At 47.9% G+C, this 71687-nt stretch overlaps 1 protein-coding gene across 1 annotated transcript; it reads left to right on the top strand.

Annotated features, from left to right (window-relative positions):
• Window positions 1-31250: 31250 nt before the first annotated feature.
• KLF9 (KLF transcription factor 9) lies at window positions 31251-64324 on the top strand (the record flags this gene model as incomplete). The annotated part of the gene is made up of 2 exons (XM_080708365.1): window positions 31251-31755; window positions 64095-64324. 2 exons carry the CDS (start codon window positions 31251-31253, stop codon window positions 64322-64324), a joined length of 735 nt encoding a protein of 244 aa, XP_080564491.1.
• Between the last annotated feature and the right edge of the window lie 7363 nt (window positions 64325-71687).

Below are 71687 nucleotides of genomic sequence, written 5' to 3'. Positions count from 1 at the left end.
GGGTTCCACCCTCAGTACCACACACACACACACACACACACACACACAAAAAAAAAAAAAAAATCCACTAAAGCCAGGTGTGGTGGCACACACTTTTAATCCCAATACTTGCTGAGCATGGTAGAAACGCGTGTAATCCCAACATTCGGGAGGCTGAGATCAGAGGATGGCAGTTCGCAGACAGCCTCAGCTGTCTCAGTGAGTCCCTCTGCAACTTAGTGAGACCCTGTTTCAAAATAAAGAATAAAAAATAGGGCAGAGGGTGTAGCTCAGAGGTCGAATGCCCCTGGCTTCCATCCCCAGACCGGCAAAAATAGTAATTAATAATAATAATAATAATATAATAAGCCCAGTCATTGAGAGGTTGAAACAGGAGGATCATAGATTCAAAGCCAGCCTCCTTAACTTTGAGAGGCTGTCAGCAACTTAGTAATACCCTATTTCCAAATCAAAAATAAAATGGGGCACTGGGCGTGGTGGCGCATGCTTATAATTCCAGTGCTTGGGAGGCTGAGACAAGAGGATCACACAGGTTTGAAGTTAGCCTCAGCTACTTAGTGAGGCTCTCAGCAACTTAGTGAGACCCTGTTTCCAAATAAAGTATAAAATAGGTCTGGGAGTATAGCCTGGAGGTAGAAAAGCCCCTGGGTACCACCCCAAGTACCACAAAAATAAACAAATAAATAAATAAAATAAAATGAGGCTGGTGGTGTAGTTCAGAAGTAGAAGGCCCCTGGGTTCCATCCCCAGTACCACCAAAAAAAAAAAAAAAAAAGTAATGAACAAGAAGTAATGTTTCTTCATTATATTTTCAAGGAAAAATCCACTCACCAATTTCATTGACAAACAGCCAATTGTAGGAAAAATCACTTGGAACAAATTTAAGTTGTGAGCCACATTTGGTTAAGCCCCAGACATCTTGTTTTGTATACATATGCCAAGAGAGAGGCCTGGGAGGCAGCACCCGCTTTGGCCTGTTTGTGGTTCTTGAGACATGATCTCTGTGTGGGCCAGGACGGCCTGGCGCTCCTGGGCTCCTGCCTAAGCCCCTGAGCAGCTGGGACTCAGCACAGCCCCAGCCGGCCCTTCCAGGGCTTTGTGATCTGCTCTGCTTGCACGGACTCCCTGAATCCTGAAGCACTCACATGTTTGGCTTTTATGCTGACCTAGAGCTATTTTTCAGTGTTACGATTTTATTTTTAGTCTAGTGTGAGTACAAAAGTCACCAAAAGGTTGAAAAGAAAAAAGAAAAAGACGAAAAGAGAATAAGTACAACAAATCTTTACCATGCTATGGTTTATGTATAAACTGTACTTAACTTGCAAATTACTGCTTATTACTTAAATTTGTTTTCATTGTTCAATTGATATATTTTTATATCTGCAAAACTTACTTGCTCTCTTGGGGTGGAATACATCATAATTGTTCCCATTAAAAGAAATAGTTGTTTTTGTTTCTATGTAGCAGCTGTTGACTTAGTAGCAGAATTTTAAGGTATAAATTAAAGTCATTTAGTGAAAAATGGGTATACTCCATTGAGGACACTCTAGGAGGAAATCCAACGATGAACTGAATGCAGATCCTGCCTTGAGCTCAGAATCTAAAATAATCTAATCTAATTTCTAAATTGAGTAAATGAACAGGGAGTGGTGGCTCATGCCTATAATCCAGCCATGGGAGGCTGAGACAGGAGGATCGGAGGAGGCTCACGGCCAGCCTCAGCTACTTAGTGAGACCCTCTTCAACTTAGTGAGACCATGTTTCAAAATAAAGAATAACCCAGGTGCAGTGGCACACACCTGTAATCCTACTGCTTGAGAGTCTAAGACAGGAGTATCACAAGTTCAAGGACAGCCTCAGCAAGTAATGAGACTCATCAACCTAAGGAGGCTCCTTTCCAAATAAAAATAAAATAGGGCTGGGATGTACAGCAGTTGAATGCCCCTGGATTCAACCCCTAATACCAGAAAAAAAAAGAAAAAAATGGGGAAATAGACAATTATACGACAAGGAAATAAAATGCCACACAACACACACAGGGGGAACGTTTCATGCAACCGGGAGAAGACAACTGTAGGTGTACACTTGGGTGCAAGGTAGAGAGAGATGGTTCAAGCTTTTGCTTAGTCTTCTCTCCAGCAAAATAAAAGTGCTTGTATCTGATTCCTTTAGGATCTTGCAAGTTAATGACGTTGCTAACCTGTAGTACAATAATATGAGCAAGGACTTAGTGGCTAATAATTGTCCAACTGTCTATGAGACAACTCCCCTCGATTTTCCCATGGGGACCTCAGACTCAACCCTCAAAAATGCAATTCTTCTTTACTCATAAAAGTTTGTTTTTCACCGTTGTCCAAGGCAGGAACCCAGGGGACATCCTTCCCCAAACTCTGATTTCCAAGCCTTGTTCCTTTTTCATCTAAACTGTCTAAAATCAGCTGGGCGTGGTGGCGCATGCTTGTTATCCCCACGCTTGGGAGGCTGAGACAGGAGAATCACACAGTAGCCAACCTCGGCTACTTAGAAAGCCACCACACTTGGCTTCTTTTTTTTTTTTTTTCAAACAGGGTCTCCTTAAATTGTTGAGGTTTGCCTTGACCTGTGATCCTCCTGTCTCACTCTCTCAAGCTCTGGGATTATAGGTGTATACACCACACCAACCAATAGAGAGACATTCTAATATATAAACCTCACATCTATTTCTTTTTTTTTTTTTTTTTTTTTTTTTTTGGTGGTGGTACTGGGGTTCCTGGAAGCCCTTCTACCTCCGGGCTACACTCCCAGACCTAATTTTTACATTTTTATTTGGAAACAGGGTCTCCTAAGCCAGCGCGCGCGGCTGGCTTCGAACCTGCGCGATCCTCCTGTCTCTGTCTCCCAAGTGCGGGGATTACAAGTGTGTGCCACCACGCCCGGCCCTCACATCTATTTCTTTGGTGAATACTGCAATGGCTGCACTGCCCACTGGCAAAGTCCGTGTGGGTACCCAGAGCCCTTAAGACCTGCCTGTGCTGGCTCTGCCCCACTGCTACCATCCTGGGCTACTTTTCCTCGGGAACCTTGTATTTGTTATTCCCTCTTCCTGGACCAGCCACTTCCCACCCCCCTTCCCTCCTGCCTGGCTCACACCTGCTCAGCCTAGCACCATCCCTCCCTGCTGCTCTGACAAGGTGTCCTGTTCTTCTCAGCACCCTTTATTTTTATTTTGTGGTACTGAGAATTGAACCCAGGGGCCTTCTACCTCCAGGCTACACTCCCAGGCTTATTTTATTTGGAAGCAGGGTCTCACTAAGTTGCTGAGAGCCTCACTAAGTAGCTGAGGCTGGCTTCAAACCTGCGTGATCGTCTGTCTCAGCCTCCCAAGCGCTGGGGTTACAAGTGTGCACCATCACGCCCACCTTCTCCTGTCTGGCATCAGTCACATTGTATCATCTCCTCTTTCAGATGGCAAGTTGTCTATCAGCACTAAGGCAGGGGCTGTGTGTGTTCTGTTCACCCTTACCTCCCTAGTGCCAAACTCGGTGCTAGCACATAGCAGAGGACCAGTCTGTTGAAGAATGAATGGATGGATGAGTGAATGGATGGATGGATGGATGGATGGATGGATGGATGGATGGCTTCCTAAAGGAAGTAGATATAGAAAACTACCAATGGGAGCTGAGCGTGGTGGCGCACGCTTATAACCCCGCGCTTGGGAGGCTGAGACAGGAGGATCACGCAGGTTTGAAGCCAGCCTCAGCTACTCAGTGAGGCCCTCGGCAACTAAGTGAGACCCTGTTTCCAAACAAGATATAAAATAGGTCTGGGAGTGTATCCCGGTAGTTCCCTGGGTTCCATCCCCAGCACCACAAAAATAAATAAATAAATAAATAATACCGATGGCCTCTGAGATTTAACTCGAAGGCATGGATTGCCAAGAGATACGGGTTAGACACCGTGGCAGGTACCGGGGAGCTAGACCTGAAAGTTTCATATACTGAAGTAGGCTCTTCTTGGTCCTTCGAGGGCTAAAGCGTTGGTTGTGAGTTCCCAGTGGACTTTCTCTTCTTTCGCTCTTCATCACCTCCCTGAAGGGAGGTGAACACGGATCCTTGATGTAATTTAATCTCTCCCAAACTTGCAAACCATGCTCTATGAACTTCTTGCTTCCTTTATTGTAGCCAGGTTTTTTGGAGCCAATAATGAGGGAGGCCTGGCGTCCTCTGAGAGCAGGTGTGGGAGCCCATGGGAGCCCAGCACCTCCTGAGTCTCACAACCCCCTGATAAGTTGGGTCCTGCACTCATGTGACTTTGTGTCACATGGCCTCTGCAGGGCAAGGGAGGGGCTGAAACCCCCACGAGAATTGGGTGTTCCCGCGAGTAAACCCCCATCTCGCGAGATGCATACCTTGAAAAGGGGAGCCCGCATCCTCAAGCTTCAGACAGGCGCGCGGGCCCCACGGTGCCTCGCCCTGATCCCCGGGAGAGCCGTGCCATTAAAACTTTACATGCTATGTGTACCGGACCTCTCTCGTGTTTTTCACACTCTGCCGTACTCACTTATTTATTTTACTCGCATTAATTTTTTATTTTACTTATCATTTGGTGCCGAACCAGGAGAACTCTTGGGTCCCTCCCCATTTTTTTCCTTTTTTTTTTTTTTTTTCTGTTTTCTCTTTTTATTTTTACTCTCTTTTTGAGCCCCGGACTCTCCGACCCGCCAGCATCTCGACTGTGAGGTCCCACACCAGCGCTCTGCTTGCAGGCGTTGCTCCCACCACTGCCGCCACTGCCGCCCCGTGCCTGCCCGGACCGTAAGCCTTCTTCCCCAGCCCTGCGCTCTCCAGGAGAGCCGGCGGCCTTCTTCCCGCCCCGGGCTCTGCTGAGAGCTCGCGGCCATCTTTCCGGCCCCGCGCTCTGCTGAGAGCCGGTGGCCATCTTTTAAGCCCCACGCTCTGCTGAGAGCCGGTGGCCATCTTTCTGATCCCGCACTCTGCTGAGAGTCTGCGGCCATCATTCCGGCCCTGCGCTCTGCTGAGAGCCACTGGCCATCTTTTCCTGCCCACTTGCTCTCTTCTGGAGTGCCGACGGCCATCTTCCACTGCCACCGCGGCCACAGCCACCACTGCCGGGGCATGCAGGCTCCGCCGGCCGCCAGGCTGCCAGTTCCACCCGCCCGGAACCAGGCTCCTTGGGTGATGCTGGCACCTGCTCTGCTTGCCGACCTCCTGCACAGGCCAGGACCTCTGCCTGCTGCTTGGACCTCCTAAAACCGCCGTTCCAGCTCAGCGCTCCAGTCACCGCTGGGACCTCTGGCCGATTTGCCCCGCCTGCCCCGCGCCAGGCTTAGCTCTACTCGCTGCTGCTGCTCCGTTTCGCCCGCCCAAGCCAGGCTCACTGTCGGTGCTTCTCGGGGCCCAGCCTCAGCGACTGCAGCATGCCTGGAAGCCATTTTGTCTCCACGCCGCAAACTGGACAAGCCATGCCGCCTGCGTGCCACCGTTTGATCCCGCCTGCGCCAGCCGTCAGTGCCATCCACACCAGCCACCAGCATCTGCGTGCCCCAGCTCCACCGCACCCCTAGCAGCTTCTCAGAGCTTCTGTCGCAGCCAGCACTGGCTGGCAACACTTCACTCCGGTAAACTGCCTCCTTCCCTTGGTTAGCGGGTTCTGAACTTGGGTCTTCCGGTCCACTGGGACCCCAAAATCCAAGCGCTTGGTGACCCATTGTCCCCTGGTCCACTGGGACCACCCTGCGGATGACCAGGTCATCCTCCAGTTTTGAGAAGGAATGAAGACGTTCTTCCCTATCTCTTAACCTCCGTTTCCGAACGATTGAGCAGGGAAATCGGGGACGCCCATTTCCTGTTCTTCGTTTCCGCCCGTGAACCAATTATGGGAAGTCGAACCTTTATACTAGCAGATGCCCTGAGAGCCTGTCTGCCTTGATACAAGTTGGGAAATGGGTTGTGGTGGCCCAGGAATAGTTAGGAACTTTTATAAGCAGTCTGGTATCCCTCCAAATGCTCTCCCCTATCAGCTGCCATTTATTTTCCCGCCAGCTGCCATTTTGTGATGGCGCATAGTCGCTGCCTGTTGATGTCACAGTCGCCATCTTGGCCTGCGCCAGACTGCAATTTTGCTGGGCGGCCTGCATGGGTGCGCCCTAGGTCTGTGGGAAACGCCGGGCCGGGGCTGGGGCGACACCCTCTGCCCGTGGGGAGTCTGCGTTGCCATTCTTGCCGGACAGCCGCCCTGGGACGCGCTCTTTGTGTGTGAGTGTAGATCCGTCGCAGCTGACAGAACCTTAACATGGCATCTAAAGTTTTAATTCCAGAGAGAAACAGGCGGAAATGGAGCATGCACTCCGACTTTGCCAAAAAGCAGATCCCTGGTAGCTGCCCTTCGGCTGGCGGTGGCGGCTCAGCCCTCTGGAGTGCCACCTAGGTGTGGAGGACTGCAACGATGACTACCTCCAGGAGCCTGCCTGAAGTGGGGCAAAGCCATGCCCACCAATCAGACTGTGCCCGGCGTGCGGCCAGGAGGGCCACTGGAACAGTGCCCTTGGAAAAGGGTGAGCCCCAGGTGCCTCAACACAGGGGGAGTACCTTTCCAGACCAGGCCCCACTGCTGGCCCTACTCAGCCTGGCTGAAGACTGACGGCTCCTGGATCCCTCAACCTCCATCCTCTTTGCCAGCTCAGGGTAGCTCTCCAGGTACTGAGTAAGCCAGTCTCCTTTTTGGTCGCCTGCTCAATCTCATGATTTGTTTTTTCTTTAATAGCCCTTGCCTGTTCAAGCCTCCTCAAGCGCACATCACTAAGCTGTCCAGGGTAACCTCCAATTCGCACTACAGCTATGCACCCACCTGCACCCCCTTCCGGGGGACTGGACTCCCGACTCCTCCCGGCCTGGGGCCCCTGACGACACCCCTTGACAGCAGGAAGAAGCTAGAGGTTCCAACGTCATCCATTATCCCTACCATCAAAAGGCCGGGATGATAAGTTGGGTCCTGCACTCATGTGACTTTGTGTCACATGACCTCTGCAGGGCAAGGGAGGGGCTGAAACCCCCGCGAGAATTGGGCGTTCCCGCGAGTAAACCCCCATCTCACGAGATACATACCTTGAAAAGGGGAGCCCGCGTCCTCAAGCTTCGGACAGGCGCGCGGGCCCCACGGTGCCTCGCCCTGATCCCCGGGAGAGCCGTGCCATTAAAACTTTACATGCCACGTGTACCGGACCTCTCTCGTGTTTTTCACACTCTGCCGTACTCACTTATTTATTTTACTCGCATTAATTTTTTATTTTACTTATCACCCCCCAGGACTGCTGAGTGTCTGACCCATTCAGAACCAACAAGATAAAGAAAGAGGAACGAGAAAGACGAATGTGCTGAGCCCTGCGTCATGGTGCTCGCCTGTAATCCCAGTACTTGGGAAGGTGAAACAGAAGGATCACAGGTTCGAAGCCAGCCTCAGCAACTTAGTGAGACCCTGTTTCAAAATAGAAAGGGCTGGGATATAGCTCATAGATAAAATGCCCTTGGGTTCAATCCCCAGCACCACACACACACACACACACACGAATATACTGATAGACATTTAAATACCACCAGATATGCAACTACAAAGCAGCAATATATGAATTTTATGACAACTGGCACACTCCCAACCAAATCTGTTTCTTTTTGAAGGGTGAAGTAGAAAACGACACATAGGAGCTCAGGAGTGGTTTATAATCTGACTCTCGAAACTGGGAGAGCGGAGAACCAGCTTGTCGACTTCTGTATTCCTGCGTTTGGAACTGTTAGGCGCCGCTTAGGAACATTGAAGGAACTTGTCTATCAGCACCATAACTCATTTACGGTTTCCCAGGCAACTCCCTACGTTGCTAAGACATTCAAGTTGGTAGAAACTTTGTGGAGAGCAATTTGGCAACACACAGCAATCCTGGCACTTTCTTCTTTGCTCCTGGCTCCTTGCTGCCCGGCCGTGCTCTGCCCTAGGGCACCGGCTAGCAGGAGTCCCTGTTCAGAGTGTTAGGGATCTCAAGGTAGTGACAACAGAACAGTAAGCCAAGCACAGGGCTCGAGCAGGGAGGGAGGAAGAGCCATTTCCACCCTCATCTGTCTTCCAATAGGTTTTTTATTTTACACGAGCATCACCACAAATACGCCCTGTGGTGGTTCCAGCACCTTTCAGTGATTCTTTTTTTCTTTCTTTCTTTCTTTCTTTCTTTCTTTCTTTCTTTCTTTCTTTCTTTCTTTTTTCTTTCTTTCTTTTTTTATGGTATTTGGAATTGAGCCCAAGGGCATTCTACCTCAGAACTACAACACCCCAGTCCTACTTTTTATTTTTAATTTGAAACAAGTTCTTGGGAGGTTGCTGAGAGTCTCACTACTTGCTGAGGCTGTCCTCGAACCTATGATCCTCCTGTCTCAGCCTCCCAGGTACTGGGATTACAAGCGTGCGCCACTGTGCCTAGCTAGATCTAATATTTAAAACCAAATTAATGAATTTACCACACTAACAAAATAAGGTGAAGAAAGCATATGATCACGTCTATAGGTATAGAAAAGAAACTTGTCAAAATTCATGATAAATACTCTCCAGAAACTAGGCATAGAAGGGTATTTTCTCAGTCTGATAAAGGACAACTCCAAAAAAAACCTACAGCTCACATCATACTTTCTATTTATGGTTTCCTAGGCAACTCCATGCACAGTAAAATAATTCAGATTGGCATCAACTTTGTGGAGAACAATCTGACAATACATAGCCAGTCAGTCATTACCTGTTTGTTTACAGGTAAAATAGAAAATGAAGCAAAAGTGCCTACCTCCACTTATTTCTAGTCAACATTTATTAGAGGTCTTACTTAGCAAATTCAATGAGGCAAGGGAAGAAATAAAAGCTCAGAAGAAAAGGAAAACTGTCTTTATTCAGAGTTAACATGACTGTATTACGTAAAAAATAAAATCAGTACATGAGATTGGAACAGCTGGGGAGTGTTTAAAAAAAGGCAAGTTGGATAGCCAGGCGTGGTGGTGCACGCCTGTAATCCCAGCATTCTGGAGGCTGAGACCGGAGGATCGCGGTTCACGGACAGCCTCAGCTACTTAGTGAGGCCCTCTGCAACTCAGTGAGAACTGGTTTCAGAATAAAGAATAAAAAGCCGGGCGTGGTGGCGCACGCTTGTAATCCCTGTGCTTGGGAGGCTGAGACAGGAGGATAGCACGGGCTCGAAGCCAGCCTCAGCTACTTAGTGAGGCTTTCAGCAACTTAGTGAGACCCTGTTTCCAAATAAAATATAAAAAAGGTCTGGAAGTATAGCCCGGAGGTAGGAAGCCTCTCACCCCTAGTACCACCAAAAAAAAAGAAAAGAAAAGAAAAAAAAAGAATAAAGAATTAAAAAAAAATAGGGCAGGGGTGTATCTCAGAGGTCAAATGCCCCTGGGTTCCATGCCCAAACCCGCAAAAAAAAAAGTAAGTTGAATATACGCTTTGAAGATTGCAACAGAAAAAAATATTTTAATTAGATTAGTGAAATCAAAGGCACCAGAGGAAATGATCAATAATTTTAATCTGAATGTGAGAGGCCTTTTAATTATAAAGAAACATCTGGATGTATAATAAATATAATAACAACCAAAACTCTGCATGGCAAAAACACAGGGAGCAAAGTAACAGTGCAAAAAATTGGAAAACAATGTTTGTTACTTCTATCACAGGCAAAGGGCTAATATCCTAATGTCAAGAGATACTACAGAGGTAAAGCCTACAGTCTAAAAGAAAATGGGCAAAAGAAAAGGATAAAAATGTAAAAAGAAAAAGTTCTGTTCTTCAACCTTCCCCATAATGAGAGAATAGAAATTAAAAGCATTCTCAAATATTTTTATCAACCAGATTGGAAAAGACCAAACATATTTTTAACATACTCGTTAACAAAGATGTAAAGAAACAGGCACTAAGTCTGGAGCACTGGTGTGCTCTTGTAATTCCAAACACTGGAGGCTGAGGCGGGAGGATCCTGGGTTCAAGTCCACCCTGGACAATTTAGGGAACCTTTGTCTCAAATTTAAAAATTTAAAGGGCCGGGCGTGGTGGCGCACGCTTGTGATCCTAGCATTTGGAGAGGCTGAGACAGGAGGATCGTGGTTCGTGGCCAGCCTCAGCTACTTAGTGAGGCCCTCCGCAACTCGGTGAGACCCGGTTTCAAAATAAAGAATAAAAAATAGGGCAGGGGGTGTACTCGGAGGTCGAATGCCCCATGTCTGGGAACGCTTCATTCCCAGACCCGCGCAAAAAAAAAAAAAAAAAAAAAAAAAAAAAACTAAATAAATAAAAAGGAGTGGGGTATACCTCAGAGATAGAATGCCTCTGAGTTAATGCCCTAGTGTCCCTAAACACACACACACACACACACACACACACATAATACAGAAAGGTGTATGTCCCTAACACTCTGAACTTCATTATGATATGAAATTACAATGCACCAATAAAAGTATATTTTTGCCGGGCGTGGTGGCACACACTTATAATCCCAGTACTTGTGAGGCTGAGACAGGAGGCTTGCAGGTTTGTGGCCAGCCTCAGCTACTTAGTGAGGCCCTCTGCAACTTAGTGAGGCCCTGTTTCAAAATAAAGAATAAATAATAGGATTGGGAGTGTATCTTAGAGGTAGAATGCCTCTAGGTTCAATCCCCAGTACCACACACACAAAAAAAATTTATTAAGAAAGTCCCACAAATGGAGTTTTCTATCTCAGCTAGGGACATTTGTAGCCTCACAAGCCTCATGTTAAATAATATAATCAAGCCTCACTATTGAGACAGGAGGATCGCTGGTTCAAAGCCAGCCTCAGCTACTTAGCAAGGCCCTCAGTAATTTCTCAAAACTCTGTTTAAAAATAAAAGATAAAATAGGGCTGGGAGTATAGCTTGGAGGTAGAATGCCCCTGGGCTCCTGAGCTCAGTCCCCAGCACACACTCACAAAAGATCTTATTCTCCATCAGGTTTTGTTTTCTTTCATTCTGAAAACTTCTTGTAGTATGTACAAACTCCAATGGGATGTTTTACCTTTTTTTTTTTTTTGATACTAGAGAGATTAAACTCAGAGGCATTCTTCCTCTGAGCTACACTCTCAGCCCTATTTTATTTTAGTTTGAAACAGGGTCTCGCTAAATTGCTGAGGATGGCCTCCAACCTGAAATCCTCCTGTTGCAGCCTCTCAAGTATTGGATTACAGGCATGTACCAGCACACCTGGCTCCCGTGTGTTAGGTTTTCTGATACTATCCCCCAGTTCCCTGAGGATATCTCTCTCTCTCTCTCTCTCTCTCTCTCTCTCTCTCTCTCTCTCTCTCTGGGGTTGGAACCCAGGGTCATTTGACCTCTGAGCTACATCCCTGCCCTATTTTTTATTCTTTATTTTAAAACAGGGTCTCACTGAGTTTCAGAGGGCCTCAAGGTATATAATATATTCAAGGTATATAATGTGATTATTTGAGATACATATACATCATATACTAATTACTAAAATAAAATGAACATATCCATCACTGCCATTCTAGGTTCCCGGAATTTGTTCAACTTGTAAGTGAATGCTTACACCCTTTGATCAGCATCTCCCCTTCCCTCCCATCCAGAAAATGCTCTTCATGTCATCTACTCCTTCCAAATGACTGCTTCCCTCCTTTCCAATGACTGCATTTGTTCACTCTCCTGGGGGCTCAGGTAGTTGTTCTTTATATTTTATCCAGAGTTTTTATCCAACTGTTTTGTTTGTTTGTTTGTTGCGGGTCTGGGGATAGAACCCAGGGGCATTTGACCTCTGAGCTACACCCCCTGCCCTATTTTTTATTCTTTATTTTGAAACCGGGTCTCACTGAGTTGCAGAGGGCCTCACTAAGTAGCTGAGCCTGTCCGCAAACCATGATCCTCCAGTGTGAGCCTTCTGAATTCTGGGATTACAAACCTGTGCCACCACGCCCGGCTCCAATTGTTTTTTATATTTTATCTTCCTGTGTTATACACAAGAGGGTTCCTATATATAATAGGAGCTTATTCAGTCATACCAAATGTAGACTCACAAATATTTCTAGCTCCCTGCCTTCTGGGCACATGGAAGAATTGTGGCTTTCTATCCTCCTTAAGGAGGGGTTGGTAACATATGAGATGTAAGTAGAAATTATGATTCAAATGTTTCAGCTAAGCTGGGCGTGGTGGCACACGCTTGTAATCCCAGCATTTGGGAGGCTGAGATCAGAGGATTGCGGTTCGTGGACGGCCTCAGCTACTTAGTGAAGCCCTCTGCAACTAGTGAGACCCTCTTTTAAAATAAAGAATAAAAAATAAGGCAGGGGATATAGCTCAAAGGTTGAATGCCCCTGGGTTCCATCTACATACCTGCAAAACAAACAAACAAACAAACAAACAAAATGTTCCAGATAGCAGCTATTCCATCAACCAAGGTCCTGAGTGGACAGAGACCTCAAACAATCCTTTATTGAAATGTATTTGTAAGCAACAGACAAACCGCTTTTAGATTAAGCAATTGTAAATTGGGGATCATTTGTTACTGTAGCTTAACCTAACCTATCCTGACTGATCTAGACTCTTTTTTTTTTTTTTTTTCCATTTGTATTCCTTGCTGCTCTAACAGTCTACTACAAATCTAGTGGGTTAAATAGCCACGAACTCTAAGCTAGGCATGCCGGTGTGTGCTTGGGAGGCCAGTACTTGGGAGGCTGAGACAGATTCTTGGATTGCAGATTTGCGGCCAGCCTCATCTACTTAGTGAGGATCTCTGCAATTTAGCAACTCTGTTTCAAAATAAAAAATAAGGATGGGGCCGAGTGTGGTGGCTCACACTTGAAATCCCAATCTTTGGGATACTGAGACAGGAGGACTGCAGGTTCGCAGCCAGCTTCAGCTACTTAGTGAGGCTCTCAGTAACTTAATGAGACCTTGTTTCCAAATAGGTCTAGGGGTATAGCCCTGAGATAGAAAGCCCCTGGGTTTCATCCCCAGTACCATACACCACACACACACACACACACACACACACACACACACACGAATGCGCACACACACACACACACACACAAATGTAGGTCAGAGGTTGAAGGCTCTTGGGTTCAATTCCAGTAAAGTAAAAAACAAAATTTTTTTTCTTAAGTTCTGGAAGCCAGAAATCTAAAATGTATCTGCAGGGCTGCATTTCTTTGGAAGCTCTTAGAAAGAATGTCCCCCTGGCTTTTAGGCTTCCAGGCTCTCCTCTACCTTCAAAGCCAAATTGGCATGTTGGCTCCAGCTTCCTGTCTCCTTCTTATAAGATCCTTATGATTATATCAGTCCTCCTCTGATAATCCAAGATAACTGCCTCATCTCACAATCTTTCTCTTGGTCACGTCTGAAACATTCCTCTTCCTACACAAGGCACCATATGCAAGGACTGGGGATTGTAAGTGGACATCTTTGGGAGGCGATTACTCAGTCCACCATAACATTTTTCACCAGTATTTAACACAGTCACTACAGTCTAGGAGGCGCTGGAGAAGTGCGCACCAATTAAATAAATTGTTGCCATTAGTATTAGCATCACATGGGAGCTTGTTAAAATGTAGAACTCTGGCTCACTCCAAACCTCCGGAATAAAAATCTGCATTTTGACAAGATCCCTGGGTGATTCTCGTGGACAGTAAAGTACCAGAAAATTCTGAGTTAAACAATCTAATAAAGAACAGTAGTGGAATATATTGAGTGCTATAAAGGATGCTTTTCATGCCTCTGTCTCACATGCTCCACAGGCTGACTCCCTGGGGTGGGGGCACACTTCCCGCTCCAGGGCTGTCCCCAAAATGCAGGAGCCTGGAAGTGCAAGGGTTAATATTCCTGGAGAATCTCTGCTGGTGGATAAATCCAGCTGTTTCTCCATTGATTTGGGGGATGGACAACTCCAGGAGGCATTCCTACTACAGCAGGAATCTTTGTGTGTGTGCTTGAGTGGGGGTAAGGGGGTGCCGGGGATTGAACCCTGGGGTGTTCTACCTCTGAGCTACATTCCTCAACTCTACTTTTTAATTTTTAGTCTTTTTAATTTTTAGGGTTCCATTAGGTTGATGAGAGTCTCACTGTTTGCTGAGGCTGTCCTCGAACCTGTTATCCTTCTGTCTCAGACTTCCAAGTACGGAAATTACACGGCCGGCTCCAGGGATCTCAATCGGCCTCCCAAAAGCCGGCTTTTCCTTCTTCCTGGGGCCGCCCTTCAGGCTCCCTGGGATCAACCTCCCCAGCGTGCAGCCTGCTGCCAAGTCCTCATCTCCACCTTAGTGCTAAGACCAGCAGAAGCAAGGCAAAGCTTGTTCAACTCCAGACCCTCTCCTATGAGCTTCATAGCCCTGATATCATTTTATGCTCACAACAACCCTGTGAAGAAGGTACTATTTTTACCCCCTTTCAGATGAAGAAATTTTCAAAGAGGTTATATAATTGGCCCGGATTCGAAGAGCTAATGAGGCACGATGTGATGCTGGGGTCCGGCCAGCGTGACCCCAGCGCTCAATCAGTACGCTACCCTGTTTCCCAGTGAGGACACATCAGAGCTTCCATTGCTGTAGAATTTTTCATATTAAAATGGAAAAGAATAAATCCCTTCATTCTGGCTGGAAGACTAAAAAGAGATAGGAACCAGAAGTTCCCAGCAACACAAAAGATTAGACTTAATGTCTCTCTCAAGTCCATCTCTGAGGGCCATTGGAAGAGAGACCGTGATGAAAGCTTGGGAGGCACCTTGCAAGGTGTGGACCAGGTGCCTGGTCACTGCCCCTCTCATCCTCTTCCTTCCTGACAAAATCCCAATGGATATACATTCTCCACGTGACTCAGGCGAAGGTCATTTACCTATAGATCCTGAAGTTCTGTCTACGGCATTAACAGTTGACCATTCCGTGTGTGTGTGTGTGTGTGTGTGTGTGTGTGTGTGTGTGTGTGTCTGTCTTTATTTTATTTTATTTTTTTTTTAGGTACTAGGGATGGAACCCAGAGGCAATTCTGCCTCCAAGCTACACCCCCAGCCCAGCCCTAGTTTTTATTCTTTTTGTTTGTTTGTTTGTTTGGCAGGTTTGGGGATGGAACCCAGGGGCATTTGACCTCCGAGCTATACCCCCTGCCCTACTTTTTATTCTTTATTTTGAAACCGGGTCTCACTGAGTTGCAGAGGCCCTCACTAAGTAGCTGAGGCTGTCTGCGAACCGCGATCCTCCAGGTCTCAGCCTCCCGAATGCTGGGATTACAAGCGTGCGCCACCACGCCTGGCTTATTCTTTATTTTGAAACCGGGTCTCACTGAGTTGCAGAGAGCCTCACTAAGTAGCCGAGGCTGTCCAAGAACCACGATCCTCCTGTCTCAATCCCAAATGCTGGGATTACAAGTGTGTGCCACCATGCCTGGCTTGTGGGGGTTTTCTGTTTGTTTGTGTGGTGCTGGGGATTGAATGCATTGGCATCCTACCTCTGAGCTATACCCCCAGTCCTACTTTTTATTCTTTATTTTGAAACAGGTTCTCACTAAGTTGCAGAGGGCCTCACTAAGCAGCTCAGGTTGGCCGCTAACTGGGATCCTCCTGTCTTAGGCTCTCAAGTACAGGGATTAAAAGCACACGCCTGCCATTACATGTTTTACGGGACTGTCCTGAACACTGAGGGCGGTGAAGCATCACTACCAGCCATGCCATCCCCAGGCCCAGCAAGGACCAGTCACTTTGCTAAGCATCAAGATAACAGAAACCCCGCCCCCATACAGTTTTCAAAACCTCTAAAGACTTGGTTCTCTCTATGGTTAAATCACTAGAACATCAAGCCCGTCTGGAGTATTCCCTGACATCTGTCGCCAGTCCACAAATGTGACTCAAGTTAGCCCAATGAGGCTGACGGGAAGGTTCGCATAAGTTGAGTGTCTTGTTCTTTGTTGTAAAGAATGTGAAAAAAAGAAAGTGTAGCACGCCTGGCAGGCAATTTCCACCAAGTGAGAAACCTCGCCCTGGGATGAAATCGATGCTGAGTATTATAGAAGAGAATGACAGAAAGAACAAGGATGGAGTTGCTGCTGAGAAGAGCAGAGTGGAAAGATGGAAGTGACACCAGATTCCACGTGGGGCCCTTTTCGTCCGGAGCTCACCCTAGTGGCCAAATGTGCTCCATCTTCCGGAGGTGCCAGAAGACATGTCCCCGCCCCCCACCAGCAGCCCTCCTTCAGCACTCCAGTCTGAGCCCATGGGCCCACCCTGCGTCCCCGCACACACTCAGGTGACACCTGTAAATGCCGCGACGTGCTTCCCCCCAGCTGGCTGCCGCCACAGCATAAAGGGATATCATGGCCATATAATGGAGTCCTTAAAACATGCAGGAGCCGGGCATGGTGGTACACGCTTGTAATCTCCGCGCTTGGGAAGCAGAGACAGGAGGATTGCGCAGGTTCGAAGCCAGCCGCATGCGCTGGCTTAGGAGACCCTGTTTCCAAATAAATATGTAAAAATAGGTCTGGGAGTATAGCCCGGAGGTAGAAGGGCTTCCAGGAACCCCAGTACCACCAAAAAAAAAAAAAAAAAAAAAAAAAACAAAACAAAAAAAAAAAAAAACATGCAGTTTTTTTTGTTGTTGTTGTTGTTTTTTGTTTTTTTCCCAGTACTAGGGATGGAACCCAGGGCCCTTTCTACCTCCAAGTTACACTCTCAGCCCTATTTTTTATTCTATTTTTGGAAACAGGGTCTCACTGAGTTGCAAAGGGCTTCACTAAATAGGAAAGCTGACTGCAAACAGTGATCTTCCTGTCTCAGCCTCTCGAATGCTGGGATTACAAGCATGTGCCACCACTCCCGGCTCAGAACATATGTTTTTAAGGCATAGTGGCACACTTGTAATCCCAGTACTTGGGAGACTGAGACAGGAGGATCGCAGGTTTGAGAACAGCCTCAGCAATTTAGCAAGAATCTCAGCAACCTAGCGAGACTGTTTCCTACCAAAAATAAAAAGGGCTGGACATATAGCTCAGCATTAGAAAGAATGCTCCTGGAATTAATACCCAGCCCCCCCTCACACATACACACACACAAACACACACACACACACACACACACACACACACACACACACACTCACACAGAAAAAAACTTGTGTTCTAGATGTAGAGTTCAAGCTCAGACCTGTGTTTGCACAGCAGGAATTTGAGCTTGTCGACTATTCTCTCTGCACCTTAACTTCCTCATCTATAAACCAGCAGTGACAATGCCATATAGAGGGTATATTTGGGGTGCTAGGCAAACAGTAAGAGTTTAAAGAAGTTGTAGCTGTTTGCTATGTATTTGACATTCAGCAAAGTTTACTGAGAGGACTGAGGTTGTAGCTCAGCAGCAGAGCACTTGCCTAGCACGAGAGAGAGGCCCTGGGTCTGATCCCAGCGCTACAACAAAGAGCCCAGAGAAAAGTGAAAACGTGGAATAGGGAGAGGGGAACCGGAAAACTGCAGGCTTTGCAAGCCCGGGCAGACTCTCTTAGAAGAATCTTGTAGCTAGGCATGGTAGTGCACTTGTAATCCCAGCACTTGGGAAGCTGAGACAGAATCACACAGGTTTGAAGCCAGCATCAGCTACTTACTGAGGGCTCTCAGCAACTTAGTGAGACCCTGTTTCCCAATAAAAGTATAAAATAGGTCTGGGAGTATAGCCTGGAGGTAGAAAGCCCCTGGGTTCCACCCCAAATACCACAATAAATAAATAAATAAATAAATAAATAAATAAATAAATAAGAAAAAAAAAGGTCTGGGAGTATAGCCTGGATATAGAAAAGCCCCTGGGTTCTACCCCCAGTATCACCAAAACAAAACAAAACAAAACAAAAAACCAGGCGTGGTGGCGCATGCTTGTAATCCCCGCACTTGGGAGGCGGAGACAGGAGGATGGCTCTGTTTCAAAGCCAAGTCTCTTAGACCCTGTTTCCAAATAAAAATATAAAAAATAGGTCTGGGAGTGTGTAGCCTGGAGGTAGAAGGGCTCCCAGGAACCCCAGTACCACACACACACAAAAACGGGACTTGTAGCTAGGCATGATAAGCACACACTTGTTGGGAGGCTGAGACAGGAGAATTTCAGGCTCACTACCAGCCTCAGCTACTTAGTGAGGTCCTCTGCAACTTAGTGAAACCTTGTTTCAAAATTAAGAATAAAAAATAGGGCTGGAAACTGGGTGTGGTGGTGCACATTTGTAATCCCAGAATTCTGGAGACAGGATGGCAGTTCGTAGCCTCAGCTACTTAGTGAGGCCCTTTGCAACTCAGTGAGACCCTGTTTCAAAATAAAGAATAAAAAAAAAAATAGGGCTGAAGTTGTAGCTTGGAGGTAGAATGCCCCTGAGTTCCATCTCCAGTACAGAGTCTCCATCTCCAGAAGAAAAAAAAAATTATATATATATGGCTGGGCAGCCTGGTGTGGTGGCGCATGTTTATAATCCCAGCATTTGGGAGGCTGAGACAGGAAAATCGCAGTTCAAGGACAGCCTCAGCTACTTAGTGAGGGTCCGCACAATTTAGGCCCTCCCTTTGTAAATCAGTGAGACCTTGTTTCAAAAATAAAGAATAAGCCGGGCGTGGTGGCTCACGCTTGTAATCCCAGCGCTTGGGAGGCTGAGACAGAAAGCTCACGCAGATTCGAAGCCAGCCTCAGCTACTTAGTGAGAACCTGTTTCCAAACAAAGTATAAAATAGATCTGGGAGTATAGCCCAGAGGTAGAAAAGTCCCTGGGTTCTACCCGTAGTATCTAAATAAATAAGTAAAAAATAGGGCTGGGGGTGCAACTCAGAGGTAGACTGTCCCTGGGTTCCATTTCCAGTTCAGTTAAAAAAAAAAGGGGCTGGGATGTAGGGCTGTAGCTCAAGAGTAGAATGCCCCAGGGCTCAATATCCAGTACACCACTCCTCACAGGAACAGTAAGCAAAGTCTTGAAGAAGGGGAGGGTCTGAGCCACACCGAGATCCTGGTGAGTTGAAGGAAAAAGAAGGGCCACTTCCAATGCTTTTTTTTTTTTTTTTTTTTTTTTGGTACTGGGAATCAAGCCCAGGGGTGTTCTACTTCCAAGCTACACCCCCAGCCCTATTTTACTTTTTATTTGGAAATGAGGTCGTGCTAAATTGCAGAGGCTGACTTTAAACCTGTGATCTTCCTGTCTTCAGCCTCCCAAGCACTGGGATTACAGCATGCAACCACACCAGCCCAGCTCCCTCTGCCTCAAATGCTTCTGCTTCTGGGGACAGGACAGAGGGTGGCTTGCACGTTTCCAACCAAGCAAGGCAGGCAGGGTGCTGAGAGGGGAGTGGGGACTGGAGCAGCAGCAGAGTGGATCAGAAGTCTTCTCTCAGGAGGGTGACATGGGGGTCCTCCATCCCATCATTGCAGCTTTCGGCAGAGGAGTACTGTGACCTGCCATGTGCTTTGAGACTCTAGCAGGAGAGGTGCAGGGAGACTGGCTGGTAGCACAGGGGGTGGTGAGAAGGGCCAGGTCCTGGAGAGGGTGGACAGCGGGCCGGACAGGAGTACTGAGGGGTTCGCTGTGGAGTAGAGATTAAAGAAAGGGACAGAGCCTTGGCATGCCTATAATCCCAGCACTTGGGAGTCTGAGACAGGAGGATCACAGGTTTGCAGTACCTTACAATAAAAAATAAAAAGGTTTGGGGGGAACTCCCCTGGGGTTAAATCCCCAATAACACACACACACACACACACACACACACACACACACACACACACACGGTGGAGGCCATTTGTGACCCTGACAAGAGCAGCTTTGGTCGAGTGATTGGGGTGAAAGTCTGACTAGTGCAAGATCAAGCAGACAATCTGGAGATATTTGCAGCCATGGCAAAACGACAACCAGAGTGATACCACAGAAGAGCACAGGGTCAGGGGAACACAGATGTAAACAGAGAAAGACAGGCAGAAACACATGTTTTTGAGATGAAGTAAATTATTTACTTGTTTATTTATTGTGTGGGATACTGGGGATTGGACCTCTGATTGAATGCTCTGGGGCATTCTACCTCTGATCTACATCCCCAGTTCTATTTTATTTTTATTTTTTATTTTGAAACAGGGTCTCACTAAATTGTGGAAGGCCTAAGTTGCTGAGGCTAGCCTTTATTTTTATTTATTTTTTTTTCCGATGGTACTGGGGGTGGAACCCAGAGGCTTTCTACCTCTGGGCTATACTCTCAGACCAATTTTATATTTTATTTATTTTGAAACAGGGTATCACTAAGTTGTGGAGAGCCTCACTAAGTAGCTGAGGCTGGCTTCAAACCAGTGTAATCCTCCTGTCTCAGCCTCCCAAGCACAGGGATTACAAGCATGCGCCACCACGCCCAGCTGAGGCTATCCTTGAACCTACGATCCTCCTGCCTCAGCCCCCCAAGTACTGGAATTAGACATCACCATGCCCAGCACAGTGAGTAATTTAGAAGAGGATATTTGAAGAGCAAGACATGAGGAAGCAATGCTGGGCGTGGTGGCGCATGCTTGTAATCCCCTTGCTTGGGAGGCTGAGACAGGAGGATCACGCAGGTTCAAAACCAGCTGTGCTGGCTTAAGAGACCCTGTTTCCAAATAAAATAAAAAAGTATAAAAATAGGTCTGGGAGTGTAGCCCGGAGGTAGAAGAGTTTCCAGGAACCCCAGTAACACACACACAAAAAAAGAAAAGATATGAGGAAGCAATTTCAGGAGCAACCATTACTAGTTGTATTAGTCTGTTTTTCGTTACTGTGATAAAATGCCTGAGACAGGCTACTTTATAAAGAAAAGAAGTATATTTTGAGTCACAGATCCGGAGGTACAAGGTCTAAAGAGACTCATATGACAATGGTTTTCTCAATGTCAAACTCTTGAAGTGGTGCAGAGCATTACCTGGCAGGAGATAGAGAAGACACATGTCTGTGTGTCCTTCAGTGTCTCTCTCCCTGTTTTTATAGCCACTGGGATTTAATTATGGGAGTTCCACCCTAATAACTTTATGTAATCTTAATCACTTCCCAAAGGCCACACCTCTAAATAGCATAGTCAGAAACTGGGCATGGTGGTACAAGGTTGTAATCTCAGAACCTGGGAGGCTGAGACAGGAGGATCTCAAGTTCATCACCAGCCTCAGCAATATGAGGCCCTCCACAACTTAGTGAGACCCTGTTTCAAAGTAAACAATAAAATAGGGAGCCGGGCGTGGTGATGCATGCTTGTAATCCCAGCATTTGAGAGGCTGAGGCAGGAGGATCTGGGTTCATGGACAGCCTCAGCTACTTAGTGAGGCCCTTTGCAACTCAGTGAGACCCTGTTTCAAAATAACAAATAAAAACTAGGGCTCGGGGTGTAACTCGGAGGTAGAATGCCCCTGGGTTCCATCCTCAATAACTGCAAAAAATAAAATAAAATAGGATTGGCTGTGTCACTCAGAAGTAGAATGCCCTTGGGTCCCATCCCCAGTACCACAATAAACAAACAAACAAACAAACAAAGCCTGAGTTTCTTCCCTTTCAGTACTCCACAACAGGGATTAAATTTCATCACATGAAGCCTAACCAAAGGCAAGAGGGGACAAGATCCTTGTGCCAAGCCAGAGGGCTTGCCTTACAGGGGCCAGGGACGGGGCTCTCGTGAGGCCGGAAGGCCGGCAGAGTCTGAGCAGAGAGACTGGTAGGGTAGGGGATAGGCTAGTGGGAAGATGAAGTCGTTTTTTGTCAAACTGCTTTTTTTTTTTTTTTCTCAGTGAAATAAGTAGCAAGGAGGTTCTCAGCTCAGTGAGGAGGGGAAGGGTGTTGGCTGTGTGAGGCGAGAAGGTGCAATGTAGTTATTTCAGAGTGTGGGAACGCAAGCCATCAAGGGAAATGCAGGTGGCCACTTTAGAGAGCCCACTTGAGGTGTAGGAGCAGCACTCTGGAGAGACCACAGTCAATCCTGTTGTTTCTGTCCAGCATGTTAAGCAGGACAGGACTGGGGTTTTGACAGGTGGACCCAGGAACCAGAAAAGGGGAGCCCCGGTGGCTATGCAAAGAAACCAACGAGTAACAGATCTGAAGTCTAAGCTGGGTGGGTGGGGTGTAAGGAAAGGATGAACAGTGTAAAAGACTGGAGGTCAAGCCGGGTGTGGTGGCTCATGCTCCTAATCCCAGCATTTGGGAAGCTGAGACAGGAGGATCGCCGTGGACAGCCTCAGTTTCTTAGTGAGGCCCTCTGCAACTCAGTGAGACCCTGTTTCAAAATAAAGAATAAAAAATGGAGCTGGGGGTGTAGCTCAGATGTAGAATGCCCCTGGGTTCCATCCCCCCCCCCTCCAAAAATAAAAAAGAGACTGGAGGTCAAAACAGGATCAAAAAGTTGTTCACCTGTGGTGACGGGAGCAAATACGCTGGAATAGAAGAGGTGCGGGCTAAGTGCAATACTGAAAATGAAGGATTCGGGGCTGGTGCTGGCGTTTGGCTCTGAGGTGGTCTAAAATATCCAGGTTGACAGTAGGATGGATGAAAATGTTTGCAGTTCAGGTACCAGGATGCTGAGTTCATCAGAAATGCTAGCAGGAAAGCTGGGCGTGGCAGTGCAGGCTTGTAATCCCAGCATTCCGGAGGCCGAGACAGGAGAATCCTGGTTTGCAGACATCCGCAGCTAGGCCCTCTGCAACTCAGTGAGACACTGTTTCAAAATAAAGAATGCAAAATAGGGCTGGGGGTACAGCTCAGAGGTAGAATGTCCCTGGGTTCCATTCCCAGTACCGGAAAAAAAAAAGAAAAAGAAGAGAAAAGAAAGAAACGCTAGCAGGAGTGGGGTAGTATGAGTCAGGTGTTGGAATCAGGGGCTGAGGGGGCGCACCAGAGCCTGCAGATGACAGTCACAGGAGGCGGTGGCAGTCCTTCAAAGCAGCTGGGGGATTTAAGCTGGGGGAAGAAGAGTCTAACTTGGGGTATGATTCTCCTGCGAGGGCTTGTTCTGAATTCCACTCTATCTCCATAAGCCTCCTTCCCTCTGGGCGGCTGCGAGGCCATCCAGGGTAAGGGATTTGTTCAGGGTCTTGGGGTTGGAAGGAAACAGGAACAGTCAGAACTTTCATTCCCTCTCCGCTGTTACCCTAATACCACGGCTGTGTTTTGGATATTTAAAAGAACATTTAAAACGCCCTTGTTTGTTTCTGACTTTGTGCGACATGAATGCTGCCGAAGGACGGGGAGCTGGTAACCATGGCAGTGGAGCAGAGGGTGGCCATGAAGAGGTGGTTTTTTTTAAATGGGGTGAACTTCAGGAGCTGGAACCCTCATGGGCCCCTGGGAATCCTTTGTTTCTGGAGGGAGAGGCTGAAATATTCCCTGCTAAGAAGCTAGCTTCCAAAAGAAAGGCCTGCCAGACTCCATAAGGAGACGGTGTGTTCCTGGGGGCGGGTTTTGGGGGCCTGCCTGCAAACCTTGGTCAGGGGGGACTTTGGACAGGACAGCCTGTGATGGCGAAGCAGCCAACTCTGCAGCCTCCTGGATTCAGAGTTCTTCCACGCTGTCAGCTGTATCAGCACCTCCCTGGACAGGTGGCCACTCATGGGGGTGGCCCATGAATTTTGGCCAGAATCCTGGCCAAAGAAGCGGCCAGGCAGGGCCCCCGCAGGAAGATATCTGGTGGGGGGGGGAGAGAAAACGAGCAAAGGATGGAGGGAGGCGGTCACATTCCCGGATAGGGAGCCCCAAGAACCTTCCTTTCCCGGACCCAGCGCCCCAAGGGCCCGCAGCGCAAGGCAGTGCGGGCAAAGCCGGGGCAGAGCGCGTCCAGTCCAGGGAAGTCCCATGACTGCAGTGTTCTGCCGCAGGTCTCCCCGCGGCTCCGGGCGGGAGGCGCACTGGGGGACGGGCGGAGAGGAGGGAGGGGGCGCGGAGCAGGGAAGTAAACAGGAGACCACAGAGAGCGCCAGTTCCCCGCGTTCAGAGAACACCAGCCGCCTCCGGTCCCCGGTGGGAGGCTGTCTGTGTGGAAATGAAACTGGGAGTGGGCGGAGAGAGGGGAGAGAGAGCAGGCACTTCCCGGCTGTCCCCCGCCCTCGCCCTTCCCGACCCCCGGCCCACGCCCCGGCAGGGGAGGGGCGCGGCTCGCGGGCGCCCACCGGGTCCCAGCAGCAGCCTCCCTCGGCTGTCGGTGAATCAGAACCGTCTGTGCGCCCGCAGGGGTCCCAGGGCGGCCTTGGGAGGGGGAAGCGGGCAAGGAGACCCGGCTCTGGCGTGGGAAAAGGGGAGACCACCCAACGCCCCCACGCGCACGCCTCGACGGGGGCCGGGAGCGGGAGCGGGTGCCCGCCGGGGCCAGGGGGGCGCCGTGGGAGGCGCCGGGCGGGGGCGCGGGGCCGGCTGTGCCCGCCGTCTGCCCGCACCGGGTCACGCGAGGTGACCGTGAGCCAGGGGCAGGAGGAGGGAGGCGGCGAGGCCCGCGGGCCGGGGCGTCTGGCACTCGTAGGACAGAGATGATGAAACGTGAGCGCTATATTTACCAAGGGGGTGGAGACGGAGGGGGGGCGTGTAAAAAGGACAAACTGTTCCACAACAACCACAGGAAACAGCCCATCTGACTACTGGAGGGCCGCCGACCCCCTAACCGGCTCAGCCCCGAGGCCAGCGCGGGGCTGGAGGGCGCAGGTTGCGGACTGAACTTGGGCGCCGAGGCCGGGGAGGGTGATTTAAAAAAAAAAAAAAAAAAGGCACACTGGATCCCCAGGAGCTCACGTGTGCAGGCGTACGTGTGGCTTTTGTGGGGCAGGGGAGAGCGCCGGGTGGCAGGAATGTCTCCTAAGCCCGCGGGCGGCCGGACCGTCGCCGGGGAGATCTGCCTGCAAACGCGCAGGGCACGATTCCTGCAAAGTCATCTCCACCCGCGCAGCCCGGCCGGCCGCACCCGCCTCCCCACCCCCGCGCCCTGCTCGCGGCGCTCAGAGTTGGGGTGCGGTACCAGCTATGTTTAGAAGCTGATGTCATCTCGACACCCTACTCCGCAGTGTTCCCAGGGGGGACCGCAGGGCAGGTTTTCCTCTTCCCCGCGGCGTGGGGGATGGAGGGTAGTGGTCTGCCCTCTCCCCCACACACCTCACACCATCTTACCCAGGAGATTTTTTTTTTTAATGCAGCCACGCTAGAGTTATGAAACAGGGTGGAGGGGCGGGCCTTGCACGCGGAGGGCGCAAACCCACGGGCTAGGGCCCCGAGGGGCCAACCTCCCGCTCCCGCTCCCTCCTCCGCCCCCTCGGGCTCCAGCCTAGGTGCGGGGGCTAATTTCAAGGTTAGCTCACGTGGGCGCGGGCGCCCAGAGCTCCTCGCACGAGTTTAGGGCGGGTTCCTCATCCCCCAATCTAGGGCAGTTTGTTCAACTGCAGTAAAGGGAGCTTGATGTTCCAGCAGGGAAGGGATTTCTGAGAACTGGGACTGTCCTCAGATGAACTCGCCTCCTCCGGCTGCTGCGGCGGCGGCTGCCTGCAGAAGACTTTTTAAAAGGGCGATGCCAGGGCCCGGCGCGCGGCCGCCAAGTGGCTGCGCCGCCCGCCAGTCTGCGGCCGGAGCGAGCGCCCGCCCCCGAGCGCGGTGATTCACGCCGCGCTGCGCGGGGCTGCTCCGGGCGCAGGGGGCTGCGAGCTAAACTTATCCTCCTGCATATGCATGAACGGGTGGCCTTTCTGCTCTGCACAGAGGAGGGCTGGAGTTTTGTGGAAGGCTGCTAAGTGGAGCGAAAGTAAAGTAGGGCGTCGTGCAAGTTTTCGCGCCGTCGGGGCTCCCCTCCCCCTCCAGCCAAGGGGTGTTAACTCACGGGGACCCCCGGGCGTTCTAAGAGACCGGCTTCTCCTGATTGTATTTCGGGTCCAGGAACCTGGCCGTGTTTAGAAGCCCTATCCTTTCAGCCCCGCCTTTCCCCTCCCAAACTCGCCCCCTTCCCTAATTCCTTGGCTGGCACGGGAAAAGAACAATGCGTCCCCCGCAGGGTCCTGTGTGCCCAGGGTGGGGTCGCTGAACTGAAGGAAGAGACTGAGCCGGAGAGGTCTGGATGGAGCCCAGAGTGAGGTCTGCCACGTGGTCCTCTACCCCCAGCAGACCATCTGTTCTCCTTCCTTCCCGCCTGGAGGCTGGCAGCTCTGCCCAGCACGGTCCAAGCCTCCCAGCAGGCAGGCGTGAGAAACGCGAAAACCCGAGAGCCGGGTACCTACACAGGAGGCTTTAGCCTGCGCTTCTCGGGGCCCTGGGCTGGGACCCGGCAATCTGCATTTTAAATTGAGTGCCTAGTGGTTGAGTGGGTAAAATACCCAGGGATCAGAGGAAAAAAAAAATCTCCAGGGGAGGGGCCCAGGAAATACCTTACTGCAGGCTAGGGTAAAAGAATAGGTTCTTTGAGCATCTAGGCCACCTCCTACGAACTCTTCCGCAGGAAGTAAAAGGGAGACCTTGAGAATTAGGAAGAAGGGATTTGGAACAAATTTATATTTTTGCCTGCTAGCTCATTAAACATTGATTTAAGGTTCTCTGACCTTCACTGCCACAAAGAACAGCGTTTGTAGGTGCTCGACAGATGAGATGGTATTTGAAAACCCAAGTCTTGCTCCAGTTTTCCCCCAGGATTTTTTTTTTAAAGATCCCTCCGAGTGTTTGGAATTTAGAAGGGCTGTGTGGATGCTTTAAGCTAATCCTATCCGTCCACAGATAAGGAAATAGCTCTGAGAGGCTGGCCGAGGTCACACTGTACAGGAAGGGCCGGGAGGCTGCGAGATCTAACTGCACTGTCCACACCACTACCTCTTACTACAGGTGATAATGACAATTTAGGATGCACATAAGCCTTTGTTTTGAGAATACAGCAGAGGCTAAGGCAGATTGTAGGGGAACACATAAGCTTAGAAGCACAGTTAATCCTTGAATTTTCTTGCTCCTCTCAGCTGGTTTGTGTAGATTTTAAACGGATATATGAAGACTAACTTGGGAGTAGACCTCATATTTACGTGGCATAACGTATACTTTACCGATAAAATTTTCATTTTACTTAATGATTTAATTAGGGATATTTTGCCAGAATTTAACTGAGACAACCACATGCTGGCAAGTCAGCATTTTAATCATAAAACCACTACAATTCATTACACCACGGGAAGACAGCTGTTAAAACTATAAGGAAAAAATCTTGACATAGGATTATTACTTATACATATAATTATGGGATTGTATATAGGATTATACATATAATTATGTAATAATTATATACATTTATTTAATGCTGGTGATTTAAACCCAGGGGCATTCTACCTCTGAGCTATACCCCCAGCCCTGTTTTTATTTTTTACTTTGAGACAAGGTCTGGATAAATTGCCTAGACTGGTCTCAAAACTGTGATCCTCCCCTTTCAGCCTCCCAAGTACTGGGATTACAGGCCTGGCTTTACATATTTGTTTTTAACATGTAAGTCTCATGAAAAAAGAGTATTTTTATATTCCTCTTGTTTAGCTCATTGCCAGGAACATAAATATTTGGAGAGTGAATGGGAAAGAAGGAAAAGGAGAGTGTCCTACAATTCTAGAATTGCTGAGTTTAAAGAGATTCTCATATCAAGCAGCAACTGTGTGGGTAAACGTGTATATGAAATTCACGTGTTTGAAATTTGTTTCATTACCTTCTTTTATAACTCTGAAAAATGAGTGAGCCAAAGGATTTAAGATTTACGTCCAGCCCAAACAAAGTTGAGCAGAGTACAAGGACTAAGGGAGAGAAGGGTTTATATATTTTTAAACCCTAAGATGATTATTGTATTCAAATTCCTGGATCATAATCTATAAGGAAAGATTTAGACTAATTCTCTGGAATAATGCTGATGCTAACTTTAAGGCTATCTATCGATGCCAGTTAAAATACAAGCCTGGGCCAGGTACAACCATAATCCCAATACTTGGGAGGCCGAGACAGGGGAATCACAGATTCAAAACAAGCCTCGGCAACTCAGTGAGACCTTTTATCCAAATAAAAAGAAAATTAGGGCTGGAGGTGTAGTTTGAAGGTAGAATGCCCCTGGGGTCAATCCCCAGCAACACACACACACATACACACACACACATACAGCCCTGGAGGCTGTGCAGGCCAGGATCATGGGGATCCTGGGGAGTTCCTACTGGTATTTCTGCTGGACCTTATAAAAGAGGAAAGCAAAGGTGCAATAGCTAAGTGATCATGTATCCTAAGGAATAGACTTTGTCTCAGAAAAACCATGAAGTAGGAAGACTCCCTTGGGCACCAGTGAATTCTTTTCTAAACTAAGGGGATTGGAATGCAGTAACTCCAAGACGGCTTCACTTTAACACAGTATGATAGACTGACCTCCCTGGGTGTAGGGATGCCTGAGGGTGTTTGGTACTGGTTGAGCAGAGGGTACACCTCCATGAAAGGGGTGGGATAATGGCGGATGGTGATGGCGCTCTTGGTTAACCAACACCACCTTTCTACATGTTCTTTCTCTAGGTAGTCACCTACTACAGTGTCTTCTTTGTACCACTTTAAAAGTCAAAATAAACTAACCTAGCCTTCAAATTAGAAAGGTTAATTTGATCCCAGGAACCTGGTATAACTTTCCTAAGTCTTAATTATTTATTTTGTGCTACTGGGGTTTAAACCCAGGGACATTCCACCTCTGTTCTACACTCCAACCCTTTTTTTGTTGTTGTTGTTTTGGAACAGGGTCTTGCTAGGTGGATGAGAGTCTTGCTACTTTGCCGAGGCTGTCCTTGAACCTCCGATCCTCCTACCTCAGTCTCCCAAGTACTGGGATTATAGGTATAGGTATGAGTCACCATGCCCTGCTCCTAAATCTTTTTTTTTTTTTATGGTACTAGAGGTTGAACCCAAGGGCATTCTACCTTTTAGTACCTAGCCCTATTTTTTATTTTTATTGATTTTATTTTTTGGTACTGAGGGTGGAACCCAGGGGCTTTTATACCTCAGGGCTATACTCCCAGACCTATTTTTATGCTTTATTTGGAAACAGGGTCTCACTAAGTTGCTGAGAGCCTCACTACATAGCTGAGGCTGGCTTTGGACCTGTGCGATCCTCCTGTCTCAGCCTCCCAAGTGCTGGGATTACAAGCATGCGCTACCACGCTCAGCTCCTATTTTTTATTCTTAATTTTGAAACACAGTCTTACTAAGTTTTACTAAGTAGCTGAGGCTGGCTGCAAACCCCCCAATTCTCCTGTCTCAGCCCCCTAAGTACTGGGATACAGTGAGCAGGAGTCAGGGTTGGATCTCACTGAATCTGCATCACATAGAAACAGGTACTTCTCATAGGCAGGAAAGTGAATGCAGTTGAAGTAGAGCTCCTAGAAGAGACACTAGCTCTCCAGGAATGGTAGTGCATGCTTGTAATCACAGCACTTGGGAGGCTGAGACAGGAGGAGCATAGGATTGAGACTCAGCCGCTTAGGCCTTCTGCAATTTAATGAAACCGTTTCCAAATTAAAAAAAAAAAATAAGGCTGGAGGTCATAGCTCAGAGGTGGAATGCCCCTGAGTTCAATCCCCAGCACCCCCTCCCACACAAACAAAAAAGATACGAGCCCTATTTTCTCAGCTATCAAGATGGAAAACAACCCCAGTAATCATCAGAAGGAGAAGCCAAATGAGTTAATAAGACTTCAGAATCCACACGAATCGCCGATCAAGTAATGCCACAAAGTCAATGGCTAAGGATCTCCAGCTGGTTCCGGTTCTTAAGAATCTGCTTAGCACAGTTAATATTTCACAAAACCAAAGGGCTCAATTGTTGTTGGAAAAAAAAAACCAGAAACCAGGAGACTCATGGTTTTTGTTGAGTGCTATGATCTACCGTCTGTGGGTCTCAGTCTTCACGTTTGTAAAGCGAAGGAAAGGGAAGTGGTCCCAATGGAAGAATTTTTAAACATCTGCTCCAAAGCATCCCCCAAACAATAAAACCGAATCGATGCTTTCTCACTTGTGTTTATTCTTGGACAACTTATCCTGACGTATTGAGGGCTTTTTAAAAATTACAGATCCTCGTTGCATTTACTCGCCACCTCTGCCCTTCCGATCCGTCTCTCAATTTCACTACCATAAACACAAATTACAGAGATCTGTCCGGTTTCACTACAGCTTCGGCGGGTTTACAAGTGTCGAGCGCTCGCTTTCAGAACGCTCTTCTGATTGGCTGAGCGAATGCCAGTGACATCAACCAACTTACTTTTGATTGGAGGGCTGGTTGCTGGGACTGTAGCGTTTGCAGGAAGTCATTTAACTGTTTGCGGGCTGGAAAACCCCAGCCGAAGTTGCCTTTTGTCAAAAGAACGGGCGGGACCGACTAGGGAAGGCGTGTCCCCGAGCTCCGGCGGCCGGGGCCCGAGCCGGGAGCCCGGGCCGGCGATCCGACGGAGGGGCGCCCGGAGGAGGCGCGGCCGCCCGGGTCCGGCCCGGCCGTCGTTACCCTTTTAAATGTCAGCGCCGGAGCCGGCAGGGGTAGCACGAGGCGGCGGGACGGAGCAGTCGGATTGGCCGCACGCCCCGGCTCTAGACGCACCTCTCCACCGAAAGGCCGCGCTGACTGGCGGCGGGAGAAAGTAAACAGAGTTGAATCACCCTCCCCTCTGGCCAATGGGAGGGGGTCTGGACTGTGACGTGATGGGATTCTGCGAAATTGTTACTGAGCGAGAGGATGCCGGATCGGCGCGGGCCGGCAGGGTCGGGGGCTCGGGCGCCGCGCGCGCTCCGGGGCAGCAGCGTCTCGTAGGCCAGGCGCTCGGCCCGGCCCCGGGCCCCCGCGGCGGGGTGCGGGGGTGACCGTCCCGGGGCTCGGCCCGACGGAGAGGCGGCCGGGGGCGGGTGCCTCGCCGGCAGTTTTCCTCGCCCAGCGCCTCGGGGGCGTTCTCAGTCGAATAAACTTGCGGCCGCCACGTGTGGCACCTTTCCAAGGAGCGGGCTCCGAGGCCCGGCGCGCCCGTCGGGGGATCGCGCCCGGCGGCGGCGGCGCGGAGCCGGGGGCCGAGGCTGCTGCGTGCGGAGGCGCTGCCGGTTACGTAAAGATGAGGGGCTGAGGTCGCCGCCCGCCGCCGCCGCCAGTCGGAAGCGCCCCGCGCCCCCGCCCCCTTGGCCGCCGCACCGCGCGTCGTCCGAGGCCCAGGCAGGGCGCGCCGAGCTCCGCCGCCGCCGAGTTGGACCGCGCCTCCGGGGCCGCCGCCGCCCGCACCATGTCCGCGGCCGCCTACATGGACTTCGTGGCCGCCCAGTGCCTGGTTTCCATCTCGAACCGCGCTGCGGTGCCGGAGCACGGGGGCGCTCCCGACGCCGAGCGGCTGCGGCTCCCCGAGCGCGAGGCGGCCAAGGAGCACGGCGAGCCGGGGGACACCTGGAAGGATTACTGCACGCTGGTCACCATCGCCAAGAGCTTGTTGGACCTGAACAAGTACCGGCCCATCCAGACCCCCTCGGTTTGCAGCGACAGTCTGGAGAGCCCCGATGAGGATTTGGGATCCGACAGCGACGTGACCACCGAATCTGGGTCGAGTCCTTCCCACAGCCCGGAGGAGAGACAGGATCCTGGCGGCGCGCCCAGCCCGCTCTCCCTCCTCCACCCTGGAGTGGCTGCGAAGGGGAAACACGCCTCCGAAAAGAGGCACAAGTGCCCCTACAGTGGCTGTGGGAAAGTCTATGGAAAATCCTCCCACCTCAAAGCCCATTACCGAGTGCATACAGGTTAGCGGCGCCGCGCCCTCCCCCGCGCCCCGGGGTCACTTAACCTTTGGGCCGGAGCGGTCCTGGGCGCTCAGGACCCCGCGCTCGGCCTAGAGGGGGCAAGCCTTTTGGATAGGCTGCTGTTTAACTCTGGGAACGGTGTGACCGCGCAGAGGTGGAAAGAAGCTCCCTCTCTCCTTAATTGTCCGAGCCTCTAGGAGCCGCCGGGAGAGCCCTCCGCTGGCGGGCCGAGCCAGGGCTGTGCGCGGCTCGGGGAGGGAGCGGCCCGCCCCGCCGCCGCGGGGTCACCCCTGGGGGGCGGCGGTGGTGGGGAAGTCAGATGCGTATTTCATCTCCCTGTGGGGATACTGCGAAGTGGCCCAAACCTGGGGGACAGCGGCACGCTTCGCCTTGAGCCTTGTAGGGATGACTAAGGACTCAGCTGGTTGCCTGCTACTTTTCGGTGCTTGCCAAGGTGGTTTTAAATTTGGCCAAGAGTCCCCAGAGAGGTTTAAAATAACACTGCTTCAGGCAGCGGGGGGAATTTGAGCAAGTAATGGTTGGTGGGTTAACTTCACTACTAGTTAGCCTTACGAAGGAGCGAAATTAACGGAGATTTTTTTTTTCTTTCACGTGACTCGGGTCTCCTCCGCCACCCCTAAATAGAGCGGATGGTGCGGGGGTGTGGTCCTTGCCGGAGGTCAGGGCTCCGCATTGCCCGTGGGGCGGTTCTGTAGGCTGCGAGGTCCTGTGGCTCCCAGGAAGGGCAAGCGCAGAGCTGGACGAGGTGTGTGGCTGGAAAGACGTCTGCCGTGTAAAATGGGCTTTGCCAGACTCACGGGGACCTTGGTCAGCCAGTTCAGTTGGGGAAAAGTTGGATTCCCATTTCGACCCGCAGTCTTTAGAAAGGTTTCTTTAGAACTGCTGTCCTAACAAGGTAGCAGGGGCCTGGCCCTCGTGAGAAGGCCTTTTCACTCTGACCTGTGGCACCATGTCTAGAAGGTGGTTGGGTCCCTTGGAAAGGTTTTTTGGTGTGATGGTTTGATGCTTTGAAGAGACCCCTGGGCCTTTGGTTTCAAAATGACAGGGTTTGGGGATTTTCAGTTTTGTTCTGCTTCTGCTTGTTAAAATAAGGACTACGCAACTGCCTGTTATATTTTATTTCCTTTGGAAAATGATTCTTGTGGAGATGTCTCCTGCCACCCAAATAAAGCCGTATTTCCTCCGTGGTTAATGCAGAACTGGGTTCTGTTTGGGCGCAGCATTTAGGTTACCACCCTGGAGCACGGCTGAAAGTTTGTGTCTGTAAGGTCAAAGAGAGGCGTGTATGGCCTTGGGGGGTGTGACCTTTAGGGTGGCGCTGGGGTGAAGAAGGGGTGTAGCCTCGAAGAGAAGAGTGTTACTCATCAACAGCTGCTGGGCGGGCCTGGCCAGTCAGCTGTGTTCCGGGAGGGAGCTGGGTTGTTCACACAGACACCCAACTGCCACCTTGAGCAAAGGCATTTTCTCCTTCAGGGAGCTGCCCAGTTGTGCAGCTGGCGAGGCCCGCAGTGCCTGGGAGATGCTGAGCCGGTCGGCTCAGGTACAGGGTTTCCAGGGTTCTGGGCCTTTCAGCTGGGTGCTCCTCTCAGGCGTTTATAGAAATGGCTGCGTCTGTGTGCGTGCTTGCGGGCTGCTCTTTAACTCTCCATAAGGCAGGTCGGCTCAGCTGTTTCAGGAGGACCATTTCCAGAGTGGAAAAGGACGTGAAATGTCCATCCCAAGTGCTTCAGTCAGTCTTTTGAGCCTAGTGGTTTGGTGATTGCAGGTGCCTTATTTATGTCTTGGGGGCTCTGTCATCTTAGTTACATGGTTGAACAAAACCCCTAGCTCTGTAAATCTTGCCAGATGCTTACTCCTGCTAGAGGACATATGTATTAATGATACTCAAAACAGATTTGCCGAATGTGGTGGCACACGCCTGTAATCCCAGTACTTGGGAGGCTGAGACAAGAGGATCGCAGGTTTGCAGCCAGCCTCAGCTACCACTGAGACCTTCCACAATTTAGTAAGACCCTGTTTCAAAATAAAGAATAAAAAATAGGACTGGGGGAGCTGGGTGTGGTGGTGCACGCTTGTAATCCTAGCATTTGGGAGGCTGAGGCAGGAGGATCGCGGTTGGTGGGCAGCCTCAGCTATTTAGGCCCTCTGCAGCTTAGTGAGACCTGCAACTTAGTGAGACCTGTTTCAAAATAAAGAATAAAAAATATGGCTGGGTGTAGCCCGGAGGTAGAATGCCCCTGAATTCCATTCTCAGTACAGAAAAATAAATAAATAAATAAAAGGACTGAAGGAGCTGGGCGTGGTGGCACACGCCAGTAATCCCAGTATTTGGGAGATTTAGGAGGATCACGGTTCTTGGACAGTCTCAGCTACTTAGTGAGGCCCTGTTTCAAAATAAAGATTAAAAAAAAAATAGGGCTGGGAGTTTAGCTCGAGGAAGAATGCCCCTGGGTTCCATCCCCAGTACCACAAAAAATAAAAGACTGGGAGGTGTAGCTTGGAGGTAGAATGCCCCGAGTTTAATCCCCAGTTCCACACACACACACACACACACACAAAAAAAAAAAAAAACCCTCAAAATAGATAACAGACTTGTAGGTTTCATGCATTTGGAAGTTTCAGTTAACAGCTTCAAGTGAGATCCACTTTTGGGTGGGATAAGGAGCTTCCTGATATTCTATCTGCTGGTTAAATCCAGAAGGTGGGCAGAGATAGCATGTAAGATGTCTGCATTGGTGAAGATTTTAGAGCTAGAACCCCAGCCACACCCCCTTGCTCAGCACTGCTTATTTCACTTTCCCTTGGAAATTTCTGGGCTCGATCACTTCCTTATGGAGCCTCATGCAGCGGCCACTTCCCTAGACCAGCCTTAGGAGCTGAGTCTTGGCAACAAGTTTTCAGTAAGTCCAATGCAGTTCCTCCCACGGAGTCCTGAGAAGGCACCGTGGCCGCCCGATCTGCGTGGTGAGTTGTCTTCTTTCCCAGTGGTAAGACACCAAGCAAGGGACTTTAATTTGGAGAAAGAAAAGAAAAATAAAGAGGCCTACTGCCGAATTTGCTTGTGGATTTTATTTAGCCCTGCCAACATAGAGTGTATAACAATTTAGTCAGTTTACCAACATCTAAAAATCAAGCCGGAAGCCGGACGGGATGGCGCACACTTGTAATCCCAGCATTTGGGAGGCTGAGATGGGGGGATGGAGGTTCGTGGACAGCCTCAGCTACTACTTAGTGAGACCCTTTACAAGTTAGTGAGACCCTGTTTCTAAATAAAGAATAAAAAATCAGGCTGGGGCTGTAGCTAAGAGGTAGAATGCCCCTGGGCTCAATCCCCAGCACCACAATTAAATAAATAATAAAAATCAAGCAGGGTTTGGTGGTGCACGCCTGTAATCCCAGTACTTGGGTGGCTAGGACAGGAGGATCACAAGTTCAAGGACAGCCTCTGCAAGCAATGAGACTCTCATCGACCATGTTTCAAAATAAAAAGTAAAACAAGAGCCAAGTGTGGTGGTACATGTTTGAATCACAGCACTTGAGAGGCTGAGACAGGAGAATTGCAGGTTCATAGCCAGCATCAGCTACTTAGTGAGGCCCTCAACAACTAAGATCTTGTTTCAAAATAAAGAATGGAAAATAGGGATGGAGGTGTAACCTGGAGGTAAATGCACCTGGGTTCAATCCCTAGTACTCTGCCCAAAAAATAGTAAAACAGGGCTGGGGATATATTTCAGAGGTAGAATGCTCCTAGATCATGTGCACGTAAGCGTGCACGTACACACACACACACACACACACACACACACACCCACCCCGGGGGTGGGGGCATAGTTCCATAGCAGAGTCCTAGCCTAGTATGCATGAGGCCCTAGCACTGCAAAAATAAATAAAGCACATGATAAGATCCCACACATTATCTCTCCCATGGAAAATGCTAGGTTTTATAATTTGTGTATAAGATACAGGGTGTGCTCAAAATCAGGAAACTGTAAACTCATTTTTAAGATATGTGTTAGTAGGCCAGGCGTGGTAGCGCACACTTGGAATCCCAGAATACGGGAGGCTGAGATCGGAGGATCGCCCTTCGCAAACAGCCTCAGCTACTTAGTGAGGCCCTCGGCAACTTAGTGAGGACCTGTTTCAAAATACAGAATAAAAAATAGGGCCAGGGGGTGTAGCTCGAAGGTCGAATGCCCCTGGGTTCCATCCCCAGACCCACACACACAAAAAGTGTTAGTTTATATTTTCAAATAATATGTTCAGTTTGATGTTCCTTGGCCTCTAGACCAGCTGTCTGTTCAGGTATAATGCACCCCTATAATGTTTAGACAGTGGACTCATTGTTATCCTGGGGGGGGGGGGTCAGCAAGTCCACTCTTCACTGCTCCCAGACTTTTAGGACACTACAGTGTATTGTTTCAGACCTCCTTTATTACTTCACTGGAAAGTGTATCAACCCATACTGCTATTATTTGAAAGTGTAACTAATGCCAAGTCCATCCAAGTCTCCTGCCTTTGTTATACCTGTATAAGGCATGGATACATCTTTGGGATAGGGGGTAAGGGGAGAATATCCTTTGGAGAAGGAAACAATGACATCCTAATTCCAGATCAGGAGTTATCACAACAGGCTGATAGAGAGTCCTGCTAAGGTGATATCCCAGAAACTTCAGGCCTTATTTTCATGCCTAAGAGTATTTCAAGTTACTCTCTTTCTAGAGACTCTTAAGTCAGCTGTCCTCGAAAGGTGATAATACATTGAGCTTGATGAAGCTGTTATAGGATTCTAAAACTCAGAAAGTCCCAAATCCAACCATCACAGCCCAACTTTATAGAAAATATTATGCCTGACATGCTAGCACAGTCCTGTAATTCCCCCAAATAAAAAACAATAGGAGCTTTTGTTCGTTTGTTTGCGGGTCTGGGAATGGAACCCAGGGACATTTGACCTCCGAGATACACCCCCTGCCCTATTTTGTATTCTTTATTTTGAAACAGAAGCTCACTAAGTAGCTGAGGCTGTCCACATACTGTGATCCTCCTGTCTCAGCCTCCCGAATGTTGGGATTACAAGCATGCGCCACAACGCCTGTCTGCTTGTTTGTTTTTTATACTGGGAAATTGGACACATGGGCACTCTACCTCAGAGCTACATTCCAGTCCTTTTTTTTTCTTTTCTATTTTTTTTTTTTTTTTTTTTTTGAAATGGAGTCTCAGAGGCTAGCTTTGAACCTGTGATCCTCCTGCCTCGGCCAAGTACAGGGATTCCAGATGCCCACCACTACACCAGCTGAAGACAGCTTTTTTTAATCAAAAGGATTCCAGGCATAGAGGCACACACCTGTAATTCCAGTACTTGGGAGGTAGAAGGCCCCTGGGTTCCACCCCCAGTAACTAACACACACACACACACACACACACACACACACACACACACAGAGCAAGGAACCCCAAGTTACTACTTCTATTGCTCCTTATCATGTTTGAACATTTTCCTGGGATACTTAGACTTTGGTAGAAGGGACCTGTGTAACCTCCACAGAGAAAGTTGTTCTCCAACATGGGAAATGTTTTTTTTCTCTTAACTCGCTGGGAAAGTTTGCTTACACAAGTACCAAGTGCTCTGTGCCTCCTGAAGTCCTCCTAGCTTTAGAGTCAACTGTTTATTTGTTTAAAGAGAGTCTAGGGTCCCCAGAGGCGTGAGGTGTCCCAGCTCCTTTACTAGGGACACAGGGCTTCAGGGACAGAGCAACCCCTTACTTTGGCCCCAGGCCCTGGGCTAAGGGACTTTAGCCACCCATGCTGGAGCACATTCGTCTCCTCTCTGCCTCCCCCCTTTCGGTACTGGGGATGGAACCCAGGGGCATTCTACCTCCAAGCTAAACCCCCCAGCCCTATTTTTTATTCTTTATTTTGAAACAGGGTCGCACAGAGTTGCAAGGAGCCTCACCAAGTAGCCGAGGCTGGCCGTGAACTGCGAGCCCATTCTTTTCAGAGGACTCCCCTAAGTGATATGAAATGGTATTTACTTTTTTTTTTTTTTTGCAGTATTGGGAATTGAACCCAGAAGTATCTACCTCCCAGATACACCCCCAGCCCTATTTTTTTTAATCCTTTATTTGAAACAGGGTCTGATTGTGGAAGGCCTCACTAAGTAGCTGAGGCTGGCCATGAATCTGCCATCCTCCTGTCTCAGCCTCCCAAAGTACTGGGATTACAAACCTGCGCCGCCACCCCCACCCCCCCACCCCCCGCTGGTATTTACAATTGACAGGCTTCATCTAGGTGTAGTCACTGCTAAGCTGGAGGGGGCTTGCGCAGGTAACAGGTACCATTCTCTCCTAAGGAGACCGTAGGTGTTCTTGTCTTCACAATTGCCCAACTCTCTCCCTTGAAGATATTTTAATACCACAGATGCATTATAGAGCTATTTATGGACTGTTTCTCTTTAGAAGGCCACAAACCATTGTAACAGCTAAGATTGTTTTCACTTAACAGAGAACCAATGTTTGTGCCCTTGGGGGCAGTATCACCTCATCTGACCCCCAGTGAGAATGCTGGACACTCCTGCGCTGTTAGGGAGAAATAACAATCTATTCTGAAGAAGGAAGCAGGGGGCATCCTTGGGCATGGCTTCCAGCAGAGGCCACAGATTTGTTTTCTTTTTTTTGTTGTTGTTGTTGTTGCGGTACTAGGGGTGGAACCCAGGGGCATTCTACCTCCAAGTGACACCCCCAGCCCTATTTTTTATTTGGAAACAGGGTCTCGCCGAGTTGCAGAGGGCCTCACTAAGTAGCTGAGGCTGGCCGCAGCTGCCACCCTGTCTCAGACTCCCAAAAGCTGGGATTGCATGTGTGCGCCACCATGCCTGGCTCTTCTTTTTTCTCCTTTTTTCTTTCTTCCTCTTCCTTCTCTTCCTCCTTCTTTGTAACTAGGGATTTAACCCAGGAATATTCTACTTCCAAATTATACCCCCAGCCCCTTTTCTTTTTCTTTTTATTTATATCTTTTTTGTGGTACTGGGGATGGAACCCAGGGGCTTTTCTACCTCCGGGCTACACTCCCAGACCTATTTTTTACTGTATTTGGAAACAGGGTCTCACTAAGTTGCTGAGATCCTCACTAAGTAGCTGAGGCTGGCTTCGAACCTGTGTGTCCTCCGTCTCAGCTTCCCAAGCGCTGGGATTGCAGGTGTGCGCCACCACGCCCGGTTTTCCCTCTTTCTTTCTTTCTTTCTTTCTTTCTTTCTTTCTTTCTTTCTTTCTTTCTGTGGTACTGGGGGTGGAACCCAGAGGCTTTCTACCTCTGGGCTATACTCCTAGACCCATTTATATTTTATTTTGTAAACAGGGTCTCACTAAGTTGCTGAGAGCCTCACTAAGTAGCTGAGGCTGGCTTCGAACCTGTGTGATCCTCCTGTTTCAGCCTCCCAAGCGCTGGGATTGCAAGTGTGCGCCACCACGCCCTGTTTTCCCCTTTTCTTTTTAAATGAGGTCTCACTAAGATACTGAGGCTGGCCTGGAACCTGAAATCCTCCCATCTCAGCCTCCCACGTATTGGGACTGCAGGCCTGCGCCCCCATGCCCAGGGAGGGGACAGGCTTGTAAGCTAGTAGGAGCTCCTATGGGTTTGCTTTTGGGATTCAGACCAGAGCTGAAGACTCCCAAGCATCTGGGGGAAAGATGCCCCCCCTCAGGCCCCAGTCCAAAGTCCCCTCCTGGGGGGGGGTGGCTATGAAGACTCTGCTTCCTTGTCCCGGGGGAGGGGGGGCCGTTGCTGCCCTTGCCTCGTTTCTTACGTGCCCCCCTCCTGCTTGCCCTAGCAAGGACAAGGTGGGGTGCCTCTGAGGCACTGCGCCAAGGCTGGCAGGATGACCATTTCACGACAGAAAACACCAGTGGAGTAAAGTGCCCGAGCATGCGTTGTTCTGGCGATTTTCCTTCTGGATCTTCTGTGGGTGGTGAGAAGAGAGGAGGGGTGGGGTGGGGCCCTGGATGGGAGAAGGGGGTGGCAGAGGAAATAGTGTTGTTTGGATGGTGACACCCCGTTAGTGAGGCTCGGCCTAAGAACTCATCGTTCTGCCGACGTCTGTGGGAAATTCCCAGATTGAGCTTCCCAGGGAGAAACATGTGACATGTTGGGAAAGTGGCTGACAGTGGTCTTCCTTAAGAAGTTCCTGGAGAAGAGAAGTAGGCCATTCATTTCCTAGCGCTCACTTTTGGGTGCCCCCAAAACAGCCCTGTGTGCACTGGTTGGAAGCCCCATCGGGTTGATTTCTGAATGCCTTGTGATCATCAGCATTCTTGACTTTTAAATTTTTCAATGGCTTTGTTGCATTCGTGAGTCTCGATTTCCAGATCTTCCTGATTTTTTCTTTCCCTTCGCCTGTTCTGAGCCTCAGAGGGAAAAGCATGCTGCGTGCGCTGCTAGCATCCTCCCTCACATCGACCCGCCCACCCTCCCCTGATGTTTCTCCAGCAAGCCCAGCGCCCACTGAAAGAGCGTAAATTAGTGCCTAGTAATTGGTACAAAGGCACTTTCTGTTTCTATGCAACACACACAAAAAGGAGGCGCAAAAGGAAGAGGGAGAAGGAAAAAAAAAAAAAAAAACACCCACAGATGGTTCAAGAGGAAAAGAGGTGAGCTCCTGTGGGGAGCCTTGGAGCAAATCCGCCTCAGGATCCTCAATCCAGCCCCCCCCCCCAGCACTGGGGATGGAACCCAGGGCCATTCTACCTACACCCCCAGTCATACTTTATAGTCTTTTTTATTTTTTGTAGCAGGGTCTCACTGAGTTGCAGAGGGCCTCGCTAAGTAGCTGAGTCTGTCCACAGACCGCGATCCTCTCTGGTCTCCATCTCCCGAATGCTGGGATTACAAGCGGGCGCCACCACACCTGGCCTCAGTCCCACTTTCTGTTGGAATTTAGTCACAGGCCTAGGCGGACCTGGACGCTCTGCGAGGCAGCAGCAATTCGTATCATTCGAATAAAAAAAACCGAACAGGAAGGTTGGAGGTGACCTTGAGAGGTCATCTCACCCATTAGGGTTTGTAAAACTGCTCCCTCTCTGAGTCAGGGGGATTGTTCTACTTAAACATGTGTGAGGCTTGGAAGGAAGCACACTGGCAGGATTCAGAAGCTGCCTGTGAGCTTTGACTAGCCTGTGACTCTGGGGCTACTGGCCAATCTCCCGGGGCGCCTCCCCTCCAGCACATGAGGGTACCAGGTTCCCTGAAGGGTTTCTCAGCGGAAAATGCCAAAGCTGCTGGCTTCCAGCGTGTTCCCAAGATGTTCATTTCTTTCTTCGCTTGGAATGCTTTGACTCCCAAGCTCTCCTGAGGATTTCAGTGTGGTTGGCATTTTTTTTTAACCTGGTCTTTAAGAAGCTGATTAGGGGAATTAACCCAGTGAAAGGGCAGAAATGTAGCCAGCCATGTGGTCTAGGCTCTTAAAAGGTGGCCTTGGCTCTTTTATCAAGAGAGCTCAGCATCCTCCAGGGAACAGCCCCCCCCCCCCCCCAGGCACTGCTGAGGAGGGTTCCGCCTTCCTCCTTTCCTGGAATCCTCCTGAAAACTTTAATACCTTTTTGGTGCATTAAGAACTAGAGTAAATATTTGTCTAGTCCCAGCCTCCACCCGTCCCCTCAGCAAGTAATGGGACTCACATTATTATTCATGAGAATGGGAAGCACTGCTTCCACTTGTATTTGAGGCTTGTGTTGGTGGTGGCAGGCCAGCCTCCCTTGTATTCATCCTGAGATATGCTAGACTCTGGAATCCTGAGATAAGAATTGGGAATCTGGGCCTGAAACCTAAATGTTCTAGAGCTGCAAGAACCAGTCAGCTCCCCTCTAAAGCAAGCCAGAGCCTCTGGGCCTTTGAAACTTAAGTATGTATGTATGTATGTATGTATGTATGTATGTATGTATTGGTGATGCTGGGAATGGAACCTAAGCCCTCATGCATGTCAGGCAAGTACTTAACCATTGTGCTACATCCCCAGCACCTACACTTAAATCTTAGTGAAACGAAGATGATCACGAATTTGAACAGAATGGAATTCATCCCTGACTTAAGATAGACCCTTTGAAAGGAGTGAGAAGCCAGGCGTGGTGGTGGTGGTGCATGCTTGTAATCCCAGTACTTGGGAGGCTGAGACAGAAGGATGGTAAGTTTAAGGCCAGCCTCAGCAATATAGCAGGATCTTATTTCAAGAGGTGGAATGTCCTGGGTACACTCCTTAGGACCAGGGAGAAAAAGGAAGGAAGGAAAAGTGAGGACTTTTTTTGTGTGTGTGTGGTACTGGGGATGGAACCCAAGGGTATTCTACCTCTGAGCTATACCCCCAGTCCTTTATTTATTTATTTATTTATTTATTTTGGTGGTACTGGGGTTCCTGGAAGCCCTTCTACCTCCGGGCTACACTCCCAGACCTATTTTTTTTTAATATATTTTTATTTGGAAACAGTCTCTTAAGTCAGCGCGGCTGGCTTCGAACCTGCACGATCCTCCTGTCTCTGCCTTCCAAGTACGGGGATTACAAGCCAGCCCCAGTCCTATTTTTATTCTTTATTTTGAAACGGGGTCTCACTGAGCTGCAAAGGGCCTCACTAAGTAGCTGAGACTGTCCTCGAACCATGATCCTCCTGTCTCAGCCTCCCAAATGCTGGGATTACAAGTGTGCACCGCCACGCCTGGCTATGTGAGGACATTTAAATAGATTAAAGAGTGGGGCATAAGCCATAGAGAACAAACAACAGAGTTCTGGAATGCAGGTGGCGGTGTTTCCCCAGGTGAAGTTAGGCCCTGAGTCTCTGAGCCTAAATCCCGTTGGGAGCGCTTGCCTCAGGTACCTGGCTTGAATCTAGGTGAGAACCCTTGTGCAAGCAAACATGGGACAGAGGACCAGAAGGCCTGCCTGCTTCACGTGCTGGAGGGGAGGCACCCTGGGAGATTGGCCAGTAGCCCCAGAGTCACGGGCTAGATCAGTGATCGAGTGCCCCAGGTCCAATCCCCACTGCAAAAATAACTATCTATTAAATTTTGTGCAAAAAACTGTGCTAAATGCTGGTAGCAGGTACTATGAATTCTATAAGTAATAGCAATAGCAATATGAAACATATATATTGGGTTCCAGGCTACATGTTTTACATTCACAGCAATCCTATGCAATAGAAAGGTTATTCTTGCTTAATAGGAGGAATGAGACTAGTTAGTTAACCTAGTCTAAAGTTTCACTGGAATATTTCTAGTATTTTTTGTTGTTGTTTTTAGTTTTTGCAGATCTGGGGGTGGAATCCAGGGGCATTCGACCTTCACCCTGCCCTATTTTTTGTTCTTTATTTTGAAACGGGGTCTCACTGAGTTGCAGAGGGCCTCACTAAGTAGCTGAGGCTGTCCGCGAACCACGATCCTCCGATCTCAGCCTCCTGAGATTACAAGCGTGCGCCACCATGCCCAGCTTTTTCTAGTATGTTTCTAGGCCCTTAGAGCTATCCATGAAGGGCTGTTGACTGGACCCTTGAGTTTCCCCCAGTGGCAGGAAAGCCTGTATTTTATATGCCCTCAGGATTTAGATCCCCGGAGCTGCTTGTTCTCAGCTGTTGAGCGTGTGCTGTTCTGACTGGCTCTATGTGGTTCTCATGAACCTTGCTTAGGAGCATCAGCACATATGTTGGGCTCTAGCCATACCTACCTTCTATTTTCTATAGTTATCACAAAGCTGCTTCCTTTATTAAAAAAAACTCAGTTATGGATCCATAACTGTATTAGTCATGACTCTGGGAACCCAAACTTGGCCTGGCTTTATGGAATTAGAGCTTGGTTGGTTTGCGTTAACAGACACACCTGGAGTAGTAGCTCTACCTTCGGGTACTGCCAGCTGCCGGCTGCCGGCCTCTGTGCCTGCTCTCTCTGTGGCTCGGCCTTGTTGTCCTTGTCAATGTGGCCCTGGCCTCATTTACTCGAAGGCTTTCCGAATGGTGCAAAGATGGCTGGCAGCAAGGCCAGACTCGTCTGCCAATTCAGCAAGCCCCGCAGAAAGACAATTTCCCATTCCTACTGATCCCAGAAAAAGTCCCAGGCTTTAAGCTCTGTGGCTAAACTCAAATCGAATGTCCATCCCTGAAACCAATTACTGCGGCATGCCTGGGTCACAGTCAGCCTCAGCCACCGCCTGGGATGCTGTGGACTCAGAGTGGGAAGGCAGTAATTGAAAAGGAACTTCAGGATTTGCTTATGGGCAAATGGAGCATCTAGTCCCTGGGTCGGCCCAGTGAGACCTGCATCCCTGAGGCTCCAAAGAGCAGTGCCACAAAATGGGAGACAAACAGTAGGATAGCACGTCTTCTCTAATCTCTGGAGTTCAATCTAAAAGACCGAAAATGAGTGGACAGAAGGGTCTTTGCAAAAAAGCGGACCATCTAGAGCTGAGCGCAAAAGCCTCACATGGCCAGGTGTGGTGCACACGCCTGTAATTCCAGTACTTGGAAGGCTGGGACAGGAGGATCACAAGTCCTCAGCCAACCTCAGCAACTTAGACCCTCAACAACTTGATGGGGCCCTGTTTTAAAATAAAAAAGGCTCGGCTGTAGCTTGGAGGTAGAATGCCTCTGGGTTTAATCCTCAGTACCGAAATAGCAATAATAAAATTAAAAAGACTAGAGGTGTAGCCCAAAAGTAAAATGTCCCTGGATTCAATCTGGAACAACTATAACAGCCCCAGCATGATCTTCAGAACCATTCCCTCAATCCTAACTCAAAGACTGTCAGAGAAGTCAATCGCGCTTACACCAACATTTATTACCCTGTGTGCTAATAAATAAACCTCGTCTGTGCAGAGAAGAGCTGTTTAGCGGTTCCCATTGAGATTCAAGAGTCTATTCAACGTGTACCATGCTCATCAAAAACACCACAACACATCTTAGGCAAAAAAAAGAGCTTAAAAATAGTTTACAAAACACATAAATGTGACTTAAGTCCCTGGACTACCATAATTCTGCTATAGTTTTGTACAATTACTGGTTTGTTTTTTTGTTTGTTTGTTTTATTTTGTAGTACTGGTGATGGAACCCAGGGGCATTTACCCCCGAGCTCCACCTCCAGCCCTATTTTTTAGTCTTTTTTTTTTTTTGAAACAGGGTCTCACTGAGTTGTGAAGGGTCTCACTAAATAGCCGAGGCTGTCCGCAAACCGTGATCCTCCTGTCTCAGCCTCCCAACACCTGATTTACAATTACTGTTTTAAAGAAAATAAGCAGAATGCCTACCTGACAGCTGGCTTTCCCTCATTCGTGTTACAGACCATACCCTTGGCCAGCCACAGAATGCTCCTGGTGGGCAGGAAGCCCTTGCAGCTGGAGTGCACAGCAGGAAAGACCTGGGGCCTGACCCTCATGTCTGCGCCTGCTAAGGCCAAGCTCCTCTGAGATCTCAGGGGAGTTGAGGGGAGCTGCTTCCTGAAGGTTGGACGGCTCAGATCTGCGCTTCTCGGTGGTCTTTGGTGATGAGCACCAAACCATAATTAGGGGAGTCCCAGCAGGGGTTAACCTTTGAGAAGCTGTTGGGCAGTGGTGCAGGTGGTCATCGTAGTTCTACCCCTGTATTGCACAGCGTCACTGAGGGGAATGTTGGAAACCTTTGCCTCAGGATCAGAATGAGCCTGGCTGGCAGGTGGGCGAGGCATCTACTATTTGGGCTTCAGTCTCTGCAAGTCCTGCTGTTGGGGAAAAGCTTTATCCTGGCAATTCAGGGTCTTTCAGACACTATTTTTTTTTTTTTTTTTTTGCAAAATCCGGGTTCTCACTCTGCTTTGGAGTCATGTGCCTTTCTTTTGGAGTGAGCTATTGCTTGGTGGCAAGGGGCTCACCCGTTGCTTTGGCTTCATGCACAGGCTATCGTGTGGCAGGCCATCCTTTGGTCTTGGTGCTCTCGGGGCTGTCACTACCCTGCATGTTCTCCATGCTCACAGGCTGGCATCCTTTCTTTCAGGAGGCTTCTGCACACCAGCTCCAGATGTTCAACTTGGGCCCAGGGACACAGTCCTTTTCCGCACCCTATGTTTGGAAGGGTGAAATTTTTCAAGGCATGTGCTGACACACGAACCGTTTCAGTCACAGCTGTCCAGCTGTCAGGTGCCAAGGTTATGGGGGGACTTCTTTAGAGGGGCTCATACGGGTTTTAGGTGTGCCATGGTAGCACCTGGTAGGTATGCCAGCAAAGATGGGGCTCAAGACTGATTAGAAACCTCTATATCGATGCCAATGATTTGGGGGGGGCAGTACTGATGTTAAAACCCAGGGGCATGCTGCCTCCGAGCCATGCCCCAGCCCTATTTTTTATTCTTTATTTTGAAACTGGGTCTCACTGAGTTGCAGAGAGCCTCACTAAGTAGCTGAGGCTGTCCGCGAACTGCGATCCTCCTATCTCAGCCTCCCAAATGCTGGGATTACAAGTGTGCGCCACCACGCCCAGCTCATATTTATTTTATTGGTGCATTGTAGCCATACATCTTAATGGACTACAAGATGGTAGAGGCATACATACACACATCACTCATTTAGCCCTTCCCCAATTCCCACTCCATTCTCTCCCCTCCCCCTCCTTATCCTGTCTGGTTTATGTGCTGGTACTGGGAAATGGCTTTGGTACTAATTTTAAAATGTATTGGAAAATAGAGCTGTGCAGACACTCAGGCAGGGAAGGGAAGCAGCAGAGTTCCTGCACCAAAAGTGATTAGCAAGAACACAAAAGAGAGGTAGCCCAGGGCCTTTGTTTTTTGTTTTGTTTTTGTTTTTGTTTTTTGTGGTACTGAGGGTGAAACCCAGAGGCTTTCTACCTCCGGGCTATACTCCCAGACCTTTTTTTTATATTTTATTTGGAAACAGGGTCTCACTAAATTTCTGAAAGCCTCACTAAGTAGCTGAGGCTGGCTTCGAACCCGTGCGATCCTCCTGTCTCTGCCTCTCAAGCTCAGGGATTACAAGTCTGGGCCACCACGCCTGGCTGGGCCTTTGTTATATTAAAGACAAGTTTGCATAATCACTTGGCTAAAACTCCCCAAGTACCAGGAGGAGGATACAGGCCTTCTTCAGAGAGGGCAGATACCATGGCATCTCTGACTTTGTTAACCACTGGAGACAGGTGCCCACACCTACACCTACAGGAAAAGGGCTTTTGGTCAAGCTGGGTGTAAGATAGGCACATCGTCATAATCATATCAGAAGCACCTAGTTGGGTCAGGAAAACTATTGGTTAAGCAAAGATGGGAGATAATCTTTATAAAAACTGTTCTTTGTTGAAAAACGTCAGCGTCTTATTTTCTAGACACTCCACTACATTTCTCTGATGTAGTGCTTTAATATTCTGTCTCTTCTTTCTACCTTTGTAATAATAAATATTGCTTAAGCTTACAGCGAACAGTTCTGGCTATTTCTTTTCCTTTTTTTTTTTTGGTGGTACTGGGGCTCCTGGAAGCCCTTCTACCTCCGGGCTACACTCCCAGACCTATTTTATATTTTTATTTGGAAACAGGGTCTCTTAAGCCAGCGAGGCTGGCTCCGAACCAGTGCGATCCTCCTGTCTCCGCCTCCCAAGTGCAGGGATTACAAGCGTGCGCCACCACGCCCGGCTATTTCTTTTCTTAAAATAGCTAAGAACAAGAACCCACAGCTCCATCTCACACTGGTACAGTTTGGCACCCACATGGGGCTCCGTTACAGTTTGGCACCAGTACAGTTTGGTGCCCCAACGTGTGGCTCCATCTCAAACCGTTACCAACGTGGGACTCCATCTCATGGTTACAGCTTACTGATTGACTTTGATATGCTTGTAAATGTACATCAGGTTCATTCAGGAATTTCCCTCTTCCCCCTCCTATCACTCTCAGATCTCTTTTTTGCTTCTCTATGGTTTCTCCTTTTATTTTTTTTATTTTGAAACAAGGTCTCACTAAGTTGTGGAGAGCCTCACTCAGTAGCTGAGGCTGTTCTTAAACCTGTGATCCTCCTGTCTCAGCCTCCCAAGTTCTGGGATTACAAGCGTGCACCACTATGCCCAGCTATAAAAATGCATTTAATACCTCTAACCTACCAAACACCCTTGCTCCACATCAAATTACACTGTAGAGAACAGGTCATTTCCTCTTGTATTGGCATGGCTGTCCAGTAACTGCGGCTCATTACCATTGCCTAGCACTGGAAGCATCCGCCTTTTGTGCACAGATCTGAAGGAGGAAGCCAGGCATGGAATGCATGCCTGTAATCCTAGTACTTGGGAGGCTGAGACCAGATGATCTGGGAGACAGGAGGATCACAGGCTCAAGGACAGCCTCAGAAAGTTGCAGGACTCTCATCAATCTAGTAAGACCCTGTTTGAAAACAGAAATAAAAATAGGGCTGGGAGAGCCAGGCATGGTGGTGCACGCTTGTAATCCCCGCGCTTGGGAGACAGAGACAGGAGGATCACACAGGTTTGAAGCCAGCCTCACTGGCTTAAGAGCCCCTGTTTCCAAATAAAAAATATAAAATAGGTCTGGGATTGTAGCCCGGAGGTAGAAGGGCTTCCAGGAACTCCAGTACCACCAAAAAAAAAAAAAAAAAAAAAGAAAGAAAAGGGGGGCTGGTAGTGTGGTTCAGAGGTAGAATGCCCCAAGTTTCAATCCCCAGTACCACCACTACTCCCAAAAATATTGAAGGTGGCATTTCAAAATTGTTTTTAATCTGGCCCCGCACTATTAGCTGGGTGTCCTTGGGCAAATCAACTGCCCTTTGAGATGGCTTCATCTGAAACATAACAGGTTTGAGTTCACTTATCTAAAAATCACTCCAAGCCGGACGGACGTGGTGGCGCACACTTGTAATCCCCGCGCTTGGGAGGCTGAGACAGGAGGATCGCACAGATTTGAAGCCAGCCTCAGCTACTGAGTGAGGCTCTCAGCAACTTAGTGAGACCCTGTTTCCAAATAAAGTATAAAATAGGTCTGGGAGTATAGCCTGAAGGTAGAAAAGCCTCTGGGTTCTGAGACACACACACACACACACACACACACACACACACACACATCACTCCAAATGCAAAAGATTCAAAGAATCTATATTCTTGCAGTAGCTTAGCCATTAAGCATTTAAAGCCTGGTTGGTGTTTAGTGCCCAGTGGATTACTCACTATTTCTCTCTCCCGCCAGCAACTGGGCAGAGCAGGAGTGATGCTGGGAAATAGCTCATCTGGTCTGGTCTTTAGGGCTCAAGAGCCTGGCTGTGTGGTTGTGGGGCCTTTGGAGAACCACCAAGATTTCACCTAATTCCAAATTCTGTGACTCTCATCTATATAGTCTTTTATAAAAATATATCAAGAGGCTGACTTTCATGGTATTAAAAAAAATACACCCTTAAGGCTCACATTTTGCCTCTGTGATGCTGTGAGAGGTACAGGATGGGGGCGACAGAATGGAGACATCAAGATACAGCTTTTTTTTTTTTTTTTTTTTTTTTTTTTTGGTGGTACTGGGGATGGAACCCAGGGGCCTTCTACCTCCGGGTTATACTCCCAGACCTATTTTATATTTTATTTGGAAACAGGGTCTCTTAAACCAGCTGAGGTTGGCTTCGAACCTGTGCAATCCTCCTGTCTCAGCCTCCTAAGCGCAGGTATTACAAGCGTGCGCCACTTGCCTGGCTCAAGATACAATTCTTGCTGGACTGAGAATCGAAACAGTCAGGAATCTATTGTCCACCATCTTTGACTTGAGGTCTATCAGGAACGCTTGAGCGTTCTCACGGATCTCTGGAGGTTGAGGTCAGACTAGCAGTATGCAGACAGACTTGCTTCCCAGACACCAAGGTGTTTGCAGGAGGAAGTGCACACTGGTGACACAGACACATGCCCACTTCCCACTTCAGAACCCACAGTGTGGCGCAAGCTGTTGCCCACAGATACACACAGAGACCAGGAAGGAGGAGCTCACGCCCAGGCGCTCTACACACTCGCCTAATCAAATTAAACATAAGAGGAATCCCAATCGGAAGGATTCGGCGAGAGTCGGGAGCAAGTGGTAGTAGGATGGCATGGCGATTGGGCAGGATGGCTCCTGTGTCTTGCCTTCTGGTGGGGAGAGAAGCCAGTTGATGATGGACAGCAGGGTGCCTCGGGCCAGGGGTCCCAGGAAGGCCCTTGTGGGCTTTGCCTGCCTGGTCCTCGGGAAGGCTTTACTGGACTCTGACCTCACTCCTTGCCTGCTCCCCCGTGAGGACAGGCCTTTGGGCAACCCTGCCAGACAGCCGGTGCAGTTACACCTCTGCAGAGCTTCCTGTCTGCCTCTGTGAGGGCCATTTCCTTTTCACATATGGAAGAAGTAGGAGTGGAGGTGTGTGTTGGGGGTGAGAAAACAGACAGAGTCTTAGCTTTCTAACAATGTGTTTAAGAAGGAAACAGATTGACTCTTTTCCTTTCTTGGGTCTTGGACACCTGGGGTGTCCCAATAATTTCACAATAGAAAATAGATCACATGCATCCCTGGCCCTTAGAGAATATGCTCCTCATAACCAGTTTGCTGAACACTTTAAACCCAGATACATTGTTAGTAATAGTAGAGTGTGTGTGTGTGTGTGTGTGTGTGTGTGTGTGTGTGTTCCTTTTTGCACTGCTAAGGATTGTACCCAAGTACTTGTGCATGCTAGACAATTTAGGTTCAGGGTCATTCTACCACAGGGCTACAAGCCCAGCCCTTTTATTTATTTTATTTTATTTATTTATTGTGGTGCTGTGGGTGAAACCCAGGGGCATTCTACCTCTGAGCTACACCCAGCCCTATTTTTTATTCTTTATTTTGAAACAGGGTCACACTGAGTTGCGGAGGGCCTCACTAAGTAGCTGAGGCTGTCCGCAAACTGAGATCCTCCAGTCTCAGCCTCACAAATGCTGGGATCCAAGCCTGTGCCACTACGCCCGGCTTTTTTTTTTTTTTTCTTCCCCTTTGGCAGTACTGGAGATTGAACCCAAGGGGCCTCACTAAATGGCTGAGGCTGACTGCAAACCTGTGATCCTCCTGTCTCAACCTTCCAAGTACTAGGATTACAAGTATGTGCCACCATGGCCAGCCCCTTTTAAATTTTTGAGGCATGCACTCCTTCTGCCTCAGCCTCCTGAGTAGCAAGGATTACAGGTGTGGGCCACCCAGCCTGGCCATATTTTTTTAACTTTTTTTTTCTCATTATAAAAGAAATCTAAGCCGAGCTACTTAGTGAGGCCCTCTGCAACTCAGTGAGACCCAGTTTCAAAATAAAGAATAAAAAATAGGGCAGGGGTTGTAGCTCGGAGGTTGAATGCACCTGGGTTCCATCCCCAGACCCACATAATTAATTAATTAAAAATAAAAGAAATCTAGCCAGTCATGTTGGTACATTGCTTGTAATCCTAGTACTTGGAAGGCTGAGACAGGAAGATAGCAGATTCGCAGCCAGCCTCAGCTACTTTGTGAGGCCCTCTGCAATTTAGCAAGACTGTGTTTCAAAAATAAGGAATAAAAAAATAGGACTGGAGGTGTAGCTTGGAGGTAAAATGCCTCTGGATTCAATCCCCAGTAATGCAAAGGAAAAAAAAAAAAAACTAGCCATGGTAGCACATGTCTGTAATCCCAGCACTTGGGAGGCTGAAACAGGAGGATCAAGGTTTGAGGCCAGCCTCAGCAACATAGTGAGATTCTCAGCCTCCTGTTTCAAAACAAAAATAAAAAGGGCTGAGTTATAGTCTGGTGAAAGAATGCCCCTGTGTTCAATCTCCAGTAACATGCGTGCACACACACGCGCGCACACACACGAAATCTGTACTTATAGTTTTATTTATGTTTATTTATTTATTTACTTGGTACTGGGGATCGAACCCAGAAGCATTCTACCCCTGAGCTATACTACCAGCACCTTTCTTTTTTTTTTTGAAGCAGGGTCTCTCTGAGTTGCTGAGGCTGGCAAGAACCCACTATCTTCTTGTCTCAGCCTCCCAAATACTGGGATTACAGGTGTCTGCCATCACAGTGGGCAGTACTCACTGTTTAAAAATCAGAAAATACAGGGGGAAATTATAGAAAGAAGTTATCCTTTATCCTTTCACTAGTCAATAATCACTTTTTTTTTTTTTTCCAGTACTGGGGATGGAACCCAGAGGCATTCTACCTCTGAGCTACACACACACACACACACACACACACACAGCCCTATTTTTTGTTCTTTATTTTGAAACAGGGTCTCACTGAGTTGAAAAGGGCCTCACTATGTAGCTGAGGCTGGCCATAAACCATGATCCTCCTGTCTCAGCCTCCCAAATGCTGGGATTACAAGCGTGCACCACCACGCCCAGCTCACTATTCATAATTTGAATATTTTCTTCCATGATTTTTCCCATAGATATGCACATATGCATACAGCAACTCACGTTCTGCCCTTCTCCCTGAGTGTCTAGCTCACAGCTTTCCGTGTATAGATGCATACTGCTGTGTGGATCCACTGTAAGGAATTAAACCTGACCTCTATTATTGGACATTTAAGTTGCCACCAACTTTTAGTTCTTATAAATAATGCTGGTTTCTCTGTCTGTGTTCATGTCCCTCTCTAATTATTACCAGATTAATTATTACGGAAAATGATTCCCAGAAAAATATTGCCAGATGGCTTTTGATCAATTATGAGCCCCGCCAGTGTGGCAGAGGGCCTGTTTCTACACACCCCCACCCAGGGTAGGTAGGAACAGACTTTTAACATTCTTACCAGCCTCTCAGATATTGCACTGCGTGTCTTAATTGGCAAGTTTTGATTATTTGTAGGATTGACTATATTTTTATGTATTTATTTCTTGGTCATTAGTGTTTCTTATAAGTTGCTTATTTATATCCTTGCCTGCTTTGATTGGATTGGACTGTTTACTTCTTTGTGCTGCTGGAGATTGAACCCAGGGGCCTTCTCCCTCCAAGCTACACCCCTAGCCCTTTTTCTTCTTGGTTTGGCACAGGGTCTTGCTATGTTGCTGACAGTGTCATCACGTTGCCGACGCTGGCCTACCCGTAATCCTCCTGTCTCAGCCTCCGGAATACTGGGAACACAGGCATGCACTGCCATGCCCCCGTGACCATTCACTTTTCCTTGCAAGTATCCTTTTAGTATTACATATTTTAAGCCAGACGTGGGGCACACGCTTGTAATCCCAGCATTCCAAAGGCTGAGACAGGAGGATCGCAGTTCAAAGACAGCCTCAGCTACTACTTAGCGAGGCCCTTTGCAATTAAGTGAGACCCTGTTTCAAATAAAGAATAAAAAGTAGGTCTGGCTCTGTAGCTCAGAGGTAGAATGCCCCTGGGTTCCAATCCTAGTACCACAAAAGAAAAAAGTATTACATATTTTATTTTTATTCTGCTGTTTTTTATTCTTTTTACCAGATCCTCCTATCAGCCTCCCAAAGGCTGGGATTACAAGTGTGCATCACCATGCCCGGTTCTTATCTCTTATTCATTATTTTGATACTTTAAATTTTTACACATAAATTGTATGTGTGTGTGTGTGTGTGTGTGTGTGTGCATGCGCGCACACACTCATGTGTTGGTGGTGCTGGGGATTGAACCTAGGGACATTCTGCCCCCGAGCTACATCCCCAACACTATTTTATTTTTTATTTGGAAACAGGTCTCACTAAGTTTCTGACAGTCTCACTAAGTTGCCGAGTCTGGATTGGAACCTGCGATCCATCCCCAGACCCGCAAAAAGAAAAAAAGAAAGAAAGAGTAAAAACTAGGGGTGGGGTGTAGCTCGGAGGTAGAATGCCCCTGGGTTTTATCCCCGGTACTGCAAAAAAAAAAAAAATCTTCATTCTAGGATCCAAAAAATATTCACCTACATTTTTCTTACCTTTATAGCTTTTTTTTTTTTTTACATTTATATGTATAACCTATTTAGAATTTATTTAAGTGAAAAATATAAGGAAGTGATCCAGACTTAATTTCCTTTTAACCTGACATCTCTGTCATTTATGAACGTAAACATTTTTTGCTTCACTAATTTGAAACATCCCATTTACCATGTACAAAATCCCTGGAGATTTTTAGGTCTATTTTCAGGCTCCGTTCTGTTCCACCAATTTGTCTTTTCCTGTGCAGGTATCTCCCTATCTTAATTATTATTGCAGCTTTTAATAATACATTTTAATAACTCGTACTGCAAATGCTCACTTATTATTTGTTCTTCTGCAAAATTTTCTTGGCAAGTTGGGCATGTTTATTCTTAAAAATGAACTTCAGAAATAATTTTGTCAAGTTCAAGACAAAGGAGTTCCTATGGTATGTTAATTTCATAGGTGAATTTTGTATAGAATTACTGTACTCACACCAGGAGTGTTCCACGGGAACCGTTTCATTTGTTAATTTTCTTTCATGGCTTTCTTCCCCCAGTTCCAGAACTTTCTTTTTTAGGCCTTTCTTTTTTAGTTTCTAGAAACTATTTGAGACAGGAAGATGGGTTCACCACCAGGCTCGACTACTAAGTAAGGCTCTCAGCAACTTAGTGAGACCCTGTCTCAAAATACAGAACGAGCTGGGTGTGGTGGCGCATGCTTGTAACCCCAGCATTTGGGAGGCTGAGACAGGAGGATCCCAGTTCAGGGACAGCCTCAGCTACTTAGTGAGGCCCTTTGCTAAACTCAGTGAGACCCTGTTTCAAAATAAAGAATACAAAATAGGGCTGGGGGTGTAGCTTAGAGGTAGAATGCCCCTGGGTTACATCTCCAGTACTGGGAAAAAAAAAAAAAAAAGCCTATTACTCTTTTGCAAACATACACTTCAGGGGCATTCTACGTCCAAGCTATATCCCCAGTGTAATGGAGCCCTACCGTTGGACGCCGTAACTGTAACGGTGTGAGATAGCAATGTGGGTTCTTGTTCTTAGCTAGTTTAGAAAACATAGTCAGAACTATACTGAACTATACTGCTGCAAGCTTAAACAATTTTTATTATTGCAAAGGTAGAAAGAAGGGACAGTGGAGTGCCTTGAATAGTACAGTTTTTATAAGGATTCATTATCTCCTATCTTGCGGAACCAATAGAAAGTCTTTCTATCTGCTCCTGATGTAGGTGTGGGCCTGCCCATTATCTCCAGTGAAAGCCTTTTGGTATGATTATGAGGATTTACTATCTTCCATCCTGCTTAACCAATAGATTGTCTTTCTATCCTCCTGATATAGGTGTGGGTCTGCCCTTTATCTCTGGTACAAGCCTTTGTTACAACCCAGATGTGTTACTTGGTTAAAGTCAGGGGTCACATGTTATGTGCCTCCTTTGAGGAAGGCCTGTACCATCCTCTGAGTCCTTGGGGGAGTTTTAGCATTTCTTTTTATCTCTGATAGAAGTTATTTAGTATGTAAACTTGTCTTTAAAATATGAAGGCCCTGGGATACAACTCTTTTGTATACTTGGTTATCACTTTTGGTGAGGGGAACTCTGCATTATAACAAGCTGCTTCCTCCCCTCCCCTGCCTGAGTGCCTGCACAGCATCCAGGCCCTGACTGCTTTTTATATTTTGAAATTAATACCAAAGCAATTTTCCAATACCAGCAACATTCCCCATCACCCAGCCCTATTTTTTATTCTTTATTTTGGAACAGGGTCTCACTGAGCTGCCAAGGGCCTCGACTGGCCGCAAACTGCAATCCTCCTGGCTTCTCTCATTTATTTTTATTTTTATTTTATTTATTTATTTATTTATTTATTTTGCGGTACCAGGGATGGAACCCAGGGGCATTCTACCTCTGAGCGACACCCCCAGCCCTGTTTTTTTTTTTTTTATTATTATTCTTTATTTGGAAACAGTTTCTCACTGAGTTGCAAAGAACCACACTATGTAGCTGAGGCTGTCCAGGAACTCTGCTCCTCCTGTCTCAGCCTCCCAGATGCTGGGATTACAAGCGTGCGCCACCACGCCTGGCTTTGTCTTCTCTCAGTTCTGATCACACTCACTGGCACATCCTGGGCCCTGGGCTGTGATGCTCGGCTGTGCTTGTGCGCTTTGGGCTTAGGAGTGCTGGTTTCACTGGTACCCTGCTGAGGGAGGCTCAGATCTCTATCTTTTACCCCTCTATTTCCCCAAAATCTATTTTGCACCTATCAAGGCCAAGGTTGTGTGCGCACCTGGACCCGTTAAAATGGGGAAATAGCCAGGCGTGGTGGCGCACATTTGTAATCCTAGTACCTGGAAGGCTGAGACAGGAAGATCCCAGGTTGCCTCAGCCATTTAGCAAGACCCTGTTTCAAAATAAGATAGCTGAGGGGTGTGAGTTGGAGGCAGAAAACCCTGGGATCAATCCCCAGTAACAAGATTGGGGGGCATTATTTTATTTTTTATCTTTGGTACTGATGATTGAAGTCAAAAGCATTCTACCTGGGAGCTACACCTCCCAGCTCTATTTTATCCTTTATTTTGAAACAGAGCCTCACTGAATTGTGAAGGGCCTCACTAGGTAGCTGAGGCTGGCCTCAAACCTGCGATCCTCCTGTCTCAGCTTCCTAAGTACTAGGATTACAAAGATGAACTACCATGTCCAGCTTCATTTGTATTTTAAAACAGTGGAGGGCCTCGCTAAGCAGACCTCAAACCTGTGATTCTCTGTTTCAGGCTCTCAAGTACTAGGATTCCAAGAGTATGCCACCATACACCATAACCGTCTGCCCAGGGAGGAAGCTCCTCTCATAAGCTCTCCAGCCGGGCGTGGTGGCGCACGCTTGTAATCCCAGCATTTGGGAGGCTGAGACAGGAGGATCACGGTTCGTGGCCAACCTCAGCTACTTAGTGAGGTCCTCTGCAACTTAATGAGACCCTGTTTCAAAATAAAGAATAAAAAATAGGGCGGGAGGTGTAGCTCAGAGGTTGAATGCCCCTGGGTTCCATCCCCAGACCTGCCCCCCCCCCAAAAAAAAAGCTCTCTCCCTCCCCATTCTGCTTCTCTTATAACTTACCGGAGGCCCAGGAAAATTCTGGAGGCCCGATCTGTCTCTGCAGTCTTTCTCACACATTTTGTGCAGCGTTCAGTAGCTTTTTGGATCAAGTTTATTTTATACTCTGAACCGAGTCTGTCAGCAAGAGGTGCTTAGCTTGTTGCTGAAAGGGGCCGGGAGTGGTATATAAATACTGGGAGCTCGGAGACACGGAGACACGGGTGCTGTTCGCAGCTCTGCCCCAGTAAGGCAGGGTTTATTGTGTCATTGCCTCTGGGTGTGTTTTCCTGTGAACTCCAGAAATAAAATACTGGTACTTGTCTATTTTTTTCCCCTCTTTCTCACAGGAGGATGGTAACTCATTAATACTAAACACATTTAAAGATTCTCTCTGTGATAGTTGCTCTACCATATGATTTTTTTTTTTTTTTGCGTGTTTTGTTTTGATATTGAACCCAGGAGCATTCTACCTCTGAGCTACACCCCCAGCACTTATTGTTTCATTTAGAAACAGGGTCTCACCAAGTTACTGAGGCTGGCTTTGAACCTGGGATCCTCCTTTCTCTGCCTCTCAAGTACTGGGATCATAGATACGCACCACCATGTCTGACCATAAGGCCGGACATTCCCCTTTGGACCTCAACGCTGATCTGGGGGGTGCCCTGGTTCCCTTGGGGTCATGCTTTTCCCTTTCTCAGTTCCCATCGGCCTTTAGTTCTGCGCCTCCCTTCGTACGATTTCCTCTGCCATACTCTCTTCAGTTCAAACCACGTATCTATCTTTCTCTTTTGTTCTGGCAGTACAGGGGTTTGAACCAGGGCATTCTACCTCCAAGCCACACCCTCAGCCCGTCCCCTTTTTGTGGTACTACGGATGGAACTAGGGACATTCTACCTCCGAGCTACTTCCCCAGTTCTGTTTTTTATTCTTTATTTTTGAAACAGGGTCTCACTAAGTTGCAGAGGGCCTCACGAAGTAGATGAGGCTGGCTGTGAACCTGGGATTCTCCTGTCTCAGCCTCTCAAGTATTGGAATTACAAGCATGTGCCACCATGCCCGGCTTCCCAGCCCTTTTTGTTTATTTTGTTTGTTTTAAACAGAATCTTCCTAGGTTGCTGAGAGTCTCACTAAATTGCTGAGGCTGATCCTGAACCTTTGACCCTCCTGTCTCAGCCTCCCAATGACAGGGATCACTGGGGTGTGTCGCCTCGCCCAGCTTTAGGTATCTTCCTTGATGATGCCATATTATATGCTTGACATTAACTAACATGCTGGGTGTATATTATAGTAGGTTGTAAGTGAATTCTGTGCTGGGAGAAGAGAAGTGGAGGCTTTTCCAAAGGGCTGCAAATCATAGATCTCCAAACAGAGCCCAGCCTGCAACACACCGTTGCCGGCCTTGGGGGGCTGTGGGATCCACCACAACCCGTGATCTAATGTGCCTGGCACTGTGCTCGCGTCACAACCTGCCTGGCTCCTCAAGACATTCGAATGTGTAAACGTTGCTGTACATGGGTAGAGGATCCTGACTGAGAGCAGTAGTCGGCCCCTGTACAGGGCCCAGAGCCCGAGAGGAAATATTTCCTGCTTTGCGGGCTGTTCAGTTTCTGTCACAAATGCCCACCCAACATGGCTTTGGTAGAGAAAGAACAGCCATAGACAATAATTGAACCAGTACGCATCACTGTTTCCAGCAAATCCTCCTCGAGGTACATGAAATGCTTACTATTATTCTTTTGATGATTTCCAGCCATTGGTCTTGGCTCAAGGCAGGCCAGGGGGTGCAGTGTGCTAATGCCTGATGTAGACCAATGACCAAAGTGATCCTAGGGCTTTCCCACTAGCTCATCTCTGTTACATGTTTGGAAACTGTTAGCTCGAGTTACAAACTTTTTTTTTTTTTTTTAAATAGTAGAGATTGAACCCAAGGGCGTTCTAGCTAAAAGCCTCACCCCAAACCCTATTTTTTATTTTTTATTTTGAAACAGGGTCTCGCTAGGTTGAGGGGAGTCTCACTGCTTGCTGAGGTTGTCCTTGAACTTGAGATCCTCCTGTCTCACCCTCCAAGTATGACCTCCCAAGACAGGCTCCACCTCACCCTGTTGAGTTGCACGCTTTCTGAGGCCATCAGAGACTGCTGGCTCTTGGCTTTCGATTCCCTTAGGGGTTCCTCTCTTTTTGGGTCACTTCCAGTATGGGTAAGAATGTCAGGTCAATGACTGCACTGCATTAGAAGAACAGCCAGGTGAGCACACTTGTAATCTCACCCAGTTCTTTGGGAGGCTGAGGCAGGAGGATCCCAAGTTCAGGGCCAGCCTGGGCAACTGATAGAAGACCCTCTCAAAAATATAAAGGGTTGGGGGTGTAGCTCAGTGGTAGAGTGACCCTGGGTTTAAACTCCCAGTACCATAAAAAAAAATAAATAAATAAGCAAAATTTTTAAAAAAGTGTTGAAGCTGGGCGTGGTGATACATGCTTATGATTCTAGTACTTGGGAAGCTGAGACAGGAGAATTGTAGGTTCGAAGCCAGCCTCAGCTTGCTTAGGCCCTCCACAACTTAGTGAGACCTTGTTTCAAAACAAAACAAAGAATAAAAATAGTGCTGGCATAGCTCAGACATAGAATGTCCCTGGGCTCAATCTCTAGTACTGCAAAAATAAAAAAATTAGAGAGAGAGGAGAGAGGAGAGAGGAGAGAGGAGAGAGAGAGAGAGAGAGAGAGAGAGAGAGAGGGAGGGAGGGAGAGAGAGGGAGAGGGATGGTATTGAGAACAATCACAAAATGACAACTGGCTATACACTGGACTAAAAGTGAATTCAATAGGAATGGGCCCTGATTGCACTTGAAATACTACATATGTAAGTTGTCAGTATGAAAACTTAATAGTTGCCCTCTACCTACAGCGGAACAAGGCTTCATGACACCTTTCCACCGAAGGCCACTTCTACAAAGCCATGTTCCCAACACAGGGGGCGCCCTGTTCTTCACCAGTACAAGCCCACAGCAGAGTGGCCTTTTGGTCCATTTTCCCCACAGTGGATACAGATCCCCTCAAGTAAAAAACTGCTTTCTTCATGACTCAGTTGAAAGACGAAGGGCAAGTGCCAGTGGGTAGGCTAAGCGATGTGCCCAGGACTCTGAGAAGACCACCGATGGGGTTGGTCCATCAAACTTTGCCTTCCCATGGGTATCTCCCTCCTCAGTACACAGCAGTGTGTCGGGGTGTCCAGAAAGGAGGAGCCAGCAGAGAGAGTTTTAGGTTTCTTTTTTGCAGTTTATCACCTTATGATTTGTGTGTGTGTGTGTGTGTGTGTGTGTGGTACTGGGGGTGGAACCCAGGGGCTTTTCTACCTCCGGGCTACACTCCAGACCCATTTTATATTTTATTTGGGAGCAGGGTCTCACTAAGCTTCTGGGAGCCTCACTAAGTAGCTGAGGCTGGCTTTGAACCTGTGTGACCCTCCTGTTTCAGCCTCCCAAGTGCTGGGAGTACAAGCGTGCACCACCACGCCTGGCTCACCTTATGAATTCTATCCCTTATTTTACACACACACACACATGCACACACACACACTTTTTTTGGGGGGGGGGGTTACTGGGGATTGAAACCAGGAACATTCTACCTTCAAGCTACACTCCCAGCCCAATTTTCTTTTTAATGTTGAAACGGGGTCTCACTCGGTTGCTGAGTCTTGCCACTTGATGAGGCTGTCCTTGAACTTGTGATTCTTAGCCTGGGATAACAGGTGTCATATATACATACATGCTTGGTTTAATGTAACATGTTTCCCCATAAGATACTTCTTGGAGTTAGAAAAGACTTTGGTGCAGTCTCACTACAGGAATAGCTTAGAAGTTTTCTTCAGTAACCTAATAGCAGCTGAGTAGATTTCGGTCAATACAAGTGAACCTGGTGGATAAACATGTTAAGTACCTACACACACACACACACACACACACAGCCCTCTGTATTCCATGGATTCAATCACTGCAAATCAGAAACATTCAGGAAAAGATCACATTTGTGCTTAACATATGCAGATTTTCCCCCACACCATTATTTCCTAAACAATGCCGTATACCCACTATGTAAAAAGCATTTTTGCATTTGCATTGTGAGGCATAAGAAGAGATTATACGAGACTTGAGCAACCTGAGATTTTGGTACCCAGATTGAGGGAAGTCCTGGAACTGTATAAGTCTGGGCATTGACTGAGTGTCCAGGAGCATGGGGTTGGGGGGAAATCATACATGGCATCATCCTTCCTGCAGGGTCAGCCTGGTTGGGTTGTGACGATCCTCACCTCACCTTGGTCCAGAGGTCTGCAGAACTGAGTAAAAATGTTGTTTATCCAACACAAGTTGCAAAAGTATAGTTTGCAACAAGATATCTTCATGGAGGGTGTGTGTGTGTGTGTGTGTGTGTGTGTGTGTGTGTGTGTGTACGCATGCATGCATGCATGTGATACTAGAGATTGCACCCAGACGCATTCTACCTCTGAGCTGCACTCCAGCCCTATTTTATGTTTTTATTTTGAAACAGGGTCTTGCTAAGTTGCCGAGGCTGGTGGTGAACCTGCGATCCTCCTGTCTCAGCCTCCCAAGTACTGGGAATCCAGGCCTGTGCCACCAGGCCGGGCTCCCCTGGATTGTTGGTGAGAGCACTTTCTCGCAGTTTCTCGGGGCCTGGCAGGGGGTGTTACTGAGCATCATCCCCTGGCTCTCAGGAACCCCAGGCTGGGTGGGATCTCACATTCATTGTTGTGCTGCAGCTTTTTGCTGCCCTGGCCTCTCAGCCCAGAGCTCAGTGAGGGTTTCTACCCAGACCTGCAGCTAGGGAATACAAAGCCACCCGTCATTTTGTCACACTGGGTTTCCCCCAAGAACGAGTAGGTCTACAGGGTGCTGTGCTGGGAGAATGAGCGGTGATGTGCGACTATCCCCGAAGGGCTGGCGTTGGTGACTTTGCCATCTCATCTGCTCCCGTGAGGCCAGTGGTCATCAGGTGACTCAGTTTACCCTGCTGGACACATTCCCCACCTCTGCACTCTGTACTTTCTCTCTGACTTCCAGGAGGGTTAGGACAGAAGTGAGAAAGTATGCACTCCTCACATCAAGGCGTGTCTGGAGGATTCTGTGGACTCAGGAGCCCACATCCTGTGTCTGTGAAGCAGCCGCCCTTGGCTGCACTTGCAAAGGTGCAAAGAGGAAGCTGGCAGCCCCAGAGCAGGGCGGAGACAGCCACTCACAGCTCCTCAAGGGCTCCATCCAGTGTTTGGCTTGTCTGGTCCTTCCAGGGCGTGGATGCACCCCTACCCTGCCATCACCTGGGTCTGGAGGTGGGGACGAGCAGGAGCCTGGTATGCCAGCACACACCTGTTGTGTGGGCAGGGCTTAGCTGTATCCTGAGTGGGATTTGGAGACAAACATTGATCCCAAGGAAAGCAATCAGAAGGGGAGGGATGTGGAAATGGGGCCAGGAGTAAGGGGTTTGACACCAGCCCTGCTCCAAGCAAGTAATCTGAACCCTCCAAGCCTCTGTTTCCTCATCTGTGAAGTGGAGCGACCTTGTGGGGTGCCCTGTGAGAATCCAGCGACATCATGCACCGGGGTCCCTTAGCTCTCTGCCTCACTGATGTGACTGTTTCCTATTCTAATACTAGTGCTTAGCCGGGCGTGGTGGTGCATGCCTGTAATCCCAGTACTTGAGAGACTGAGACAGGAAGGATCATAGGTTTGAGGCCAGCTACTAAGTGAGACCCTGTTTCAAAATAAAAACAAAACGGGCTGGGGGTATAGCTCAGAGGTGGAACACCTTTGGGTTTAATCCCCAGTACCAAAAAAGAAAGTCAATCTGACTAAAATAAGGGCCTTTTTTGGAAGGCAGATTTCATGTCAGTAAAAGAGTGCTTGTGGCTGAGACCCTCAAGCTCAATCAGGCTGTCTTGCCAGGTACGGGGCTCCTGTCGAGGGACTTTTGCTGACAGATGCCGGGTGGCCGCAGCCCTGGGAGCCGGAGGGGAAATGCCTGCTCCAGGTGGGAGGCTGGTTAGACCAGATGTCTCGGTTCCCTGCCATCTCTGCGATGCCAGGAAATTTAGCAAAGAGCGCCTCAGAAAACTCATGAAACCTGCAATTGCATAGAATAAAACAAACAAAAAATTCAGAGGGATCCATTGGGGGCAAGATGCCAGACTTATTTGCTTAGAGGAGAAGATTCCCAGCAATTTCTTACTTGTGTCGGTTTGCTTGGGCTGCAGTAACAAAGAACTAATTTCTATGTGGCCGAAACTATAGAAATCATGTGTGGTAGTTGGACGCTCAAAGTCCAGGTGTGGCCCCTTCTCCCTTACAGTCACACGGCTTCAACCTTCACGCACGGCTGCGTCCTCATCTTTTACAAAGACCAGTCATGGATGAAGGCTGGCCCAGGATCTCAGTCACCTCAATTACCTATTTATTTATTTGCTTATTTATTTTGCGATTCTGGGGACCTCTGAGCTACACGCCCTGCTCTATTTTTATTCTTTATTTTGAAACTGGGTCTCACTGAGTTGCAGAGGGCCTCACTAAGTAGCTGAGGCTGTCCGCCAACCGTGATCCTCCGATCCTCCGGTCTCAGCCTCCCGAATGCTGGGATTACAAGCATGCGCCATCACGCCCGGCTTTCAATTACCTCTTTTTTTTTTTTTTTTTTTTTTTTGGTGGTACTTGGGATGGAACCCTTCTACCTCCGGGCTACACTCCCAGACCTGTTTTATTTGGAAACAGGGTCTCGTAAGCCAGCAAGGCTGGCCTCGAACCTGCTTGATCTTCCTGTCTCTGCCTCCCAAGCGCGGGGATTACAAGCGAGCGCCACCAGTTCCTTGGGATCCATGGGGCAGTGGTTCCAGAAACTCTGTTAGATGCCCAAAAGTGTCCAGATGCATGAGCCTACCATATAAAATTCAAAACGTTAGATTTGCATTAATTGATGCATTTAAGTCTTCTAAATTACCTATAATACCTAATACAGTGTGAATGCTATGTAAATAGTCGCTCTACCGTGTTACATAAAGTCAGCACACATTCAGTACAGGCAGTTTTCCCTTTTCAAATGCCCTCCCTGCAGGATTGGTGGAATCAATTCCTAGAGGTGGGACCCACCCGTGGGGAGGCCTTCTGCAAGGCTGGCCCGAGGTGCTAGAGGTGGGACCTCCGGGGGGGAGGGGGGCTTGAGGAGGGGAGATGCAGTCCTGCCCCTCAGGCTCCAGATGAAGGATTTGTCCTTCGAGCAGCAGGGACTGTCACCCATGGGGGTCTTCAGGATGCCTCTTCCTGTTCTTTCAACTCTCTCCCTTCTCCATCTCCTTCCCAGGTGAACGGCCCTTTCCCTGCACGTGGCCAGACTGCCTTAAAAAGTTCTCCCGCTCGGACGAGCTGACCCGCCACTACCGGACCCACACCGGGGAGAAGCAGTTCCGCTGTCCGCTGTGTGAGAAGCGCTTCATGCGCAGCGACCACCTCACCAAGCACGCCCGCAGGCACACCGAGTTCCACCCCAGCATGATCAAGCGGTCCAAAAAGGCGCTGGCCAGCCCTTTGTGAGCTCCCCCGGGGTGGCCAGGGAGGGGCGACCCCCAGGACAGATCTACTCCCCGGACAAAGGACGGGAAACCCAGACCCACCGAGGCACCGAGGCACCGAGGCACCTACGCGGGAGGCCCCGCTCTGCGGTCATCTTGTGATTTCCCTCTCCCTGTATTGTTTTCCAAAATCACATGGTAGCCTCAGATCAAAGCCAACACCTGGTCCCCATGCAGAGGTGACTCTGACCGCCTCTGGCGGAGGCACATGCTTTGGGTTTGGGGGGATTTTTTTTGTCCTTTAATTTGGGGGGGGGGCGCGTGGGGAGGGTGCCAGGCCAAGACTGGGGTCGGAGCTTAAAGATTCACACTGGTGTACATACGTCTGACTGGGTTTGTCGACCTGTGGTGTCACACAGCCACCCCGGGCCCTTTAGCTTGCTGTCCCTCAGAATTGTTTTCTTACCTTTTAATGTAATGACAAATGTGCTTCCGTTTGTTTAGCAAAACCACTCTCTTGAATCATGTTAACTTTTGAGATTTAAAAAAAAAAAGAAACTCCGTAGCACAGCTGTCTTTATGCAAGCAAGAGCACATCTACTCCAGCATGAGCCGCCATTCTAAAGACTCGAAAACAAAACACAGTTCCTCACAGTGGCTGGGTGAGCAGAGTCCGAATGGACACTCATGGAGACAAGCCTTCGACGGGTGCCGCTAAGTCTGGGACTTTTAAACCTTGCTTTGTTATGACTTGTACTTTTTGAACATAAGCTGCACTTTTATTTTCTAAGGCAGAGGATGAATACGTTAAATACATGCTTTGAGGATAGAAGCAGGCATTGTGTTGGGCACCATGTTATAATCTGCTTATTTTACAGTATCTATGTTTCCCTAAGAAGTCCTGGCAGAGATTCGAGGGCAGCACAGTCTCGACCTGCACTGAAGGAGGAGGAGGGTAGTGTTTCTGAAAATATGGATAAGAACAAACAGAATTTTAACTCTATTAATGTGTCCAAATTTTCCTAGCCTTTTAATTAACATCATCTTCTGTACCATAATGCCACGAAGAGAGGGAACTTTTGGACTCTGTCCAGTGTTATTTGGATGGGCACATAGCAATCAGAGATGCCTATTTTTTTTGGGGGGGGGTTTGGGGGGAAGGTTTGGTGGTCTTCTTCCCATGATGGTACAAATCTTCCACTATCAGGGGCAAGAGTTCTCTAAAAGTAAAGGGAGCTGAAACGGGGGAGAAAATGTGCCCCAACGTGTAGTGAGCGTCAAGGGAAACACCACGATGATTTCAGAGGAGGCTCTGCAAGGTCGTCCCTTTTGGAGAAGGCAGGCGAATGTAACACAGGCACCGGAATCGCCTCGCGGTACCTTTTCCGTCCATCAGCAGCCTCGCCACTAGATTTCTTGTATCTTGGTGTCTACAATGGCCTAAACCACTACATCCATACTATGCCATTTACTGAAAACTTATTTTTTTGGCCTTTACATGGCCATAAAAATGAGCTGAGTTTTCATAGTTAAGGAAAAAAAATTAGAAAAAATAACAATAAAAAGCAAACCTCAGATGAGGGGAGTCAGCAGTGACCGTGGGGGAAATGTTTACATTTTTTTTCTTCAGAAATAACACTTTTCTGGTGATTTTATCTGATATTTAAAAGGGCGCTATGGTGCACTCTCGTTTATCCGTGTGCTATAATGTCGTGTAAACGCGGGGTGCCCACCTGTAAGCGAGCCCACGATTTCGTCCGACACACAACCATTTCTGATTCAGAATCAGGGGGCCCCTGCCGAGGACAGGTCACGGCTGACTCCGACTTCCAATACAACAGCCATCACTAGCACGGTGTTTTTTGTTTAACCAAGGTAGTTGTATTAGTAGTTCTATCAAGAGAACTGCTTTTAACATTAGGGACTGGGAGCAGTCCACGGGCTAAAAAGGAAAGTGTTTTCTCACGAGAAAACATGTCAGGAAAAATAAAGAACACTTTCTACCTCTGTTTCAGATTTTTGAAACGCTTATTTTAAACCAAATTTTCATTTCTGTGTCCAAAATAAGTTTTAAGGACATCTGTTCTTCCATACGAAATAGGTTGGGCTGCCTATTTCTTACTGAGCTCATGGGAAGGCCCTGCCTAGGATGCTCTGCTCCCAGCCTTTCAGCGAGTGAGGAGTTTGGGGTTGCCTAGCAACTTGCTAACTTGTAGAACCGCAGCTTTCCCTCGCAGAGAGAAATGAAGGAAAACAGAGTCAAGTCAGTGAAAGACAATCTTTAGAGTTTCAGGAGTAAATTTGTATGTGGCTTTTGTCAAGCACGTAGACGGATATAAATGTAGCAACTTGTTTAAAAAACAAAAATGCACAATTTACTTCCCAAAAAGAGTTGCTACTTGCCTTTTCAAGTTGTTGGCAGACACACATTTGATATTCTCTTACATGTTATACTGACATAACGTGTACACTCAAGGCTTTTTATTCTTTGTGATACGTCCTGTTTTCCGGTGTCACAAAACAGGAACCAGCATTCTAATTAGATTTACTATCTCAAGATATGGTTCAAATAGGACTACTAGAGTTCATTGAACACTAAAACTATGAAACAATTACTTTTTATATTAAAAAGACCATGGATTTAACTTCATGAAAATCCAGATCCAGGATAGTAATTTTTGTTTACTTTTTTAACCAAACTGAATTTTTTGAAAGACTATTGCAGGTGTTTAAAAGGAAAGCAAAGCTGTTTTATCTAATATTGTAAGTAGCTGTCATATTCTGGGAAATTCAATAGTTTTAGAGTTAAGATATCTCCTCTCCTTGGTTCGGGAAGAAGAACGCCCTTCACCATTGTGGAATGACGCCCTGGCTTTATGCTCCACATCATGCTTCTTTTGAGAATTATATTTGATAGTGATAATTACAGAAAACAATTAGTTTTGTCAGTTTGCAGATAGATTTAGCACAGTACTCATCACTTTGGGTAGATAGAGATGTTCTTTCACAACGGATGAATGGTCTGTAACACTGTAAGATACTGATCTTTACAACTGTTTAATCAGTTTTATTTTTGTACAGTATTAGTGACCTAAGTTATTTTGCTGTCCCGTTTTTGTAAATCAAATGAAATTATAAAAGAGGATTCTGACAGTAAGTATTTTGTACATATGTATATACGTTGTCCAAATAAAAGTAATAAATGATACTGACTTGTCCCAGCCACTCTGTGTTGTAAAAGGGGCACGTTTCGCCATGACAGAAGTTACTTGGCTAATCTCACAGGGCCTGGGGATGAGTGCGCGGGTGGTTTACCTATACCTTCCAGCAGGGATCGTATTTGTATAGATTTGTATGTATTCTTCACAGACCCCTGAGGGGACAGTAGAGTGGAGGCCGCTTGAAACTACTGTATTACCCCATAGGCAAATCTTTGTATCCTGAGATAAATCACTTAAAGAGGTTTTTTAAGCTTGGAACTATGTAGGGTGTGCTAGGAACTGGTCAGAGAATGTTAAGGGAGCCCTTCATACATGATGAGAACATAGATGTGGAAGTTTCCATGTTGGGAAAGCAGAAATGTTATGCCCAGCAAAAACGAGCACCAAAGTGTTTGTAAGGCCAGGCGTGGTGGCAAACACTTGCAATCCCAGCATTTGGGAGGCTGAGACAGGAGGATGGTTGTTCGCAGACAGCCTCAGATACTGCTTAGTGAGGCCCTCTGCAACTCAATGAGACTCAGTGAGAATAAATATTCTTTTTATTTATTTATTTGTTTATTTATTTATTTATTTATGTGTGTGTGTGTTTGTGTGTGTGTGTGTGTGTGTGTGTGTGTGACACTGAGGGTGGAACCCAGGGACTTTTCTACCTCCAGGCTATGTTCCCAGACCCATTTTATACTTTATTTGGAAACAGGGTCTCACTTTGCTGAGAGCCTCACTCAGTAGCTGAGGCTGGTTTCGAACCTGTGAAGTCCTGTCTCAGCCTCCCAAGTGCTGGGATTACAAGGATGCGCCACCACGCCCGGCTTTATTCTTTACTTTAAAACAGGGTCTCGCCGGGGCGTGGGGACCCATGCTTGTAATCCCTACATTTGGGAAGCGGAGACAGGAGGATCGCACAGGTTCGAAGCCGGCTGTGCTGGCTTAAGAGACCCTGTTTCCAAATAAAAATATAAAATAGGTCTGGAAGTGTAGCCCAGAGATAGAAGGACTTCCAGGAACCCCGGTACCACCAAAATAAATAAATAAATAAATAAATAAATAAATAAATAAATAAGTCTCACTGAGTTGCAAAGGGCATCATAGGTAGCTGAAGCTGGTCGTGAACTGCAATTCTCCTGTCTCAGCCTCCCGAATGCTGGGATTACAAGCATGCCATCATGCACAGCTGAGAATAAATGTTCTTTTTTTTTTTTTGCAGGTCTGGGGCTGGAACTCAGAGGCATTTGACCTCCAGGCTACAACCCCTGCCCAATTTTTTATTCTTTATTTTGAAACAGGGTTTCACTGAGTTGTGAAGGGCCTCACTAAGTAGCTGAGGCTGTCCGTGAACCGTGATCCTCCAGTCTCAGCCTCCCAAATGCTGGGATTACAAACATGTGCCACCACGCCTGGCATAAATGTTCTTTATTTATCAAAATAAAGAATAAAAAATAAGGCTGAGTCTGTAGCCCAGAGGTAGAATGCCCCTGGGTTTCATCCCTGATACCACCAAAAAAAAATAGTGTGTGTGTATATATAATTTATGCAATTCTGCCAGACGTGGTAATGCGCGTTTTTAAACCCAGTACTTGGGGAGGCCGGGCGTGGTGGCGCACGCTTGTAATCTGTAATCCCCGCGCTTGGGAGGCAGAGACAGGAGGATCGCGCAGGTTCGAAGCCAGCCGCGCGCGCTGGCTTAGGAGACCCTGTTTCCAAACAAAAAAATGTAAAAATAGGTCTGGGAGTGTAGCCCGGAGGTAGAAGGGCTTCCAGGAACCCCAGTACCACAAATAAAATAAAATAAAATAAACCCAGTACTTGGGAGGCTGAGACAGGGGGATCACAGGTTCGTGGACAACCTCAGCTATTTAATTAGGCCCTCCACAACTTAGACCCTATTTCAAAATAAAGAATAAAAAAATAGGGGTGGAAAGCCAGGCGTGGTGGCGCACACTGTAATCCTAGCATTTGGGAGGCTGAGACCAGAGGATTGAAGTTTGCAGACAGCCTCACCTACTACTTAATGTGGCCCTTTGCAACTATTTCAAAATAAAGAATAAAAAATAAGGCTGGGGGTGTAGCTCGTAGGTAGAATGCTCCAGGGTTCCATCCCCAGGACCACACACACAAAAAAAAGTGTGTATATATAATTTATGCAATTCAGCCAGGCGTGGTGGCACGCATTTGTAAACCCAGTACTTGGGAGGCTAAGACAGGAGAATCACAGGTTCGTGGACAGCCTCCACTATTTAATAAGGCCCTTCACAACTTAGACCCTATTTCAAAATAAAGAACAAAAAATAGGGCTGTGATATAACTCAGAAGTAGAATGCCCTGGTGTTCAATCCCCAATACTGATTAGTAATAATAATAATAATAATAATAATAATAATAATAATAATAATACTTTATGCAATTCTAGCTATTTTGTATGAATATCTTCAGAAATCAGGGGCAATTAGGTGAGTCCAAGGAGGCCTGGCCACAGGCTGCAGTCGTCTCCTATTGTCTATACTAATCATGATGCCTAATATTTAGTGTCCTCACTTAATCCTTTACAGCAGCTCTGCATGGAAGATATCGCTGCTATCCATATATTTCAGATGAGGAACTGAGGCTTGGATAACTCACCAAGAGAAACATCTAGTACGTGGCAGTATCCCTTATCCAAATACCTAGGACTAAAATGCTGTTTGTTTGTTTCAGTCCTGGGGATGGAACCCAGGGGCAGTCTACATCCAAGCCACACCCCCAGCCCTATTTTTTTTTTTTTTTTTTTTTGCAGGTCTGGGGATGGAACCCAGGGGCATTCAACCTCCGAGTTACACCCCCTGCCCTATTTTTTATTCTTTATTTTGAAACAGGGTCTCACTGAGTTGCAAAGGGCCACACTAAGTAGCTGAGGCTGTCCGTGAACTGTGATCCTCCTGTTTCAGCCTCCCGAATGCTGGAATTAAAAGTGTGCTCCACCATGCCTGGCTCCAAAAGTGTTTTTGATTTTGGAATATTTGCATATACATAATGAGTTCTCTTAGGGATGGGACACGAGTCTAAACAGAAAATTCATTGATGTTTCATATATACCTTCTATACATGCCCTGAAGGCAATTTTTCATAATATTGTTAGTGTGCCTGTGTTGTTTTGTGGTACGGGGAACTGAACCTAGGGGCATTCTACCTTGGCGCTACATCCTCAATCTTATTTTTTATTTTTATCTTGAAACAGGATCTCACTAGTTTGATGAGAATCTCACTATTTGCTGAGCCTGGTCTTGAACCAGTGACCTTCTTGTCTCAGCCTTCCGAGTCCTGGAATTACAAGCATGCACCCCATGCCCATTGTGCCTGTGATTTGACGGCAACACATCACATGGAGTTGGATGTGGATTTTTCTATTTGTAACATCATGTTGGCATTCAAAAAGTTTCAAATGTGGAACACTGTGGATTTTCAGATTAGGGATGCTCAACTTGTATTTAAATACCCATCTGCTGAGTTTCACCCTCTGCCTCTGCGTGCCTGCGCTAGAGCAGCAGAGGACCGAGTGGGGCTCATTCATTTGATGCCCTGTACTGCGCACCTGGTAGCTTAGGCTCCACTGTCACTGTGGGTACAGAGCAGACAAGGTCCCTGTGGTTGGGGTTTGTATGTCAGTGGAGAGAAGCATCGTATTTGTTGAGCAGATTGTCCACAAGATCTCAGATAGCAGGGAGCATGATGAAAAAAGGTTGGGAAGGCTGGGTATAAACAGAGAGGGGAGAAGGGGAAAAGTTGGAGGAGATCCTCAGGGGCCAGATCACAAAGGCAGCCTTACATTACAAGTTGTGACAGGGTTTGATTTTTTTTCTTATATTTTCCTTTCTTTCTTTCTTTTTTTTTTTTTTTTACTAGCGATTGAGCCCAGGGACATTCTACCTCTGAGCTACACCCCCAGCCCTATATTTTTTAAATTTATTTTTATTGGTGCATTGTAATCATATATCACATTGGAATACAAGACTTGAGAGGATATACAAGCACATATCATCCAATTAGCCCTCATCCGGTCCCCATCCCATTCCCTCCCCTCCCTCGATCCCATGCTTGTTTGGTGATTAACTTTGATACATTTGTTTTGTACCTCCTGCTTTTTAAAGAGGCTCCATCCTCCCCTATTCCATACCCTCTGATTGGTCACCT

The sequence above is a fragment of the Muscardinus avellanarius genome (assembly GCF_963383645.1).
Source record: "Muscardinus avellanarius genome assembly, chromosome: 13".
Taxonomy (NCBI): Eukaryota; Metazoa; Chordata; class Mammalia; order Rodentia; family Gliridae; genus Muscardinus; species Muscardinus avellanarius.
Note: the sequence above shows the minus strand (reverse complement) of the source record. Positions and strands in the feature narration are given on the sequence as shown.